This window comes from Erinaceus europaeus, chromosome 7, assembly GCF_950295315.1.
Source record: "Erinaceus europaeus chromosome 7, mEriEur2.1, whole genome shotgun sequence".
NCBI lineage: Eukaryota > Metazoa > Chordata > Mammalia > Eulipotyphla > Erinaceidae > Erinaceus > Erinaceus europaeus.
The window spans coordinates 70,764,194-70,836,055 of record NC_080168.1 but is presented as its reverse complement, the minus strand read 5'-3'; the positions used below and the strand labels follow the sequence as shown (position 1 = coordinate 70,836,055).

Below are 71,862 nucleotides of genomic sequence, written 5' to 3'. Positions count from 1 at the left end.
CCTATCTCCTCCCCCTTCCCTCTCAATTTCTCTGTCCTATAGAAATAAAATGGAAAAAAGTGGCCGCTAGGAGCAGTGGATTCAGAGTACTGGCACTTCTTCTTCTAGCGTTTGCCCTTCTTCCGTAGCCAGTCAACAGCGTCAGGTTGAGCCTGATGTAAAGTTTCGAGACCTCCTTTGAATCTGGAGAGGTGGCAGTCGTTGACTATGTGGGTCATAGTCTGTCTGTAGCCGCAGGGGCAGTTCGGGTCGTCTCTGGCTCCCCAGCGATGGAACATAGCGGCGCACCGGCCATGGCCTGTTCGATAGCGATTGAGGAGGACCCAATCATAACGTGCTGGCACTGAGCCCTAGACATAACCTTGGAGGAAATAAATAAATAAATAAACTAGGGGGTGCAGGTTTTTGTAGAGAATGGGCTGGGCTGGAAACTCAGGAGGTCATTTGGGTTTGGGGGGTGTCCTACACAATTCAGTGGAATTGTCAGGGAAGCTGTTGGATATAATTACATATCTTCTTAAATATTTTATTTATTTTGGGGCCAGGCGGTGGCACACCTGGTTTAGCACTCACATTATAATGTACAGTGTCCCATGTTCAAGACTCTGGTCCCCACCTGCAAGGGGAAAGCTTCACGAGTGGTGAAGTAGAGTTGCAGGTGTCCTTCTGTCTCTTTCCCTATCTTCCCCCTTCAATTTCTCTCTGTCGCTATTCAATAATAAATAAGAATATTTAAAAAATCATTTATTTCTTTTTAATGAGAAAGTTATAAAGAAAAAAAGAGGGAAAACAGACAGACTAGGGCAGTGTTCAGCTCTGGCTTATGTTAGTGCTGGAGATTGAACCTGGAACCTCAGGGCCTCAGGCACGAAAGACTTTTGCTTAACCATTATGTACTCTCTGTAGCCTCACACATTACTTTTAAAAAGGGAGACAGGACTAGTGAGAGAATATGGAAAATCCCAGGTAATAGGCAGTAGTGAAATCTCTGGGCATCTCCCAGGAATTGAGAGTGACTGGGAAAGAGGTTCAGTGATGCAGCCTGTAGGACACTGACAAGGAGAGTGTGCTATGGCACAGGGAACCTAGGAAACTGGGAACAAATGACCTGTGCAGTGGGAGAAAAGTCTAGAAAGCCTGTTGTCATGGAAGATGATTGGGAGTGACTAAACCTGTCAGATTCAGTAGAGAGGTCAGTAGGACAGATTGAGGCCTGGATTTAAATAGTAGGACAGTAACATCAGGAGATTATGAAAAACACCAAATGAGAATAAATTTGCTATTTGTTTTTAAAGATTCTTAGAGAAAACCAGGGACACTTCATCAACTCCAAAAGCTGTCATGTACACATGGTGTCAACTAAGCTGTAAGAAATGATGAAATCAGAGCTGGGAAGATAGCATAATGGTTATGTAAAAGACTTTCATGCCTCAGGTTCTGTAATCCAGGTTCAATCCCCAGAACCGCCATAAACCAGAGCTGAGCAGTAGTCTGGTCTCTTTCTCTCTCTCATGAAAAAAAAAAAAAAGATAATGAAATCTTTTGGTTTTCCATCACAACTTGGGTGTGACTTGAAGGAATCATGTTAAGTGAGATAAATAAGAGGAGGACAGATACTGGATGATCTCACTCATAAGTGGAACTTAAGAAACAAGGGAAAAAGAAGGAAACAGACAAAATTTGGACTGAGTGGGTATATTGTAGCAAAGTAAAAGACTTTGGACTAGGTAAAGATAGGGGGAGGGGTGGAGAGGGCATTAGGTACCCAGGACATATTGGTGATGGGATGATGATGGGAGTGGAGTGCAGACACCTATCATGGTGAGATAAGAAACTGTACTCATGTGTCAATAACTGTCCTGTAAACCATTATTTCCCCAATAAAAAACAAACAAACAAACAAACAAATAAATGGCTGTACAATACAACCAAGTGGGATTTATCCCAGGGAGGCAAGGCTGGTTCAATGTAGTAAATCAGTCAACACAATTCACAACATCAACAAAAGGAAAACCAAAGACCCCACCCACAATAATTTCAATAGATGCTGAGAAAGCTTTTAACAAGATCCAACACCCCTTCATGAGTCAGGGGATCTGACTGAATCATATTTTCAGAGACATGCCAGTTCACATACCAGAGGCCATGTGTGTGCTGGGGAGAGGTCTCTGATAGTGACTTTTTCATTTATTTTATATATACATATAATAATAATAATAATGATAATAATCAACGACTGCCACCTCTCCAGATTCAAAGGAGGTCTCGAAACTTTACATCAGGCTCAACCTGACGCTGTTGACTGGCTACGGAAGAAGGGCAAACGCTAGAAGAAGAAGAATTATTATTTACCAGAGCACTGCTCAGCTCTGTTTGATGGTGGTGCAGGGGATTGAACCTTGGGACCTTGGAGCCTCAGACATGAAAGTCTTTTTGCATAATCATTATGCTATCTATCCTCACCTGATTGTGATTTTTTTCTGCATTTGATTTCATCTATATAGGACACTGTGCTTACAATCCATTAAAAGACTATGTAATTATTTACAACAGAATCTGTCTTTATGTTTGTATAAGTGGAGATTACACCCTCATGGTTCAGAATGCTAAGAAAACATGAACATTCTCCCTCCTACTTCTGTTGCCCAGTTACACAATTTCTTTTCCTATTTTGTATTTTTTTGTGTGTGTCTATTTCCAAAGATTTTACTGCTCTGCATAAATAGAATGCTTCCCTTTTAGGACACAAATGATGAACACATCATATCTGCTGTTCTAGATTGTATATTTTCCCACTAATACCCATTTGCAGATCAGTTCATAGGAGTTTAGAAAAAGCTTCTCTGTTTCCTTTCCTGTAGCAAGCTGCTTAAGAGTCTGTCTCATAGATGTACTATGACCTATTTAACCATTCAGCCTTGATGGACACGTGGGACACCTCCAATTTCTGTTAATACAAAGAGCATTGCATTGGGAATCTTCTGCATACAGAATGTTGCATGCATGCACAGATATTTAAGACAAAGCCCCAGAAGAGAATGCTGAGTTGAAGGATTTGTGCATTTGTAATTTTATTTCTTAAAAAAATTAATTGCATTTATTCTACATGAGCTAGAGGGATTTACATGGGAGGGGGGAAGGGGAAATGAGAAAGAAAGAAGACAGAACACCACTTCAGTACATGTGGCACCAGAGATGGAACTGGGAGTCTCAGATATGCAATTCCTATGCTCTACCAGCTGAGATACTTCCCTAGTCTCTGTGATTTTTAGTAGTTATTACCCAAGTGCTCTTAATAAAGACTGTATGTGTCTTCTCCACAGCAGGATCTAAAGATGTCTGAATTCCCCAAAGCCTAATACACTTACATTGTCACACAAGTGAAAAATGGTCTATCAGCACTGCTGTATTTTGTACTTCTCTTGTTAAGAGAAGAAATCAACATGCTTACTAGTTTATATTGAAACACCATTTGTATTCCTCTTTCTGGAAACTACTTTGTTCTATTACTTGTGTTTGTCTTTCAACAAATTAAACATTTCATTCTGCTCTCTTGTTACAATGAGACTTCTGGAAAAAAATGCAATGTAATTCTAATCCTGTTCCTCTGCAGGCTAAGCTTCTTTTTCTTCTATTGGTTTTCCAAGATTTTTTTTTTTTATATGTTCTGTAGACATGGAATCAGATACCTTGAGTATGATATGCAGTGTAGATTTTTTTTTTTTGGGGGTAACATATGCTGTTTAATATTCTCTGTATTTCCTAGATTTGTATTTTAGAGGCTGCTACTCATTGGAAAAGTTCAGTCATTTATCACTTCAAATATTTTTTTCTCTCTTTCTCCCCTCTGCTCCCTCCCTCCCTACTTTCCCCTCTCCTCCCCTTCTCTATCCTTTTTTCCTTGTCAGATCTGATATGTGGTGGTGCTGGGGATTGAACCTGGGACCTATGGAACTTCAGTCATGCAAATCTGATGCACTATCTCCCTAGCCCCAAATATTCCTTTTGTGCTACTCCTTCTTCCCTTCCTCTGCTTTCCTGTGTACATTATACCTTTTATAAGTATTACAGGTTTGGATATTCTAGTTCCTCTTTTTCTTTTTCTTAAACTTTCCATTTCAGTTTGAGACGTTTCTGTTAACATATGTTCAAACTCCTAGATTCTTTGTTATTTAAAAAAATTTTAATTATCTTTATTTATTGGATAGACACAGCCAGAAATCAAGAGGGAAGGGGACGATAGAGAGGGAGAGAGAGAGACAGAAAGATACCTGCAGCCCTGCTTCACCACTCATGAAGCTTTCCCCCTGCAGGAGGGGACCAGGGGCTCGAACCCGGGTTCTTGAGTATTGTAACATGTGCGCTCAACCAAGTGCGTCACCACCCGGCCCCCGATTCTTTCTTTCTTTCTCTCTCTCTTTCTTTCTTTCTTTCTTTCTTTCTTTCTTTCCTTTCTTTCTTTCTTTCTTTCTTTTTTAAAAAAATTTATCTTTATTTTATTTATTGGCTAGAGACAGCCAGAAATCGAGAGGGAGGTGTGATGGAGAGTGAGAGACAGAGAGAGACCAGCAACACTGCCTCACCGCTGGCAAAGCATTTTGCAGGTGGGGACCAGGGGCTTGAAACTGGGTTCTTGTGCATTGTAACATGTGTGCTCAACCAGGTGCACCACCACCCAACCCCAGATTCTTTACTTACTGTGTTCAGTCTATGGAAATTTCTATTAGAGGTGTTCATTTTTTTTTTTAGAGGTGTTCATTTCTATTAGCTTTCAAAATATGTATTTACTCATTAATGATAGAAAGAGGAGACAGAACGTAACTGTAGCCTATGTGATGCCAGGGATGGAACTTCAAAGTCCAGCGCTTTATCCACTGTACTACCTCCCAGGCCACACTATGTATGGGCTTTTTGTTTTTTAGCTTTTTCTTTATATCCTTTCCTTAAGTTTATACCTCCCTGCTGATATTATGTATTTTTTTGCATATTCTGTCAGCTTTTATTGCATTAGAGTTCTTTGATTGTTTTTTAAAAAGATTTGTTTTAGTTGGTGGTGGGTGGGGAACTGAATGATCAGCTCTGGCCTATGGGGGCACTGGGGATTGAATGTGCGGTCTCTGGGATATGGAAGTCTGGTGTACCACTGCTGTACTACCTCTCCAGCCATCCCAGAGTCCTTAGCTTATCAGTTATGTTATGATCATTCCATTTTCTTTATCATGTCTGGGTCTGGTCCTGATGTTTACCCTTTCTCTTCCTCCTGTGCCTTTTATTTATTGATCTTCTTTCATGCAGTGCTTTTGTTTTCTTTCTTTTTATTTTATTTTATTTACTTATTGGATAGAGACAGAGAGACAAAGACAACTGCAGCACTGCTTTACTGCATGTGAAGCTTCCCATGGTTGGTAGGGGCTGGGGCTTTAACCCTTGTACATGGTAACTTGTGTTATCAACCTAGTGGACCACTGTCTAGCCCCGTTTGTTTGCTTCTTGGTCAGTACCTTTTAGTAAGACTTGCAAGTTTTTATTGAAAGGTGGACATGATGTATTGGGGCAAAGTGATGACTGAGGTTGGGTCAGGGAACTGACATGTGAGAGGCCCTGGGCTTGATCCCTAGTACCACATAAGAGCAACAAAGATAGAACAAATAGAATTCCAAGGGCTTTGAAGCTGTGTTTTGCTTTCTCTCATAAAAATGTGAAAAATTGGGCTAGAAAGGTAGATGTATTTCATATGTGAGATCCTGAGCTCCATCTCCTGCATGCCATTAAAAAATGAAAAATGACGGAGATAAGCCATTAGCATGAGGCTTTGTATTTATCTGGCAAGAAATCAGGCTGTGTTTACTGTTTATTGTAGCTGTGGTGTCAGGGGCTAAAATTGCCTCTGGTGTCCTTGTTTCTGCTTTTGCCTCCCCTGTTGTCTCTGGGTTTCCCTAGTGACTCCTGAAATAGGGTCTGAGTCTTGTAGTTCTTTAATCCCTGTCATTACCCAGGAGCTGGGTGGCTATGGTAGGAAAATCTGGGGGGGCAGGGAAGGTGAGTCAAGGGTTAGGCCCTATTCCTTTAGGCATCCTTTTGATATGTCCTTTCTCCAGAAGGAACGTTAGAGGCTCTTGAGTTAGGTATTTCCCTCCTCCCACTCCCTGTTGGTTAAATGCTGGACAGGAGAGAGTTCTAAGGAGGACAGAGAATTTTTGGTATATTGTAAACTAGTTACTTTTCCCGTCTCAATGAGCAGCATAGGATTCTGTCTATCACCTTTATATCTATATATCCAGTTTACCCACTCACACACCCATCCATCCACCCATTTCATTCAGCCATCTATCCATCCTTTCTGTATCATATCTATTCATCTAGCTTAATCCAGTTTATCTATCCATCCACCATCCATCTATCCACCTGTCTAATCTATCCATCCTCTAATCCATCCATCATCCTCAATCTATCTATCCATCCTCTCACCCATCCATCTGTCATCTAATCACCCAACTCATCTTTCCATCCTCCCACTCATCCATCATCCCTTACCTATGAATCATCAAGTTCTTCTCATTGAGAAGATGGTGGGTTTCCTGGAGGTAAATCTCAGGAAAGTGTAGGAGCCTGTAAGACTGGGTCACTTCTTCCATCCCCCCAGTATTCATTGGTTAGAGTTTATTGAGCCCCTATTGATATCATTTCCAACTGTAAGCTTCTTCTCTGGGGCTTCTGTCCTAGTAAGCTATTGACTCCAACACCTCTGTCTTCCTCCTTGCTAGGCCAGCAATTAGCCCTGTGGACTTAAGTCTTAGTTGGATCTAAGAAGAGCTGGTCATTACAATTGGTTCAGCATTTCTTTTTTCTTGGGATGAGATGATCTCCAAGCTCTTCACATGCCAGATTGGGAATGTGAGTGGTCTTTTTCTTACTGATTTCTAGTTCTTTCTATAAATATGAAATTAGTTCTTAGTCTTGGTATAATATTTGATTTTCTTCTATTTATATAATTTACCTTTTGTATTTGTTTTTCCCCCATGCTGCAAAAAATAATATTTTGTTTGTGGTTAGCTTGATCCACATTCACTTTTGAACATTTTTTTTGATTCTATGGGATGATTAATAAGGTATTTATTTATTTATTTATTTATTTTTGACCAGAGCACTGAACAGCTCTGGCTTATGGTGGTACAGGATCTGGGACTTCAGAGCCTCAAACATGGAAATCTTTTGCATAACCATTATGTTATTTCCCCAGTCCAATTTAGTAAGGTTTTTATAACTTAGATTATGAATGAGTTCATCCATGGTTTCCTCTAGTTGTCATAGTTTTGTTCTTTTTTTTTATAACTTTTAAAATTTCTTTATTGGGGGATTAATGGTTTATAGTCAACCATAAAATATAATAGTTTGTACATGCATAACATTTCCACATAACAATACAACCCCCACTAGGTCCTCCTCTGCCATCATGTTGCAGGACCTGAACTCTCCCACCCCCCACCCCAGAGTCTTTTACTTTGGTGCAATACACCAACTCTAGTCCAAGTTCATTCTTGTTTTTTCCACTTAGTCTCATGTAAAGTATTAAGAATAGATACTAACCACTCTTTTGCAATTGTAAAGTCAGTTGTTTCAAAACCACTTATTCAATATTCATTTCTTTCCTATTGATTGATATCAGGGATTAAATTTGAGTATGTGTGAGGGTTTTTTCTTTAATTTCTATCCTGTTATTGCTTTACCACTTTACTCACATTAATACTATCATTAATCTTTATTTATTTATTTACTTTATTAGAGTACTGCTCAGCTGGCTTATGGTGGTGCTGGGGACTGAACCTGGGAGCTCAGAGCTTCAGGCATGAAGGTCATTTACATAATAACCACTGTGTTATCTCTCCAGCCCTACTGTTATAACATTTGTAGTTTTAAAATATTAAAAGCTATTGTGACTGCTTATATTTTTTATAAAATTTAAATACTTTTTTTGGTGAATTTAATGCTTCTATATTAACTTCTGCATTAGTGTCTCTGCATAGTTTTGCTCATTTTATTAGTAGCTCTTATCCCCTCATATTGTAAGAGTCTTTATTCTTTCATTATGTCTTGTTGTCTCCATAGAGAGATAAACTAATCACTGCTATCTGCCCACTTTACAGAAACATGCTATTAAAATTGTGGCATATATGTTTATCAGCACAGAAGACAACATTGCCTAATGCAGACCTAAGATCTATGAACTTGACCCCACTATAGATTAGCACTGTGGCAACAGCACAGGTGCTAATCTCTACAGGCCAGTTAGCAGTGTACCTGCCTTATAGGGTAACTTTGAGGATTGATAAGTGAGAACACTTAGTCACTTGTGTGAAACACAGTAAGCAGTTACTAGATGTCAGCTCCAGGAGTTTTGTTTTCCATCCTGACATGAAGATCTTCTGACACTGGGGCCGGGCAGTAGCTCAACAGAGTGCAAACCTTACTGTCTGTGAGGGAGCACCATGGACAGCACCAAAGGGTGCTACATGGATGGATGGTGAAGTATTGTTGTCTCTCCTTCAAGGTGAAAATGAGTTCCAAATAAAAGCTATAAAAAAGTAAACAATGTCAAGGTGGTGGCTGGCTCTCCCAGTACAGCATGTGTGTTACCATGCACAAAGATTTGGGTTCCAGCCCCTGGTTCCCATCTATAGGTGGGAAGTTTCACAAGCAGTGAAGCAGTGTTGCAGGTATCTCTTATTTTTTCTCTCCTTTATCTTTCCATCCCTCTCAATTTCTCCCTCTCTCTCTTTCCAAAATAAATAAATAAACAAAACAAAATGGGAATCCTATCCTCTTACTATTCAGTAATCTCCCATCAGACCCAGCCTGTGGAGTCCCCTCCATCTCTTTCCCCTCATAGTTCCCAAACAAAAGCCCACAAATAGGCTGGAGACAGTGGGGGCAGGAGATGGAGAGAAAGCCACTTGCACCTGCACTATAGATCCTGGATGGGAAGGAGTCTGTGTTGATTTGCATTTAGGAAACAGACACATTAGGCCTATGAGCAAAGCCTGGGAGGTGAAAAGAGCACTATTTTCAAATTGTGTCTTCATTTTCCTGCCATTTCCAGGGCCTTCCCAGATTATCAAGCACGTTGTATCTGGGTATCATAAACACCTTTCCCCAGCAGTTCACTGGGAAGGCCCCACAATCATGGGGAGGGAGGTCAGAATGTGGGTCTGGTGGTGCCCCATCTTCTTCTTTCCTTCCTTCTTTCTTTCTCCCCAGTCTAGGCTGAAGTCCTGAATTCTCAGCCCAAAAGACAAGAGGACACACTGGAACAAGAAAAAAAAAAAAAAAGAACAGATATTCCAGCATCTCCAGAAGAGATGGTGGGAAAGAGATCTGGGATGGAAGTCTGTAACAGCACTTGAGGAAGCACCCCTTGGGCAGAAGATTCTCTGAGGTACAGTGTAAGAACAGCTCTGGTGTCTCATGTTAATTCTGTGGTGTCTGTGTCTTCTGCAGTCTTTAGTCTATTGTTACCAACAGTTTTCCAAAGGCAGGTGTTGCTATTATTATTTTAGAGAGGAGGGGGAAGAGACTACAGAATTGAAGCTTCCTTCAGTGCAGTAGAGGGCATACTGGAACTTGGGAGGCTGACAAGGCAAAGCCCAGTCCAAGTGAACTATTTTGCCTGTCAGCAAGGAAGGGTCTCTAGAAAGCCAGGCCTGGGTCCTTGATGGAAGAAGAGCAGACACAGAGTAGGAGTTCAAGGTCTGGGCTGGAAGGGAGTTTGAACCATTCAGCCGCAGCCAGTGGGGATGGGGGGGATGTGGTTTTTGCAGGGAAAGAAAGAAAGGACACTGCTTCTCTCGCTGGGGTAGGAAGCAGAACACCCAGAGAAACGCTGTGGGCTGCTTAAGCAGGGGCAAGGAGGCAGCAAAACCTACAGCAGCCAGACTTGGGGATGCAGCCCCTGGGAGGGGAGCCAAGCTGAGATGCTTGGGAGGGGAGGGAGGCCTTTCCCGGTGAAAGCGCTCCGTCAGCTCCCTTGCTGTCTTGTTCGCTCTACCGCAGCAGTTTTTTTTTTTTTTTTTTTTTAAGTGACAGCCCCTGAGGCTGCGGGATTCGGAAGCGGAAATGGCCTTTGCTCATTGGTTGAATGTGGAAATTGAGCCCCAAAGAATGTGGTTGGAGACAGCTGAGGGTGGGGGGTGTCCCAGCCTAGGCTTTGAGGGCGGGGGAGGTGCACGTGCTGCTTCTCTCCCGCCCTTGACCTGCCTGTCTCTTTCTGCCAGCTTTTTAAGAAAGCAAGCAGTAAATGACTACATAAAAGGATTGGTAAAAGCAGCCCTGCGCATTGCACCCCCACAGGTCCGGGGTCGCGCGCCCCCCTCCGCCCCCCAGTACTGCACTCTGGCCTGGTGAGCCATGCCCTGCGGCTACCCCCTCCCGTACTGTTGCCCCTGGACTGGGACTGGGGCGAGTTTGGGTTCGGTGGGGCCGGGCTCTGAGGCTGCAGCGGTGCAGGACTGCGGCACCGCACAGCAGCGGTGGTACAGAGTAGGGGCAGCCGGACTGCAGCACCCCCGCCCGCTGCACCCGGAAAACGTGCACATTCGCGACCCGGTGTCAACCCTAGCGCAGGGCAGCCCCCACCACCCTCCTCCGCGCCCAGCACCTTCGCCCCCCACCCCCCAAGCAGCCGGTGCTGGGTCACCGCTGCACAGCTCCGGGCTCAGAGCACCCCCTTCTCGCCGGGCGGCATGGCGGGACCCCCGGAGCCGACCAACTTCCCAGGCGCGGACCCGAGAGTCCGGTCCGGCCGAGGACAATGCGAACAAAGAGTCGGGGCCGGGGTCGTGGGCTCTGGAGGGGGCCGCCCCGCTCTCAAGCCGCCGTCTTCGGGCTGTCCCGTTCCGCCCCGCGGCTCCCTTTGTGCGGTGGGCCGCGGGTAGCCGGCAGGGGCGGCCGGGGACAGGGGCGCTGTACCCCGACTCCCACGCGCGGCCCAGCCTGGCTGCCCGCGGCACCTTCAATTGGCCCGGCGTCTCCGGGAGGAGACCCCGCGCCCACCACCCTAGCCCGCGGGCCAGCCAAGGTGCATGGAGCCCAGATCGCACAGGATAATGCTGCTGGGGCTGCGGGTGGTGGCAGAGACGAGGGCCCAGGGGCGCCCCGCGGAGCGCGCGCCCTCACCCCGACCTTCCTAACATGATCACAGGCTCTGGGCGAGTTGGAGATTGGGAGGCTCTCGGGCGCCCCCACCCCAGCCCGGCGGGCAGCTGCGAAGCCCGGGACCCGGGGCGGGGCAGAACCGAACTCGGGGCTCCCGCGCCGAGCTGCCCCTCAATGACCCCCTCGCCGAGCCGCAAGGGCGGCCCCACCTGCGCTGGCGTGTGCCAGAGACAGAGAGACAGAGACAGAGCGAGCGAGCGCGCACCCACCGGCTTACCTGCGGTGCAGTGCAGGCCCGGCGGAATAAAAGGAGGTGCCACGTCCGCTCCCGCTTGCTAGGCCACCCTCCCCTCCGAGGGGTCCCCTCCACCAAGTCTGAGGTCCCCCCGCGAGGCCACCACGCAGCTATCCCGTGGAAAGCGCTCTCTCGGCCGCATCAGCCATGGACTGCAGGGCCGCCCTTTTCCAGCATGCGGGAGATGCGCGCCCCGGGCACAGGCGGGCACGCGGCTCTCGGCCTGCCGCAGCGCGACGGGGGCGTTGGGCAGCGGGCGGGCGCTAGGACCGCGGGGAGCCGGGGCGCCCGGCGCGCCGCCTTAAACCCGGCCCAATGCCGCTGCTGCGCCACTCTGCGCGCCGGCGGGGCTGCGCAGCGAGGAGGAGCGCTCCCGGCCTCCGCTGCAGCCGCGCGGCGACACCTGTTCGCGGCAGCCCGGCCGCACGCGAGCTCCCTCGCTCCCTCCGGGCCGCGGCTGCGCTCGCCCCGCCAGCCTGCGGATCTCAGCCCAGGCTCCCGCGGACTCCGGACCTCAGCCTCCCTAGACGCCTAAAGTTTATTTCCTCCCGGGGCCTTGGGGTTTGATTTTCTTTTTCTTTCTTTCTTCTTCTTCTTCTTCTTTTTTTTTTTTTTTTTTTGGAGGGGTGGGGGACCAGGAGGAGCACTCGGCCGGCGCGAGAGGTTTTTTCCTCCCCTTGGAAGGATTCCTGCTGATGCCTGCAGTCGGCTCGAGTGGAGACGGCGCATGCCTCCGTGGACTCGGGATCCGTGCATTCTGACGTAGCCCGTGCATCCTACCAAAAAAAAAAAAAATCCCTATAATAACGCCTAGGCATTTAAGTTGCTATGGTCATTCCCGTCGCACGCCCGATGGGGAAAGTCCGGATTGCTCGCTTTCTCTCGGTGCCTAGGTCCTCCGCTCCCGCCGGCCGGATGGGATGAAGAGCTCGCCGCCTGCCGAGCGCCGGGACCTCGCATCTCCAGCGACGCCGAGACATGTTTATCAGGATGCCCGCGTGAGTAGAAAGTGCTGGCGGCTCCGACTCGCGGCGCTGTGACCTTGAACCTGTGCCAGCGAACCCGCAGACTACTTTTACCGTGATTCTTCATTCTGTGCGTTTCATGGATTGAAGAGCAGGACCCCCCCCACCCCACCCCCGCCCCCATCCCCGGGTTGCAGCCGCAGCGAGGGAGCGCCAGGACAGTGGGACCCACCCGGCCGGCCGCCTCCCGGGTCGGCGCCGTCAGCATTGTTCACCCCGGGCTTCCCGCAGCCGCGGCCCCCTATGGCTCCCCTCGGAGAAGTTGGGAACTATTTTGGCGTGCAGGACGCGGCGCCTTTTGGGAACGTGCCGGTGCTGCCGGTGGACAGCCCGGTCTTGCTGAGTGACCACCTGGGGCAGTCGGAAGCCGGGGGGCTGCCCAGGGGACCCGCGGTCACGGACCTGGACCATTTAAAGGGGATTCTCCGGCGGCGGCAGCTTTACTGCAGGACTGGATTCCACTTAGAAATCTTCCCCAACGGGACGATCCACGGGACCCGAAAAGACCACAGTAGATTCGGTGGGTATGCCTTTTTAACCCCTGAGCGCCCGGCCGCCCCGGGGAGCATGGTACTGGGCGCGGGTGTGGGGGTCGCTTCTTTCCTCAGTGCCTGTCTGAGAGAGAGAGGAGAGAGAGGAGGGAGAGAGAGAGAGAGAGAGAGAGCCTCCTCCGGAATTGCAGAATTGCGGTTGGCACAGATGCAAGACTACGTTAAAAGACTCCCCTTTTTCCCTTTTCCTTTTCTTTCTTCCTTTTTTTTTTTTTTTTTTTTTTTTGGTTTTTCTAAGTCATAGTTTATCAACACCACAGCAGAAGCCACCCCCAAGTTCTTCCGCATTAGCTCCATGGCTGCAGATGGGGTTCCCGAAGTTCTTCATTTGAAGGGATTCATTCCCATAGTTTAGAGCTTTGATAATTAACTCCCCAGAACTTAAAAATGCGTTTTCTCTCCCGAGGTGCCGGTGGTCTCCAGTTTTCCCGCAGGCTGTAGGGGCTCTCTACAACCGAAGGAAGTTCCCCCACCCCACCCCCACCCCTGGCTTTTATTCCTCGCAAAAGCGTACAGCTCGACTGGTAAAAGGAGCGTCTGGCTTATTCCCACCCCACAGGGTCAGAAAGCCCAGCCCGCAAGGGTCGCAGGTTGATGGCTCCTTTGGGAGCAGAGCTGAAGTCCTGTCTGTGATCTGCTCTGCGGTGGCAGAGCTGCAGGCATTGGGAGAAGATCGGGACTGGGCGGATGTCCGCTGGGGCGTTCGGGCGGTGATAGCCTTGGGCTCTGCGATTTCCGTGCGGCGGTCCTTCTCTGTGGTTGGGGTGACCGTGCGCTCTGGGACACGCGGCCGGTTCCGCTTAGAGGACATCCCGAGAGCTCATTCTCCCCAAGGAGGGCATTTGTGACTCAGCACCGAGTGCTGCAGACCAGGGGGCTGACTCAGTCCCTGCATGTACCCCCACCTCGAAGCCTGCCTGCACCCTTCTGATTGGAGGGGGGAGTTCTTTTATCCCAGGCGCCCCCCCCCCCCAAATAAAAGGCCGGTTTGGGCAAGCAGATTCTTAGAAGGAATTAACTTCGGAGCGGACCCACCTTAAACACTTAAACCAGGCGTGGGGCGCCCTGGCCGGTACAGAGAAATTTCTGGGGGGTGGTGACTCTCATACCAGATGTGGGGAGCGCACAGCAGGCTAACTACCGCGGCTGTGGGGGAACCGCGGTTGGAGACGGTGCCTCAGGGGTGGAGTGTCTAGGTAGGGGGTGGTCCCAGAGAGTGGGCGCCTCATACCCCCCCACACACTTTAGTTGCCGCTGAGCACAAGCCCAGACTAGTGCACAGTTCCCTGGCCGCCTCCCCAAGGTTTCTGACCTTTTGGAAGCCCCAGCGCTCAGCCTTGCTCTTTCCCAGCTGAACCCGCACCCCCTTTCCTGCTTCCCGAAACCGCAGTGGCAAGGGTGGCGGTAGAGCTAGGACTAAACTTTGCGTGAAGTGTGGCGGTGCTGGAGCAAGGCGGGCTCACCGGGGGCGCAGACGCGGGGCGGGGGTGCGCGGGTGCGGGGCCACGGCCTCCCGGGCCTCCTCGACTTCCCGCGTCTCCGCGGCAGGTGCCGGCTCGGTCCCCGGCCCCGGGCTCCGCGCGGTCCTAAGGGCGCCGGTTGCGGGCTCCTCCTGCGGGCTAGGTGCGCCTTGCGGGTGCCCGGCGCGCTGGCTCTGGGCAGACTGCGCGTGGGACGCCCTGGCCACTGCCCCTTCCTGTGCCCGAGTGTGCACTTACGGGGCTGACAGCCGCGGTAGGTGGCCAGGTGGCACCGCTTGCGGGAGTGCCCGGGAACAGGCTGGGGGGGGGGTGTCGGACTCCTGACATTCACCGCCCCGCGTGGAACTCTGCTCTTCTGTGGACACTCTCAGACGGGTGTGGGGTGCTAGGTTGTGGCTCCCCGAGCCGCAGGGAAAGGGTGGGGGCAAAGGGCCGCGGAGGCGCGGTGGGGGAGGCCTGCCATTGTTAGGCGCTGCCCCCAGCGGAGCTTGCTGCATTGGGCTCGCTGTCGGCCCCCGCCTGCCCATGGGGGGAGCCGGACGCTGCGGGGCGCTGCGGGGTGCGTGGCAGCGGGCCGGGCTGCCTGATTGCATGGCTGACCCGAACCCAATCTCCTGGAGGGCACCCCGAGTTCCGGGCACCGCACGGTCGGGCCCAGGCGGGGGTAATGGGGCGACCATGCGAGCTTCCCACCTGACACTCCCGCGCCTGCGACCCCGGGCCGGCCTCAGCTTTATTAATTCTCAGTGCCTTCACCTCCCCGGGGGGCTCTGCCACGCGCCGCGCGGGCCGCAGATACCCAGCAACTCCGCCGGGAGCGAGGACGATAGTGGGAGTAGGGGTGCGGGGCCCCGCGAGGGTGGTAGCACCCCGAGGGGCGCATTGTGAGGTCGCCGAGGAGGAAGGTGGAACGGAGACCCTAAAACCAAAACCCAGCCCGCGTCCACCGCCCCTCCCCCACCCTGGAGGTTGCGGAAAGGTGTAGCCAAGGAAGTGACATCTCTGCTTCGGGGGCTGGCGGGGCCTGCCGGGTGGGCAGGGGCGTGAGGGGCGGGGAGAGCAGCGAGTGGAGGCCCCGGGTGCGGAGTGGGCAAGGGGGAAGCTGGGCCGCTTGGGGGAGGGAGCCGGTGGGGTGGAGGGCACCCAAGTGCCACTCACTTATCCAGGCGGGATGGGAGGGGAGAAGGGGCGGCGAGAATTGGGATGGGGAGAGGGTGCATTGGCTCTGCGTCGCCCCCTTCGTGACAGTAGTGCCGCAGGGCGGGATCTGGGCTGCCCCGCCCGGTTTGGGTTGCGGGCGCTAGGACCCCGGGGCGCGGGGCCGGGCGGGGCTGCGGTAGCGTCAAACCTGGCGCCCCGGCTCGAAGCTCCCCCCACGGCTGCACCCCCAGCCCTGCGCCACCTCCCACTACCCGGGCTGCACCCACACTTCCTCTCCCGACCCTCCAGAAACCAGCGGTTCTGGGGAGGGGGCGGGGCGGCCTCCCACTTGGTGGCGACAGGAGGTGACTTTCCTGCCCATCCTGGAGCTGCAGAGCGACCGCTCCGCCCTCACCTCCGCAGGTGACTGCAGCTGCGGGGACACTGCAGCCGGCGCAGGGGGGCGGGGAGCCCACTATCGTCCTGGCCCCAGCTGTCCGGGGATAACTTCGTGGCATCTTGAGGAGCCCTTTGTGCTTCCCAGTGGAACCCGCGGTGCGGAGAACTTGGGGAGTTGTGTCTCTGGATAAAGGGCTGCGACAATGACACCCAGCCTTTCTTCTGTCTCTTTCCCCTCCCCTCCCTTTCCTCCTCTTTTCTCTTTCCCTTCTCCTTCCTCTTCCTAGCACCCCCCCCCCCCTTCCTCCAAGCACCTGCTCCATGGGGGAAAAGTGAGCAGAAAATCAGCCAAGGGCACGGTACTCTAGAACAAGAGAAAAACTGAGCTTTGGGCCTGAACTATGCAGGTGCTCCTGGGAGGTCTGATCAGGGAGCCTGCTCCTTAGGACCTCCCCCCCCCCACCAAGTGCACCCCAAGCGCACCCCAACTGGGCTGACCATACTGCCCAGTTGGAAGCCAGCAGTTGTTAGGTGGGAGTTGTATTGGAGGGGGGAGTAAGTGGGGGATGGGAGAAATAGCATAGACTGTGATGTTTTTAAAGATAGTTAAAAAAAACTTCTTTGCAGAGTTTGCACACACTCACACACACACACACACACTCACACTGCTGTATTGTGTACCTCTCTGTGGACTAGTTCACAAAGAGGCTGCTTGCAGGGTTCAGGATTACTCCAGCATCTTGAGAAAGGACTGGCCTTGTCACTTGGTCATTTCCTTGGTGACTTTCTAGAGGGACTTGGGTCCCTGCAGAAGAGGGACTGATTTTCAGTGGGCTCTCTGAAATGATTCCTGGTGTGACTTCTCTGGGCGACCAGGGAGGTTTTTTTTTTATGGGGGGGGTGGTCTATTTTGGAAAGCCTTTTGCCAGGCCCCTGTCTGCAGTGGGCACACACATTCTTGTCCTCTGAAGAATGCAGCTCTGTTAAGGGGCTTTGAAGCTACAGGGCACGGGAAGGGGCGGGAGTCTGCATGCCATTCCCCCTCACCCCTCACTCCCCTGAACACTGACCTTGCAATGGCCTTGGAGACAGGCCCTCTAAGAGGCCTCTCAGGAGCTGGGCCAACTTTGGGTTAGTGGTGCCTTTCTCTGACAGAGTGCTAGGGCTGACCACTACTTCTTCCTGAGTCTGGAGTCTCAGGAACTGACCAAGGAAGCTTTTCTAGTGGACCAGGAGAAGCTTTGACCTCTGAGGACATCTGATCCCAGGAGGCTGGCATAGAAACTGGAGGCAACTGGGCAAGGCTACTGCCTGATGGTGGCACCAGGATCTGACCTCATTGCTTCTCAGGCCCTTGTGGTCCTTTGGGTTTGAGGATAACCTGCCTCCAGCAGACAGTCCACTGTCATCCAACCCCCAAGGTCCCAGTTTGAGTGATGGGCACATCCTCTCCCTCCCTCTTCTTCCTTCTTGCCCTTATTCTTTCCTTTCCTCTCTGCTTGGTCTCCAGCACTGAATTTGACCCTCTTGGCTGCTCATTGATGGAAACAGGTAATATGGTGGGTGGGTGGGGTGTGCTGAGCAAATTCAGAGGAGCTGGAGCCCCTTGCCTGGCTCTGATTCAGGGTATCTGTCTGAGGTTAATAGGCTTCAGTTCCCAGGAGAAAATGGGACTGGGGATGGCAAGGATTTACAATCTTATTGGGAGGAGGTGGCATCTTGTGGGTATCTCTTGGTGGGCCATCAGGTCCTTCTGTCCTTATAGCAGTGGCCTCTCTGTATGTGTGGGGTCAGGGCTGTGATCCACACATTGGGGGGCGGGGTTCTCCTTGCCTTGGATTTCCTCAAGGTGACACTCTCAGCAGCTAGTGGTTCTTTTGAGCTCTTCATTTCCCAGGGAGCTGGCATAGATATGAGGAGTAGCTTCAGGTGATGAAATCTGCCCTGGCTGGGAACATTCTAGAGTGTGGACCACTTACTCCTTTCTCCCAGGAGGGTCCACTGGTTCTGGAACCCAAACCCATATGAATATCACTGGGCCATGCCCTGAATATGCCCCTCCTCACTCCTTTCACCGTGCTGATATAGTTTTTTTCTCCCTCTTTTTTGATTTATCCCTCCTCCCATCAGAGTGAGCCCTTGAAGGGGGTCTGAGGCCTAGGCTCTGGCTCAGTCATCCTTTATACACTCAGTACACAGCACAGAGACATGGCTTAGAATAGCCATTCAATAATAACCCACTGACTTCATAGGTCAAGGAATAGGAACCACAGCTATGTTGCTGATGCCAGGAGAAAGAAACTAGATGAAGACCTTGTCACTTACCCCCTTCCCAAATCTGTCATATGCCTGTCAGAACGCAAGTGCCTTAGTGGAAGAAGCTGTGTGCTTCTGACAGCAATTTGGGTCAGTGGTCCTGGTTGTGGGGAGGTATCCACCTTCCACATCTCTGCTCCCCTGGTTCTCATTGACTCTCCTGCTTTTCGTTATACTCATGGGGAGCTGTGGAATTTGATTTGGGGGCCATCTTCTAGTTATTATTGAGAGTAAAGTTCTATAAAAATGCACCAGAAATCCCAGCTGCCTTGAAGTCAAGAGGTTTGCACAGCTATTGATGGAAATAAGCCTTGGAGTCCACTTGTCTGTGGGCAAGTTGGGTAATGGTTGCTGATTGGAAGTGGAGATAGAATTGTTACAATGTCCAGGGTGCCCTGAGGAATGAATTCATGGACACAGACTGCTCTCATGTACAAGGAAATGGGCAGATGCTCTAGCAAGAGTGATTGGCATTGTGGCTTTTATTTGGGATGTTCTACAGACCTGTCAGATGGTTTGGTGAGATAACATTCCCTGTCTTCTCCTGGTGGGCACTGCTAGTTAATGTCCACATCAGCTCTTAGAGAATTGTCTGTTGTTTTGAGAAAATTGGAAAGGTGATCAGATGCCCTCCCCACCAACTGAGAGACCCAAGTGTCTTTTAGTTTTAGAAGTAAATCTTTGCTCCTTGACATGGAGCATGAAGATATTGATACCTCATAGGGAACACACTAGTTCCTCTTTGGTTTTCTCCTGGGATGTGGATGTGCATGAAGTCCTTACATTAATTTCATAGTAGCCATAACCTCCTCTGGGTGGCTCTGGGCAGCTTTGCACACACATGACTCCTAATAGTAATAAAAGGTTTTGACTTTGAATATCTTTCATCATAAGCCTTGGAACTCCTTCATTATGAAACAAAAACAAAACAAAACAGAACAAAAAACCTCCCCCCTACCCCTACCAAATGATCACACCAGTGAAGGCCTACATCTCTTGTGAAATGAACCTTCTGAATGCCTTGTTTCCCATTTGCTCTTCAAGGTGGGGGAGACCAGCTCACAGGCTGGCTGGTTTTAGAAGCATCTCCCATGGTGGAGTCAGAGATGATCAGACCCAGGGGGTGATTCCTAATCTCTCCTTCAATTTGTTTTCCACACACTTCCTTACTTTCAAAGAGAATGGATAGACTAGTGGGCCCAGGTAGATCTTCCTGTCAGCTGTTAGTGTGAAATATGCATTGCATTTTGCTGAAGCTTATGAAAGACCTAAGGCCCTCCTAACCCCCATAAGAAGTCTGTTTTTCCATGACCTTGGAGCCTTTTTCTTAGGAGTTTAGACAGTTCTTGTCTGCCTGTGGTTGCAGCAGGCTGTTTCCTGTGAGTTTCAGAATTGGTTAAAAAAAATCAATTCCCATGAAGATGGTGGAATCAGCATAATGGTAAGGCAAAAAGACTTTCATGCCCGAGGCTCAGAAGTCCCAGGTTCAATCCTTAGCACCACCATCAGCCAGAACTAAGCAGTGTTCTGGTAACAAACAAACTGTTCTTAGATTTGTATGAGTATGGTTTCCCCACCTGAAGGTAGTTTGGAAATACTATTTGACATACTGGAGCACAAAGTTCACACCCAGTGTGGAACTTTTATAACACAGTTGAGATATGAAATGACAATATAGTTAGAGAAAATGAAGTTGCAGCTCTGTGGCCATAAAAGTCTGGATTTATGCCCAGTTGAGGTATCACTATTCTTCATGAGGTTAGCAAAAGAAGAAAAAACAAAACAAAACAAAAGACCATTATGTTGATTTGCTATTGGGATGTAGGATTCCATACCTATTTTATTTTAAAATATTTTATTTATTTTAATGAGGAGAAACAGACAGAGGGAGAGGGAGCACCAGAGCACAGCTCAGCATTGACTTATGGTGGTGCTGGGGATTCAACCTGGGATCTTTTGCAGAACCATTATGGTGTTTTCCCAGCCTTTCCATGCCTATTAAAAAAAAAAAATCACGCCCAGCATCCTCCCTCCCCTGTGTGGTGTTAGCTTAATATTGTACTTTACTAATTCTCTGTGGCTTAGAAGAGTCCGGCAAAAATCCACACTATTTAAACCGAAATATTTGGGGTGTGATTAGACTGTTTTAGTTTTCCAGATGAGATCGAATTGTTGAACAAAAGCAAGCTAGATTATTTTCTTTAATGGAGACTGAGTAACTCCTCATAGTCTTTGAGGCTCTCCTCTAAGGACAGGAGTTTTTTAATTTTAGTTTTTTAAGTTGATTAATGAGAAAGACAGGGAGAGAACCAGAACATCAATTTGGCATATGTGATACTGTAGATTGCCACATCTTGGGCTTAGCAGTTTTTTTTTTTTTCCGATGTCTCTATGTGCAAGTGCTTAATTGCACATTTGTAAAGTAGAAGCAAGTTGCCTTCTCTCTCAGATTGTACTCATTCAGGTTAGTCAGAGCATGGACACTGATTTCTCTGTCATATCACTCCTTAACATATTTGTGTGAATCCTAACCTTTCATTTAATTAATTAATTTTACTTTTACTTTTTTATATTTATTTATTTCCTTTTGTTGCCCTGTTATTTTATTGTTGTAGTTATTATTGTTGTTGTTATTGATGTTGTTGTTGTTGGATAGGACAGAGAGAAATGGAGAGAGGAGGGGAAGACAGAGAGGGGGAGAGAAAGACAGACACCTGCAGACCTGACCTACTTCACTGCCTGTGAAGCAACTCCCCTGCAGGTGGGGAGCCGGGGGCTCAAACCGGGATCCTTAGGCTGGTCCTTGTGCTTTGTGCCATGTGCGCTTAACCCGCTGTGCTACCACCCGGCTCTCTTACTTTTACTTTTTTTTATTATTGCCACCAGGGTTATTGCTGGGGCGCAGTACGATCATTCTTGGTGACCATATTTTTCTTTCCCTTTCTGTTGTTGATAGAGACAGAGAGGAACTGAGAGGAAAGAGTGAGATACAGAGGGAGAAAGAGAGACACCTGCAGCACTGCTTCACTACTTGTGAAGCTTTCCCTCAGCAGGTGGGGACCTGGGGCTTGAACTTGGATCCTCTCATGTGGTAGTATGTGTTCTTTTTAAAAAATTTTTTATATTTATATATTTATTTTCCCTTTTGTTGCCCTTGTTGTTTTTCATTGTTGTTGTTATTGATGTCGTCATTGTTGGATAGGACAGAGAGAAATGGAGAGAGGAGGGGAAGACAGAGGGGGAGAGAAAGACAGACACCTGCAGACCTGCTTCACCACCCGTGACGTGACTCCCCTGCAGGTGAGGAGCCTGGGACTGGAACCGGGATCTTTATGCTGGTCCTTGTGCTTTGCGCCACCTGTGCTTAACCCACTGCGCTACCGCCCGACTCCTGGTAGTATGTGTTCTGTCGGGTGTACCACTCCTCAGTCCCTTCTCCTTTTCCTGTAAAAAATGCTGTGCCATGCTCAGAAGTCTTTTGGGCACCATCACAAGAGAGAGAGAACTAGGTGAAGTGAATAGTTGCTTCCTTTAGGCCATGACCATCCTAGGAAAGTTCTGAATGTGTTTGAACATCCCTTGCTGGGGACCAACCTGGAGCATCCTCTCCTGTACTCCTGGGGTTCCATACCTGTACTAAGAGGAGCTGCCTGCATTGTGACCTGTTTCACTCACCTTCTGCCCTTTGTCTCCCAGGGATTCTGGAATTTATCAGTATAGCAGTGGGCCTGGTCAGCATTCGAGGTGTGGACAGTGGACTCTACCTCGGGATGAATGAGAAGGGGGAGCTTTATGGATCAGTAAGTACCCCAAAACTATCATGCTTACCTATTGCGCCTTGCACCTGATAACCTCCCCCTCCCACTACCTTTTCTGTTGTAGGTTCACACATGCCTTCCCCTGGTACCTAGTCTTGTCCATATATCACTTAAAAAATTTTTTTTTTGCTAAGGGTTATTTATTTATTAGGACAGAGCAAAACTGAGGAGAGAGAGAGAGAGAGGGAGAGGAGGAAAGGAGAAGGAGAAAGACACCTGTGGCACTGCTTCACTGCTTGTGAAGTTTCCTCCCTGCAGGTGGGGAGTGGGGGCTTGAACACTGATCCTTGCACATGGTAACATGTTTGCTCTACATGGTGTACCACCAGCTGGTCCCCATCCATCACTTTTTGAGGATGACTAGTTCATTCTCATGAGTCAATTTTTTTTTTTTGGTCTCTTAGCCTCGATTCTCACAACGCCCCCTAAATGCCTAAGGAAATTGATTGCTTTGTCTGCAAAACACTTTCCATTATCACACAAATACAGTATCCATGTGTGTGGAGAATCTCATCTTGGGTTGAATGGGTGTTATTTTTTGCGATGAATTGAAATGATCTTCCCCAAGGCTTTGCCAAGCATTATAATTAAAACTAGAAATAGACCAAGGGAGCTAGGCTCAACCCTTTTTCTCCAGCTACATGAGATTTTCATTATGTGCAGAGAGAGAGAGAGAGAGAGTTGAGTGAGAGAGAAAGAGAGAGAGCAGGGAGATGGAAATTATTGTCAGATATTCTTATAGCTGAATTAGCTGAATACAAATATAAAAATAAAACTTAGCAATGATTTGCAAGTTTTATGAGTTTTTTTCCTCTCTGCTTTACTCTTCATCTCTACTGGTTTTTGCCAACTCATGGCGGGGGGTGGGGGTGGAGGTCAGGGTGTGGGGAGAAGTATCCATGGTCACACCCTCCAGCCACCAGTTTTTTTTATTAGTGATTTACAAAATTATAAAATAATAGGGGTACAGTTCCACACTGTCCCCACTTCCAGAGTCCTGTGTCCCCATTGCCTCCATTGGAAACTGCATTGATTCTTCCAAGGTCACAGGTATGGGTTGATTATTATTTCTATAACTATTTGCCTTCCTATCTGTTTTCTCTCTCTCTTCCTTCCTTTCTTTCTTTCTTTCTTTCTTTCTTTCTTTCTTTCTTTCTTTCTGTTTATCTATCTATCTACCTATCTATTTTTTCCATTTTATTCTATGGTCCTGCCTTTTCTTCCATTTTAAATTACAGCTACACCAGTTCTTCCAAATGTCCTTCCTTTTTTCCTCTTTCCCCTATGGGTCCTGATAGAATTGGGTTTCAGAGGCCTCTGGTAATCTTCATCTAACATTTCTTTCTTTTTAAAAAATATTTATTTGTAAAATGGAAACACTGACAAGATCATAGGATAAGAGGGGTACAATTCCCATCCCATCCCCTGATAGCTTTCCTATTCTTTAACCCCATGGGAGTATGGACCCAAAGTCACCATGGGGTGCAGAAGGTGGAAGGTCTGGCTTCTGTAATTGTTTCTCCACTGAACATGAACATTGACAGGTTGATCCATATTCCCAGCCTGTCTCTCTTTCCCTAGTGGGGTGGGGCTCTGATGAAGCGGGGTTCTAGGACACATTGGTGGGATCATCTGTCCAGGGAAGTCTAGTTGGCATCATGGTGGCATCTGGAACCTGGTGGCTTAAAAAGAGTTAACATATAAAGCCATACAAATTGTTGATTAATCATGAACCTAAAGGCTGGAATATTGTAGATGAAGATTAGAGGTCTCCATTTTGGAACTAGCTGTTAGGTCTATTTTAGGTGTATTCTAAAGGGCCCATGACTTTATTAGGTTTTGCCTGAGCCTGACATCTAATATGCAGGTGGACCCAGGTTATTGTCTGTTCCCCTAACATTTCTACCCCTCTGGGTGCATGGACCAAAATTCTTGGGGCATAGAAGGTAGGGGGTCTAGTTTCTGTAATTGTTTCTTTGCTGGACATGGGTATTGACAGGTTGATCCATATCCCCAGCCTGTTTCTATCTTTCCCTAGTAGAGTAGGACTCTGGGGAGTTGAGGTTCCATGGGACATTGGTGAGGTCGTCTGCCCATGGAAGTCAGGACAGCATCACAGTAGCATCTGTAACTTGGTGTCTGAATGGGAGTAAATTATGAGGCAGGACAAAATGTTTAATAAATAGGAACCAGAAAGTAGGAATAGAGCAGGTGAGACTAGGGATTTTAGGGTGATAAGAAGCTTAGTTATATTCCTTGGGGCCCATATTTTAGTGACTTGCCTGAGCTTGATAGTTAACATTAGAGGTGGGCTAAAAATATTTTCAGGAAAGATGTAGTCAGAGTTGAGATTAGGCCTAGAAAGCTTTATTGGGACAGAGAGTAGCCCCAATACTTGAAGAAAATATGTAAATATAGTTAGCTGTTTACCACATCAATCTGATCCAGGGCCCAAGCATATTCATATTTAGCACAGGAGCCTGTATAACCTCTGAGTCTGTCAGTCTGAGCTTGTAGTCCATGGCCACAACTGGGAACATTCTACACTGCACTCATTTCAGGAGCAGTCTTCTTTGAGTGGCAGAGTAGACTAACCTAGCCTCCCTTTGGCAACTGGGGCAGTCCCTACCATTACTGCTTCATAGTGAGGGAAAAGTCTTGGAGAGGCCCTTAAAAGGGCTTTTGATGTCATTCCTGATGGAAGTGACCAGTAATGGTGGAGAGAGGGGTCTGTTAGAGGTGTAGGGCCATTGTATCTACAAGGGGGAATCCTAGGATACCCTGACTTGGGTCCTAGCTGGTGGGGTGACCTGGTAGTGATCAAAGAGGTCACCATTAAGTGAGCCAGTCTCTTCAGCTGCCAGTTTTTAATTATTATTATTTAATACTCTATTTATTCATTTATTGGATAGAGAAACTGAGATGGATGGGGAGATAGAGAGGAGTGAGAAAGATACCTGCAGCACTGCTTTTCTGTTCGTAAAGCTTACTTCCACAGGTGGGGATTGGGGATTTGAACCTGAATCCTAGCACGTGGTAATGTGTGCATTCAACTGTGTGTACCACTGCTCATCCCTTTAGCTGTCAGTTTTAGGTCTTCAGGCCAGAAACATGTGAGATAGTGTTTCTGCTTCAAGAGGAGGGGGCTGGTTCTATCTTCATCACTTTTACTTAATTTTAACTTTATTTATTTAATTCAATAGGACAGAGAGAAATTGAGAGGGAGAGTGGATAGAGGAGGAGAGAGACACCTGCAGCACTGCTTCACCACTTGTGAATCTTTCCCCCTGCCAGTGGGGAATGCGGGGTTGAACCTGGTTATGTATATACTGTAGTTTGTGTGCTTAACCAGGTGCTCCACCACCTGGCCCCTATTTTGTTTTAATTAAGTTAATTTTTAAAAGATTTCTTGATGTATCTCATTTGAGAAGAAAGGGGGCCAGGTGGTGGCGCACCTGGTTGAGTGCACAAGCACCCAGATTCAAGTCCCTGGCCCCCACCTGCAGGGAGAAATCTTCACAAGTGGTGAAACAGTGCTGCAGGTGTCTCTCTGTTTCTCTCGCTCTCTATTTCCCCACCCCTTCTTGATTTCTCTCAGTCCCTACCCAAATAAATAAATAAATAAAACATTTAAGTAAAAAGAAAGAATTTCTTTTTTAAAATTTCTTTATTGGGGAATTAATGTTTTACATTCAACAGTAAATACAATAGTTTCTAGATGCATAACATTTGCCAGTTTTCCATATAACAATACAACCCCCACTAGGTCCTCTGTCATAGTTTTTGGACCTGTATTCTCCCCCCACACCCAGCCCAGAGTCTTTTCCTTTGGTGCAATATGCCAATTCCAGTTCAGGTTCTGCTTGTATTTTATCTTCTGATCTTGATTTTCAACTTCTGCCTGAGAGTGAGATCATCCCATGTTCATCCTTCTGTTTCTGACTTATTTCACTTAACATGAACTTTTCAAGCTCCATCCAAGATCTGCTGAAAACGGTGAAATCACCATTTTTTATAGCTGAGTAGTATTCTATTGTGTATGTATACCACAACTTGCTCAGCCACTCATCTGTTGTTGGACATCTGGGTTGATTCCAGGTTTTTTATATTACAAATTGTGCTGCTAAGAACATATGTGTACACAGATCTTTTTGGATGGGTGTGTTGGGTTCCTTAGGATATATCCCCAGGAGGGGAATTGCAGGGTCATAGGGCAGGTCCATTTCTAGCCTTCTGAGAGTTCTCCAGACTGTTCTCCACAGAGGTTGGACCAATTGACATTCCCACCAGCAGTGCAGGAGGGTTCCTTTGACCCTACAACCTCTCCAGCATTTTCTGCTGTTACCCGTAAAAAGAAAGAATTTCACATGAAATAAATTGTTAGAGAAAATCCAGAGCATTACTCTGGTACCTGCAGGGTTGGGTATTAAACTAGGAATCTTAGGCGTGTATGTCCAATTCTCTTTATCAGTTGAACCATATCTCCAGCTGCTAAATTAATTCTTTTCCCACTAGGGTTGTCGTTGCGGCTCTCTTCCTCTCTCTCTCTCTCTCTTTTTTTGGATAGAGGGTAAGAGACAGAGATAGAGGGAGAAGGAGAGAGACCTGCATCACTGCCCTACAGATTGTGAAGCACCCCTCCTGTAGATGGGGACTGAGGACTTGAACCCAGGCCTTTATGCATGGTAATGTGCATGTTCTATCTGGTGAACCACCACCTGCCACCTAAATTAAGTTTTTAATGAGAGAGTGAGCTAGAGACAGACCAGAGCACCTATGCATCATATGCTGTGCTATGGATTGAACCCAGGACCTCATACATGCAAGACCTGTGCTCTTCCGTTGAGTGCCTTCTCTAGCCTTGTTTGTATTTCTGCATGAGTCCCCCTGTTACAGTCCCTGAAACATAGTATGAATTGAGCTATATTTATTTATTTTACCACAGCACTACTAGCTCTGGTTGATGGTGGTGCTGGGAATTGAACCTGGATCCTCAGAGACTCAGGGAGAAAAATCTTTTGCAGAACCATTATGATATCTCTCCAGTGCCGCAGTGAGAACTACACATGGTTTTGCTCCCTGTCTGAGGCCAAATTCCTAGTCACTCTACACCAATGAGGTCTCATTAAAAAACTGAGGGTGAAAGGACGACAGAGGACCTAGTGGGGGCTGTATTGTTATGTGGAAAACTGAGAACTGTTATGCATGTACAAACTATTATATTTACTGTCAACTGTAAAACGTTAATCCCCCAATAAAGAAATAAAAAAAAAGAAAGAAAGAACCCGAGGGTGAAGATCACTCTCCATTTGGTGATAAGAAGATGGTTCATGTTATCAACAATGTGAGAATGTTGGTTTGAGTCTGGAAAAATCTGCAATGTAAAAGTCTTGAAATAGGGCAAGTTGTGAAAATTCATGTGTTTTTGTTTCCATAGATTAGTGGACATGCAGGCAAACGCTAGAAGAAGAAGTGGACATGCACACATGTACAGGGACTGGACAGAGGGTCACATTTTCTTTTCTTTCTTTTTTTTTTTTAAAGATTTTATTTATTTATTCATGAAGATAGAAGGAAAGAGAGAAAGAACCAGACATCACTCTGGTACATGTGCTGCCGGGGATTGAACTCTGGACCTCATGCTTGAGAATCCAATGCTTTATCCACTGTGCAACCTCTTGGACTACAGGTCACAATTTCATTCAAAACCTTCAGGTGACAAACTCTTGCCTATGTAATATGGCACCATATTTTAAAGTTCCTTTTAGTTTTTTTATTAGTGATTTAATAATGGTGTACAAGATTGTAAGATGACAGGGGTATAATTCTTTTTTTATGTTTTGCTTTTATTTTTATTTCTTTATCAGTGATTTGATAATGATTAATAAGATTGTGGGATAGGAGGGTTACAATTCCACACAATCCCACCACCAGACTTCAGTATCCCAAGCCCTCCATTGAAAGCTTTCCTATTCTTTATCACTCTGGGAGTATGAATTAAAATTATTTCTTTAAAATTTTTTTTATTTTACAAAATTACATATCAACAGGGATTTAAATTCATACCATTCCCACTACCAGAGTTCTGAATCTTTGGTCTCCCCATTGTAAACCACCACAGTTCCCCTAAGGTTGTAGACATGGGCTAACCATCATCTCTACAACTATCTGTCTACATTTATACATAATTGCCTCCTTTTTTCTCCTGATCCAATCCTCTCTCCCTGACAGGTGTATAATTATTTTTTTTTAATTTTTAAAAATTATCTTTATTTATTTATTGGGTAGAGATGGCCAGAAATCAAAAGAGAAGGGGGTGATAAAGATGGGAGATAGACAGAGAGACACCTGCAGCACTGTTTCATCACTCGCAAAGCTTTCCCCTTGCAGGTGGGGACTGGGCCCTCGAACCTGGGTCCTTGTGCATTGCGACATGTATGCTCAACCAGGTGCACCACCACCTGGACCCATTAGGTGTATAGTTCTTCTTTTTTTAAATGTTTTTTTTTAATTTTAAAAAAATCTTTGTTTATTGGATAGAGACAGCCAGAAATCAAGAGGGAAGGGGGTGATAGAGAGGGAGAGAGACAGAGAGACACCTGTAGCATTGCTTCACCACTAGCAAAGTTTTCCCCCTGCAGGTGGGGTCTGGGGGCTCGAACCCGAGTCCTTGCGCATTTAATAAGTGTGCTCAACCAGGTGTATAATACACCTAGCCCCAGCAGGTGTATAATTCTGTACCGCTGCCATCTTTCTCCTGCGGAAACTGCCATGGTTTCCCCAAGGTTATAGATATGGGTTGAAAAAATGTATATGTATGTATATATGTATATATGTGTATATGTATATATATATATACATACATACATTCACTTCAGTGGACCTGCTTTTACTTTCTTTCTAAGTCACACCTATATGTATTACAACTTTTGGGTGTCCTTTTTCCTTTTTCCTCTCAGCTAAGAGAAACAGCACCTGACTTCCTCAGGTATTCTCCAGATTCTCTTCCTTCTCAGTGATGATATAAAAACAAAAACAAAAGTTCCTGGTCACAGATGTTCTGGGTTCTGATGGAACTGGGGTTTCAACCCACTAGTCATCTTCCCCTAACATTTCCTCCCTTTTGGTATATGGACCAAAATTCATTTTGGGGTGCACAAGGTGGGAGTTCTAGCTTCTGTAATTGCTTCTCCACTGGACATGGACATTGGCTGGTTGATCCATGGCATCATTTTTAATGACACAAGGATGGCTTTTCAGCCTGGGTGAAATTGGCATCTTGGCTGGTCAGTTGAGTTAGATATTTAAGTTTTTTTTTCTTTTTCTTTTTCCCTTTTGTTGCCCTTTTTTTTTGTTACTGTTGTAGTTATTATTGTTGTTATTGATGTCATTGTTACATAGAACAGAGAGAAATAGAGAAAGGAGGGGAAGACAGAGAGGAGGAGAGAAAGATAGATACCTGCAGACCTGCTTCACCACCTATGAAGTGACTCCCCTGCAAGTGGGGAACCAGGGGCTCGACTGGGATCCTTACACTGGTCATTTCGCTTTGTGCCATGTGCACTTAACCAGCTGTGCTACCGCCCAACTCCCAAGTGTTTTTTTTTTTTTTAGAGGATTCATTGAGAGAGATTATTTTAAAAGGTGTTTTTAAGCATAGATGTGTGTGTGTGTGTGTGTGTGTATGCACACCCTAAGATTTTAATTACTTATCTATGTCAGAGAAACTGACTAGAGTACTTGGCTCAGCTTTGGTGTATGCTGTGCGGAGGATTGAACTTGGACCCCAGGTGTAGAAACCCTGTGCTCTACTGCTAAGCCACCCCGTAGACTGCTGAGTTGAGGATCTCTCTATCTCTCTCCTTTCCCTCTGGATTTCTCTCTGTTTCTATCAAATACATATATAACGTACCTAATACTATATTATATCTAATATATATTTAAGATATATATGATATCTTAACTAGCCCGGGGATTGGATTGTATAGAGTTATTTACTTCTTAAATTATCTTCATGAATATTTTTATCTTTTAGATATTTTTTTATTGCTGACTTAACCATGCTATCCCAAATGATAAAATTTCAGGAGGATTTTTACACCCATACCTGTTATGTAAGTCACCGTACCCCTCACCGAAGTTCTGTGCACCCCTGCCCCCACTTGCCCAACCACCTTAACTCAAACAAATCTAAGAGACAGTCTGGTTACCATTTGATTCCATTTTTGGTAGTTGTTATACTTTAGTCATCTGGATTCCACATAGGAGTGAAGCCATCCAGTACTTACTTCACTTAGCAGCAGCGTCACCTCCACTGCCATCCATTTTCTTCCAAATGATAGCATCTCATCCTTTCTGATTGCAGAGTAGTGTTCCATTGGATGGATTCCCCACATCGAAAGATACAAAGTGTAAATAAAACACATGTAAAGTACAGCTACCCGATGTCCTGCTGTCAGCCCTTTGGCTTGTTTTTCACACTGAGCTATGCAGTGCTGGTCCCTGTTGAATTGAATAAATATACACATCTTCTGTGGGTGGGTGACAGGGTTCATAGCTTGTCACCATGGTCTTCCAGCATTTTTTTTTTAAATAGAGGTGCCAAATTGACATATTTACATGTAATGGAAACATGGAAAAAAAGTTTTATTAAACAATTGTTCCAAGCTATGTAGACATTTTAATTCAGTGTTTTCAGTCCTCTTCCCTCCCAGTGTTGGATGTCAGGAGTGCTGATTTGATCCGGAGTTGGAACTTGTTCCGTGTGACTCAGTTGTCTCTGAATGCACTGGTCTGATTCCCCCCTCCCTGATTGCCCCCCCCCCCCCACCACAGGTGGCCAGGTTGGTGGTCAACACTGAATATTCCCTGTAACTGAATATCTGTGTCCGTGGTTGCAAATGAAGTGAGATCATTGAGCCTTGGTGCTCTGAGGCTGATTTTTTCCCCCAAACCAAAGCACTGCTCAGCTTTAGCTTATGAATTTATGGTGGTGTGGGGAATTGAACATGTGACCTCTGGTGTCTCAGGCATGAAAGTCTCTTTGTATAACTATTATAATCTGTCCCTTGCTTATATAATAGCATTTTTGGATCACATGCCAATTCTAAAAATGTGTTTTATTTATTATTTATTTATGTTTTCCCCAAGTGTGACCACAACAATAAAGTCTTAAATCAATCTATAACTCTGTCAAATACAGTTCTTAGGGGTCAGTTCACTTGACAAAACATATCACAAACTAAGATATTTCCTTACCTGTGTCCAATACTTCCCACTCAGTGGACTTCTTGTATCTTTTCTTGAGGGCTTGCTCCCCTCCCTCCCCCCTCCACCTGCCATCTTCCCCAAGAGAGGACCTGACTGTCAGAGGAGATCACTTGCCTGACAGCCACCTGTGGTCAGGGGCTGACAAGGACAGCAGGTGGGACTGTTTGTAGTCTGGGTTGAGCCTTTCCTCTGCCTCTGGGTCCTGGCTCTCCCCGCCTCTCTTGTCCCCTCCTGAGGTGTCCGCCATAGACCCCGTGCCTGGCAGTGACAGCAAGGCCTGAAATGCGAGCCAGGCGGCAGAAGGTCTCAGAAGCCCATCTGGGCATGCTTTCTGGGAAGCCCAGCTGTCTGGTGACATTTTCTGTGAACGTGACGACCTCACAGGCGGCCTGGGGTATGGGGGGGCACATGGAGTGTGTTTCTGTCTTCTTTGTGGGGTGGGGAGCTTGTCCCTCCTAGAGTGTGTCCACAGACTTGCAAATTGCTAGAGGAGATTGGGACAGGGAATGTGATGCCCTTGGTGGGAAAATACTCTGAATGTTCTAGGACCCCTGTGTCCCACTGGGTTTTTACCTCAGTGCCTTTGGCTCCACCATTCCCAGTGGGGTAATTTTTTTCTTTCCTCTAGATAGAGGCTGAGAGACAGTGAGAGATAGAGAGGGAGACAGAGAGACGCCTGCAGTGCTGCTTCAATGCTCATGAAGCTTCTCCCATGCAGGTGAGGATCAGGGGCTTGAACTTGGGTCTTTGCATATGATAGCATGTGTACTCTACTGGATATGTCACTGCCCAGCTCTCTCAGCACAGTTCTTCTAGCTCCTATCTGTCTTCCACACTGGTGGTGGTGGGGTAGAGAATGACTTTTCTAGACTCAAATGCGAACATCACTTCTTAGTCAGACCCCTCCCTCTCATGCCCGCTGGGGAAGGCTAGTGCTTGCACTCAGTACTCTCCCTCACTCCCCATGCCAATTGAGCCTGTCAATTCTCTAGGGTGCATGTGGTCTAGTATACCTGTCCCTTGTCCCTCAGGCCTTCCCCATGCCCCTGACTCAGTGCTGAGTTGCTCTGCTGAGCATGCCTGCATCCCTCTGGGCTGCGTTCTTGTCTTTGTTTCCACCTGGTGCAAAGCACAGGGCAATTTATAGTGGAGTGAATTGTACCTCGGTATTCCCCAGTGAGGCAGAGGCACGCAAGCTGCCTGTGTCCTTTTCCACACAGCAGCAGCCCTGGTAGAAAGTTGGTGCTCTGCAAATGTTGCCTGGCTTGAAGAGGCCATACCTTCATGAAACCCGAGTTTGTGGAGCTCCATGAGTCTCTGCCACATCATTCCATGTGTCTTTCTAGCTCTGCTGGGAGAAAGAATCCCCACCTTCCATTTCCATGTGTGTTTGGACTCTGGCCTGGCCTGTCACCAGTGGGGGTGTGGTGGTGAAAAGGTGGGGGTGGTGGTGAAAAGGTAGGGGGTGGGGCTTAGCTGTGGCTAGAAAGTAGCTGATGTGGTGGCAGGAGCCAGGGACAGGAACACACTGTCTGTCTACTGGCTAGGAGCCAAGTCTTTGCTTCCCTCTGAGATACAGAGCTGGATCTAGATGTCTAGAAGGTCTTTCCTACTCTGGGTCTCAAGAGTCAATGATTTGGGTGTTTTTTAGGCATTACTCTTTGATCTCTGGTCTCTCATCTGCTTTACCTAGAACACTTCCTGTGGACCCTCTCAGTGTTTATGCATTGAGGGTTTGTGTTGGGGGAGCTGGAGCCAGGCTCCATCGGGAGCCTGCCTTCTCTCTGGTCCGAATGTCATGCCTTAGCTGGGGGCATCTCTTATGCACCTCTCTTCCCTTTGGGTGATGATGACTATAGCTGGCAAAGGTGTGCACCAACAAGGGTCTACAAAGTCCCCATCTGAGCGAATGTGAAGAGACAAGGTTGCTGAGGGAATTGCTACATTGCTCTCACTTCCGGCTGAGCTACTAAAGAGTGAAGTGAGCCCCAGTGGGGAGCACAGGCTGCAGCAAGCTGACTGTGACAGAGCAGAGAGTGCTTTCAGTACCTGAGGCTCAGACAGGCCAGGCCTGACATTAGTGGGAATTAGTGTAAGACACATTGTGGTTTGAAGATACTACCCCCCACCCCCCATTGAAATGGAATCTGCTCTCTTGGTTTGTGTTTTCTCCCTTCCTCTAGGTAGTTCTGTTGTTTCCAAGTTTCTTTGGTGAGTGGATCTGAAAAGTTATGGGTGGACAGAGTGATAGAATGTCTGGGAAATATGTAGGATTCTGAGCATGTGGAAATAGGAAAAACTATTGGATGAGGATGACATGATTTGATTTTAAGTTTTAAAAACCTGAGGACCAGCAAAATACTGGACAGTTGAAAATGTCATAATGTATTTTTACATAGAAAATCAGAAAAATACATTATGACCCAGCCAATAGCTCACCTGGATAGCTCTTTGCTATGTGTGTGACCCAGGTTCAAGCCCAGACCCCACCACATTGAAAGAAGTTTCAGTGCTGTGATCTCTTCCTCTCTGTGTCTCTTTTTCTACCTGGAAAAACCTGTCTGGAGTGGTGAATTCCCACTGATGACATTAAAAACCATAATTAAAAGAAGAAAACACGAATATGAGGCAGCAGTCTGATGACTTGTGTGAGTGTCCACTCACCCAGGCCCTCTATCCATTGTGGTCACTGATGCCTATAGGGTGCCCAGCACTGTGCTAAGTGCCTGATAGTACACAGAGCCCTCAGAGTCTGCTGGGGGAAAAGCTCTCATCTGCTGAAATGTGGTGTGCCCATATTAGAAGGATTCAGAAATATCTGCTTTGGGACACTGGGTGGTGACAGTTAAAATGGATCTTAAGGGCTGAGTAGGTGTGTCAGGAAAGAAAGAGGAGACAGGTGAAGAAGTGTGACTCCTCAGATGTAAAGTGGAGAATGTTCTGTCAGTATGGATTGATGTGCCAACTCCCATGTCTAGTGGAGAAGCAATTACAGAAGCTAGAACTCCCATCTTCTGCACCCCAAAAATAATTTTGACATATATGGGGGAGAAGTGGTAGGGGGAAGATGACCAGAGAGCTCATGGGGGAGAAGTGGTAGGGGGAAGATGACCAGAGGGCTCTGAACTCCAACTTCATCAGGAACCAGAAAGAAAGGAAGAAAAAGGGAAGGACATTTGGATGTAATAGTAGGTGCAGGTGAAAGGAAGAGAAGATGGGACACTCCCCCCCCCCAAAAAAGGCCAAATCTATACAAATATAGACAGATAGCTGTAGAAATAGTACTTGACCTATATCTGAAACCTTGGGAGAACTGCTGTGGCTTACAATGGAGGAATTAGGGATCCAGAACTCTAGTGGTGGAAACAGTGCATAGTGTATCCCTGTTATCTTGTAATTGTATAATCAATATTAACTCACTAGTTAAAAAAAAGAGAGAGAATGTTCTACCAGAGAATTTAGAGAGTGTATTAGAGTCCCACCCCTACCTCCATGCTCAGACAGAATACTAGAGTGTCAATTCATAGCTATTATTTTTGTTTTAGTGGTAAAATAAAACTCAATTCCCTTTTGGGGCTTCATGTTGATTCTCTAAATGTCAGTTGGTGATGCACCTGGCTGAGCTCACATGTTATAATGCATAAGGACCCAGGTTCAAGTATGTGGCCCCTACCTGCAATGGGAAAGCTTTGCAAGTGGTGAAGAAGTGCTGCAGGTCTCTCTCTCTCTGCTTCCCTCTCAATTTCTGACTGGTATCCAATAAATAAATAAAGATGATAAAAATTAAAAATAATGTTATCAAGGGTTTTGGGGTATGAGTCAGTGGTAGAGCTCATGCCTTCCATGCATGAGACCCTGGGCTTGATCCCTGGCAGCCCCCCCCAACTCCCACAAACATCTATAGTAATTGATTATAATAAATATTTTAAAAGAGAATGCTGCAATTCCATTCCCATAGATTAGTAGATGCTCACTTATTCAGAGGAGGTGACCATTGGCAGAGTCTCATTCAAGTTTGATTCATTGCTTGCATGACTCCCCCTTTCCCAGCAGCCATTTTTCCCCTTGTCTTTCCTTTTTTTAAATTTTGTGTTTATTTTTGTCAAATCACGTCACAGCACAGGCTTGTGGTGCTGGGGATTGAACCTATGACTTCGGAGCCTCAATCATGAAAGTCTTTGCAGAACCACTGTGCTACCTCCGTACCCTCCTTGTCTTTCCTTCAGTGTCTTCAAGATGCTCAAATTTACTTTTGACTTTTCCGTTAGAAAAGTTCTCCCATCTAAACTAACATCTAAACTCAGGATGTTCTTGTGAGGCAGGGCTTGGGAGCTGCCAAACTGACCAAGAGTGCGGGCAGGTTTCAGGCTTTGGCCCTTTCTGTGTTCTGCCCAGGCCTTGAATCCCTGTGGGCCTCTCCCTGACTCTCTGCCTTTATCACTTGCTTGTCACACTGTTGTGTCTATTGAATGTGGCTCCTGTTTGTCCAGAGCTTTGGCCTGTCATGACTCACCTACTGGCCATGACCATTAGGCTCTTATATGCAATCTCCTCTGTGGTTGTCACCTTGTAGCAGTGTGTGATTGAGGGAGAGTGACTTAGCCCTGCCTGGGCCTTGTGGAACGCTTTATGAGGACCCCTCTGCTGCTTTTGTGGTTTCTGGACCAGTGCTTTGGAACCCAGCCTCCATCTTGGCAGAGATGTGTGTGGAGCGAGTGCTGGTAGGTGAGTAGGTGGACTTTGGTTGTGTTCCCAGAGATGTATTTTTCTTCTTGGCTTCTGTGGATCCCTGTCATCATAATCCAAGGGTTAATCCATGTCACTGGCTATCTTCACAGTGCACAGAAGCAGAAGGGTACTGATATCGGTTGGGCAGTTGTATCTTCTGTGCCAGAGGGATGCCTTGCTTGATGTTTATTAGTGGGAGGTAGGTGGGGATCACCCGTAGAAATGCCTGTTCCATGCTGGAGGGACACACCACCCTCTCCTCTATGTATCTGTGTATATATGTATGACCTCTCTACTAATCTATTCACCCATCATCCACCTATCTGTATCTATCCATCCATCAGCTACTACTGTCCACTGTTTGTGTATCTATTCTCTGACATCATAATGTCATCTTTTATTCATTACCCATCCATCTATTTATCTTCTATCTCTACCTCTATTTGTATGTATGTATTTATCTATCCATCTATAATTTACCTACTTATCCATCCATAGTTTGTCTGCTACCTATTATATCTGCTTACCTCCCTACCTACTCATCCATCCATTATCTATTTATCTATCATCACCTATCATCAATCTACCTCCTCCCTATCTAACTTCTGTCCATTATCTACCTATATATCTGTTTGTTATCATCATCTGTCATCTTCTATTTACTTACCTGTCTACCTATCTACCTATTATCCATATATCCACCATATCTATCTACCCATCTGTCACTTGTCCACATATCGATCCATACATTATCTATTTATTTATTATCTGTTTATATAATCCATACATTATCTGTTTATATAATCTATCCATATATTAAAATTTAGTTGTGTAGGTGCTTTATAATAGATTGCTTGAGACATTTTTGAAACAGCCCAAAACTGGTCAAAGTCATAGCATGTAGGTCTGGAAATTTCACAGGTTTTGGAAATGACTGAGGGGGCTGACCACTGATTTCTCAGCAGACACAGTTGCTGATGATATTTATCTCTGTGGATGACAGTGAGAGGAGAGTGGCCATAGGTTCTGGGGAACCAGCTCTAGAATGTTCTTTTTCTGGCTCAGGAATCTAGTGCAATCTTCCCTACAACAGACCAGGTTTCACATATGATTCATGCTCATGTTTCTTTCTTAATTTTGTTCCCTGCTCTTCACTGATAATTTTCTTTTTTTTTTTTTTTTTAAGATTTTATTTATTCCCTTTTGTTGCCCTTGTTGTTTTATTGTTGTCGTTGTTGGATAGGACAGAGAGAAATGGGGGGAGGAGGGGAAGACGGGGGGAGAGAAAGATAGACACCTGCAGACCTGCTTCACCGCCTGTGAAGAGACTCCCCTGCAGGTGGGGAGCTGGGGGCTCGAACTGGGATCTTTACGCCGGTCCTTGCGCTTTGCGCCACGTGCGCTTAACCCGCTGCACTACCGCCGACTCCCACTGATACATTTTCTGAAGTTCCCTTGCTTCAGTCCCTACAGGAGAAGGTGAAAAGCCTGGATTTGGGAACCTCTGAGTCAGCTTCTTATTCAGGTCACTGGTTGCTATAGAGCTCACGTACACCTAGTTCTTCATTGTCTGGAGTGAAATCCCACTTCTCAGGGATCAGCTTTATGAGGGCTGGGTCTCTCTTTGCTTCCCACGGTACTGCCAGTATTCATGACACTGCTCTGTGTGAATACTTCACTCTGTACATACTGTGTGTGTAATGTTTGGCCTGTGAGAAGGCCTTTGTCCCTGTGCACCTTTGAGAAGAGCACTTGTACTCACAATATGATGGCTGCTGTGCTGGCACTGTTCACAAACAATGCTGCTCCAGATATCCAGCTGGAGCCTGGCTGTGCACAGGAAACTTGGTGGCATGTAGCCTGTGGGGGCCGCCACAACCTCAGGGTCAGCAAAAACACCAATTTCCTCTTTCCTTCCTTCCTTCCTTCCTCCCTCCCACCCTTCCTTCCTTCCTTCTTTCTTTCCTTCCTTTCTTAATTTTTTAAATTCATTATGAATAGTTTGTTAACATATTTCTGGTCCTTAAGGGAATCATAGTGTCTTTTAAAAATTTCTATTTGTTATTAATAATTTGTTATAAGATTATAAGATTACAATGTGTAGTTGCACACCACACCCACCACTGAAGTTCTGTGTCCCCACCCTTCCACTTCCCAAAGATAACCACTGTAATTCTCACAAGTGTTATAAACAGTTTGCTTACTTCAAGTTTTTTTTTTTGCAAGCTCATGTAAATCAGATCTCTAGATTCCACATATGATTGAAACCATTTTTCATATTTTATCTCTTTACTTATTTTTATAAACATAATCACCTCCAATTCCATCTATTTTGCCCCAAAGGACACAATAACATCTTTTTTGTTTGCAGAGTAGTATTCCATGGACTGTATCTCCCATAACTTCTTTAGCCAGTCATGTGATGTTGGGCATTTAGGCTGCTTCCACACTGTCTATTGTGAACAATGCAGCTTTAAACATAGGGGTACATATGTCCCTTCTAATTAGTGAAAAGCATTTTTTTCTTTCTTCTTCAAAAAGCAGACTGTGTCAATGCTGGTGGAAGAGTACCTAGTTTATAAAGAGGGCTTTTAGGTAACAGGAGTTGCTGTGTAGACCACAGTGGCCCCTGTTTTTTTTTTTTTTTTTCCTCCAGAGTTATTGCTGGGGCTCGGTGCCAGCACTATGAATTTACTGCTCCTGGTGACCATTCCCCCCTCCATTTTACTGAATAACAGAAAGAAATTGAGAGAGGAGGGGGAGATAGGGAGAGAGAGCTTCATATTTTATCTCTTTACTTATTTTTATAAACATAATCACCTCCAATTCCATCTATTTTGTCCCAAAGGACACAATAATACCTTTTTTGATTGCACCAACCCAAGTCTCTTGTCACCATTATGTCTTTGGTGCCAGACACCCTTTCCCTCAACCCAGTCCAAGCTTCACCCTGTGTTTCCCTGTTCTTGCTTTACTTCTAAAATCCCACCTATGAGTGAGATCATCTTGTATCTGTCCTTCTTCTTCTGGCTTATCTCAACGTGATTCCATCAAGTTGTGAATAGGTTTCCTTTTTGATAGATAATAGTGTTATTTTCAAGTGTGTTTTGATTGAAACACTCCATTTGATTGAAACCAACTCCCCTGGGGTACTGGCCTTTCCAGGGTTCTTTGTCCTCATGTGCTTCTGAGAAAGAGCACTCCTTCACACAATGTGATGGCTGCTAGTTGGCACTGTTCACAGGCAGTGATTCTCCAGATATGCACAGGAAACATGGTAGCATGTAGCCTGTGGGGCAGCCACCACCTCAGGGCCAGCAAAATTACCAGCCTTCTGCTTCCCAGCTCTACTGGCTCCTACTCCTCTGCTTCCAAACTTCCAAAGGCTTGGGCCACTTGTCGTCACCATTGTCCCTTGCCTTGTCTTGCTAGGGTCACCACCCTTTTCAGAATCCTTAGTTGCACCAGCCCTGAGCTCCTCCAGCAGAGTCTGCCTGAGTACAGGAGCTTCTAGCTTCTGGATTGGGTTCCCTAGGTTTTTTGACTTCATGCCACAGGAGGCTCACAGGAGAGACATGCTCTCCTCTCTTCTCTGCCACCACCATCTGCCTACCCTGCTTTCATAACTGCTCACTCACACACTCTTCACACACCCACAGCTACTTACACTTAACATTCTTCTGTTCACTCACTCTTGACTCACAGTCTTCAGCTCACTATAAGTAATTCACTAAAAACAAACAAAAATAGTTTTGAAGAATGAATGTGTACTGTAACATTAACAGTTCTAGTGCACTTTGCCTTTCCTTTGTAATAAAGTACCTATAGCTCAGGGCAGTGCTCCTAGAACACCTCTGCCCAGGGAAAGCCCCAAACACCCCTCTCCCTCTGGCTCTCCTGTGATGCCTTGCCCTAAGGTGAAATGATTGTGTTGACTTTCAGCCCCTGGTGTCTGTCCTGTCTTTCTGGCTCATCTCTTCCTTTTTTCCCTCTCTGGCTTTCCTTTTCTCCTCTCCCCCTTCTCCCTCCCTCCCTTCCTTCCTCCCTTCCTTCCTTCCTTTCTTCCTTCCTTCTTTCTTTCCTCCATTCTCCATGTTCATTGCTATTCCAGAATTTTCTCTTGGTTACGTTAACTTGGCTTTTGTTCTGTGCCTTTATCTTTCATATCAGTTTTCAGTTTCCTGTATGTTAACAGAATATTCAAGCCTATTATTTATTATTATTATTATTATTGGTTAGAGAGAGCGAGTGGGAGGGAGAGAACTAGAGCATTACTCTGGTGGAGGCAATGCCAGAGATTGAACCTGAGACCTTATGCTTGAGAGTCTAATGCCTTATTTACTTTGCGACCTCCTAGGCTATGAAATAAATACATATTTATCTATTTATTTATTTTGTTTTCATCAGAGCACTGCTCAGCTCTGGCTTGCAGGGATGCTAGGGATTGAACCTGAGACTTCAGAGCCTCAGATATGAGTATCTTTTGGGTAACCACCATGCAACCTCTCCTGCCTTCATTTATTAGAGAATTAATTTGCTTTGTGATGATGATTGCTGAGGAGTCATATATTCCTTAACTCCTCAGGAAGGGAGGTGTCTGCTATAAGAATTGGGGTCCAGCATTAAGGCATCATTCTGGAAGAGTCCTGTCCCGTGTAGGAACTTGGTGTCTTGGAGGAGCAATGATGAGTGGGTGACTTTAGCTCTCTGAAGATCTTAGTGGCCACTTCTCTGTCACAAGGTGGGTAGGAACTAGGAGGAAGCACTTGGTTCTGGTGAAACTGGGCTGGCCTGAATACAGCTAGAACTAGGAGTTGGGGGTCCATTGGGCAGGGTGTCTGCCAGAGAGAAGAGATGTTTTATTTTCTTGTTATGCATTTTTTTTGGGGGGATTTCTCCATGAGTGTGGGTGAAGGTACAGAGGGACAGGAGTGCTGGCTTGGGGTGAGTAAGAAATTCTGAATTGTGGCATCATTTCTCTTGGCTGTTGTGTTGGGCTTATTTCAGACACAGGTTCGGCTGCCCCATAGGGGACTCTCTCTGATGCTGAGAAATTTCTTTTTGCTTACTAGATCTGATTTTTCTTTCTTTTTTAAAAATAAATATATATTTAATTTTTTAATATTTATTTATTCCCTTTTGTTGCCCTTGTTGTTTTATTGTTGTAGTTATTATTGTTGTTGTTATTGATATCATCATTGTTGGGTAAGACAGAAAGAAATGGAGAGAGAAGGGAAAGACAGAGGGGGAGAGAAAGATAGACACCTGCAGACCTGCTTCACTGCTTGTGAAGTGACTCCCCCGCAGGTGGGGAGCTGGGGGCTCCAAGCCAGTGCTCGAACCAGGATCCTTCTGCCGGTCTTTGCCCTTTGCACCACATGTGCTTAACCCACTGCACTACTGCCTGACTCCCTATTTTGTTATTTTTATAAGATTTATTTTCTTTCTTTTTGATAGAGACACAGGCATTGAGAGGGGAGGGAGAGATTGAGGGAGAAAGATACCTGCAGTACTGCTCCACTGCTTATGAAGCTCCTCCTTCAGGTGGGGACCGGGGGTTTGAACCTGGGTCCGTGTGCATGGTAACGTGCACTCTACTGGGTGAGCTATTTCATGGCCCCCTGTTTCCTCCTCCTATACATCAGGAAATTGAGAGAAACATTGACCTACTCCATCATCATCTTTCTGTTTGGCATCCTCTTTTTGTTTCTCGAATTTTATTTCTATAAATCAAGTTATGGATTTAACCTGACTTATCTGTCCTTCTCTATTCCATCCCCCCCCCCCCGAGTGCCCCTTCCCCACCCCACCTCTGCAGTTCTGCTGGTTATCAAGCAAAGTAGTTGGATTCAGTTGTCTTGCAGGGACTGCTTTGTGAGCTCCTTGTGCCCTTAATTCCACCTCTCTGTCTTAGTTCTCCACTTCCCAGTGCCAATATGCCAATATGATCTTTCAAGGACATTCTGCTCTCAGTTTTCAGACAGAGTGATAATTAGTTTGGAGTTTTCCCTTCATATCTTGCATGTGCATATTTAAGTGGTTGTTGAAGGACATACTGCTTTACTTGGCTAGTAGTTCATGGAGAGAACTTTTTTTTAATTTATAAAATGGAAGTATTGACAAGATCATATGATAATAGGGTTACAATTCCATATAATTCCCACTACCAGAACTCTGTATCCAATCCCCTCCCTTGAAAGCTTTCCTATTCTCTGTCCTTCTGGAAGTATGAACCCAGGATCATTATGGGGTGAAGAAGGTGGGAGGTCTGGCTTCTGTCATTTCTTTTCTGCTGAACATGGATGTTGACAGGTTGATCCATACTCCCAGCCTGTTTCTCTCTTTCCCTAGTGGGGTAGGCATCTGGGGAGGTGGGACTCCAGGACACATTGGTGGGGTTATTCCAGGGAAGTAAGGTTGGCATCATGGTAGTGTCTGGAACCTGATGGCTGAAAAAGAGTTAAGATATAAGGCAGAACAAATTGTTGACTAATCATGACCTAAAGACAAGAATATTGCAGATGAAGATTTGGGGTCTCTTGGAAAAAGCTAGTAGGTCTATTTTAGGAATATTCCAAGGGGCCCATGAGCTTACTATTTTTGTCTGAGCTTGACATCAAATATGCAGGTGGACCCAGATTATTGTCTGGGGAGATGGAGTCATAGTGGGAAAGAAGGACTAGAAAGCTAGATCAGGGAAGAGAGTAGCTCCAAAATATGGGAAAAGTATATAAATATTGTTAACCCTAAACCCCATTGATTTGATCTGAGGCCTATAGTCAGCACAGGAACCTATGTAACCTCTGCATCCCTGTAGGTCTGATCTGGTGTTCTGTGTTCATGTTTAGGTATATTCCAGGCTGCACTAATTTCAGGAATCATCATCCTCAGGTGATAGATAGAATATGTTATCCAACCTCCCTTTGGAGAATGGAACATTCCCTACCCTTGTTTATCCACATTGAAGGAAAGGTCCTATAGGGGCCCCCAAAGGGGTCCATTATGTTGTTCCTGATGGAGATGACCAGTGACAGTGGTGAGAGGGATCTGTTAGAGGACTAGGCCCACCATGTCTGTGTGGGAATCCCAGGACTTCCTCACCAGGGCCCCAGGTAATGGGGTGGTCTGGTAGTGACTAAAGAGTCATAATTAAAGTATGCCAGTCTCTTGCCCTTATTTAGCTTTTGTGGTCCTTACTTTGTCTGACAAGGTTAGCTTTGGAGTGACTGAGGGACGTGCAATAGGAGATAGATGAGGAGGGTATCTAGGTCTAAGTAGAAACTATTTCAATAGGTACTTTATGGTATCTTTTTAGGTCTTTCTACTTGCTTGCTACATTATTGACTCAATGCAAACTATTGTGCACTTTTGCTTTAAGGTATACATTTCCCCCTACTTTATGGATACATGTACATATGCCCTATCTCATGGACCCTAGTCTATATCTAGGTTTTGAGATTTGTTAAGAATTATACTACCTGAACTGGAATTAAGGAGTCCTGCGAGCTAGTAAAGGTCTCACCAGAGTAATGAAGCTGAAGAGTTGACATTCCATGCCTGGCATCTCTGGATGCAATCCGAAGTGAAACACGCTGAAGTGGTACTGGTTGCATTGATTGGGTTGGGATCAGCAGATGCAGTATCAGTTGGTATGTATTGGGAGAAGCATGCAGGAAAGTGAACCCCACCCTAGACGTTTCAGGACTGGGAGAAATATGGGCTTTATAGAGAAAGGGGATGGGGTTAAACAGGCAATGGTTAGTTATAGCTATACCCAAATTATTTGGCAATTGGGTTCATTTTGCAAATCCCATTGTTATGATTTTCTGTATCATACAAGACCTCACCATAATTTTATGCTAGTTACATATATTTGTATCTTATAAAGGAACCACCACCAGTTGTCTTTTAAGCTGGGTATTCTAAGACCCTGAAAAGAGTGTCATGAAGTTTTTCTCACAGGGTGTTCTTTGTGGAGGAACTCAATGTGCATTGTTCATGCCTGGACACAAGTGGCACTATTTCTTCAAGTGGAAACTGAACTTCTCGACTTGGGGTTTCATTATTCCTTGAGGAAGATTCTTACTTTTTGATAGGAGTCCATTTCTGAGAAATGTACTAGAAGGCTGTGAGCTGATGTACTTGCTAAACATGTGTGTGTGTGTGTGTGTCCCTGTGTATGTCTGTATTGTTTGTGCCTGTCTGGGTGTTTCCCCATGTGTATGCCCGTGTGTGTCTCTGTATTTCCCTGTGTATATGTGTGTTTCTATGTATGTTTGTGTACCTGTGTGTGTCTTTGTGTGTGTGTGTAGGCCTCTGAATCTAGATCTAGTCTGGTCTATGACATAGTTGGCTGGTCCTGTTCTTGGTGGGTGCCATGTGGCGAGTGTGTCAACAATATAAAATATCCTCCATGTGCCCCTATGTTCAGACTCAGACCCTGAACTTTTCATTCCCAGATGCACCTGTTGGTCATTTTTAGAGAGAAGGTGTTTTTTCCTTTTGTTTCTGTCTGGAGGGTAGGAGCAGAGAAAATGCAAGCCTTCTTTTTTTTTTTTTTTCTTCCTTTTAAATTATTTTTATTTATTTATTGGATAGAGACAGCCAGAAATCAAGAGGAGAGAGGGTGATAGGAAGAGAGACAGAGAGACACCTATAACACTGCTTCACCACTTGCAAAGCTTTCCCCCTGCAGGTGGGGAGTGGGGGCTTGAACCTGGGTCCTTGCTCATTGTAACCTGTGAGCTCAACTAAGTGCACCACCACCCGGCCAAGCCTTCTTCATTTTCTGTATATTTTGAAGAGATCAAGACAAAACACTGTGCACTCACTGGCCATGATTGCTCACATGGGTCTACTAGTTGATCTGATTATGCCCACAGTTATGGAGGCACCTTTGATGGTCCAAGCATGAGGATAGAAGCAGGTCCTGCCTACGTATGGATATTTTTAAGAGGTCTTGAAAAAATTAGGCTTAAGGTGAGAGTAGAGGGGGCTGGATATGAACTGGTAGATCTAATAAAATTAGAAGTGGGATCCCTTTGCTTCATGGATCTGTGTTTGTTGCTTGCTATTTGGGGACCTCTCCCAAGAGAGGAGTTAAAAGACCTGGCTTCTTGTTAATGGTCCTTTAGTCATTATAGTTAATCACTCTGAGCTCTCTGCAACAACTCCCATTAAGGCATTGCTGGATTATTAGTGAGGAAGAGCACATCTCTGTATGGAATTGTGCTAAGGGAGGCCTATGTACTATGTCTAGAATAAGTGGTGGACGTGAGCAAGGGTGAGCATTTACCTTGACTCCTGAGCTTATACAGTGCTCTAGAACTCTGTGATCAAGTCAATTCTTGTTCCTAACCTTGGATCCACATTTTATGGCAGTTTCTGTGAACAGCTAGGACAACCTGTTGGATTATCCTCATTTGGGTGGCATGGTTGAGTTACGCCATATACATTTGTACATACACAGATGTGGACACCATGCTTTCAGATGGTAGTGTGATGTATGACCATCCATTTCTCAGTGAGAATGATGGAGTCTGGAATTTTGAGAAGTGCTGTCCTGGTTATGAAGTGGGTATAGAGATGGGGGAGCACAGACTCATGTCAACCACATGTTTCCCTATTGTCTATTATTCCAGATGACTGTCTCCCTGGATGTGACATTCCTAAACATTCTCAGGGTGTCACACAATTTTCACATTAGTGTCTTGTGCTTTGGTTTTCCTGGGATCATTGAGTGTTTTGAAGTTTCTCCTACTTTTTCAGAGTTGGATGCTCTGAAATGAGGAGAGGTTGCCACAGCTGCTAACGCTCTCTAGATTTTGTTCCCGAGTGTGGGGTTGGGGACACTGTTGAATCAAACTCTCATTCTCTGCTTGAGCCTAGTGATAGAATCCAATAGTTCAAAAATAGGTATGTCATAAACAGCTGAAGTTAAATCAGTGAGAGCAAAAATTAGAACATGGAAATACAATAAAACAATACTTGATCACTTTATAGCGGAGCACTCTATAAACTGTTGGCATTGGAAACGTGCTGAGCTTTAAAACATCTGAGTTCTATAATTCTAAATTGCATTGTTTATTTGAAGAGAGACTTTTTCTCTCTTCAGCATATGTATAAGAGTACAGGTTAGGGAGTCGGGTGGTAGTGCAGCGGGTTAAGCACTTGTGGTGCAAAGTGCAAGGACCAGCATAAGGATTCCAGTTTGAGCCCCAGGGTCCCCATCTGCAGGGGAGTCACTTCACAAGCAGTGGAGCAGGTCTGCAGGTGTCTTTCTCTCCCCCTCACTGTCTTCCCCTTCTCTCTCCATTTCTCTCTGTCCTAACAAACAATGATGACATCAATAGCAACAACAATAATAGCTACAACAACAATGAAAAGACAACAAGGGCAAAAAAAAGGGGAAAAGAGTACAGATTAAACAAAAGAATAAGTGAATACTAAAAAATTAAAAAAAACCCAGAATATAGGTTAGTGTTTTTTCTATGCATATTTTATATTTATTTAGTTTTTATTAGAGAAAAAATTAAAAAGATTTATTTATTTATGAGAGGGAAAGGAAGGAAGAGAGAGTGAGAGTAAGAGTAGGGGTTAGGGGAGGAAGAAAGAGAGAGGAGACACACCAGGATGTCACTCTGGCACATGTGATGCTGGGACTCAAACATGAAACTTCATGCTTGAGAGTCTTTAGCCACTAACCACTGTGCTACCTCCCTGGGCCAATATTTAGTGACTTTAATTTTTTAAAGCCTTTATTTGTTATTGGATGGAGACAGAGAGAAATTAAGAGGGTAAGTGGAGATAGAGAAAGAGACAGAGAGATAGCTACAGTCTTGGTTCACCATTTGTGAAGCTTCCATCTGCAGGTGGGAATCAGGGCTTGATCCCAGGTCCTTGTGTACTGTAATGTGTATGCTTTACTAGGTGCACTACTGCCTGGCTCCCTATTTAGTTACTTGGGAAAATCCAGCTATAGAATATCAATCTATTCACCTCAACTAAATACTTAGTTTGATCTCCAAGTAGAGAGAAAGCAATAAACACAAATCAAAAGGTAGGAAGATCCTACTTTTTAAATAGATTTATTTATTACTAGGGCAGTACTCATCTCTGGCTTATGGTCTTGCTGGGGATTGAACTTGAGACTTTTTGGTGCCTCAGGCATGAAAGTCTTTTTGCATCACCATTATGCTATCTCTTTGGCCTCCTGCTTCTTACTTTATTAGGAACTCCAATTCACATTCAACCCCCTTTAACCTCACCTTAGGCCCCTCCTTTTTTTTTTTTTTTTTAAACTGTTTGAAATCTTCACAGGTCTGTGACCCTGGCTGTACCAAGTACCTATATTAAGTACCATGCTAAATCCTAAGCTGTGATCATCAAGTCATTCTGTAAATCTCTTTACTTTAGCTTTGTATAAGTAGAATCACACCTGACTGTGATCCCTGGAAAAGGACTCAGTCATTTAGAAGGAGCTGCATATTACACACTAGTAACAGTGTCTTGAATTTTTAATGATGATTTTCATTTCAAGTCATGTAGCTTATCTGAGTGTCATTATACCAATTGCATAATGATTGCAGGCACTGAAATGGCTTTGTGGTTTTGCACTGGAATATTATCTACATAATATCGTTTAACTTGTTAACTGGAGCTCTACAGCCCTCCCCTGTGTGGGAGTACTGAACTTTTAACACATCACAAAAAACACTGACTCTGGAGCCTACTGTCCTCTTATTTTCTTCTCTCTCTCTCTCTTTCCTTTCTTTCCTTCTTTCTTTCTAGAGAAAGAGAAGGCAGAGAGACAGAGAGTGAAAGACACCACAGCACTGAAGTTTCCTCCAATGAAGTAGGGACCAGATTTGAATCTGGGTCACACACATAGCAAAGCAGTGCACTATTCAAGTGAGCTGCTTCACCAGCCTGAGGCAGCTGTTTCCAATGGGATTATTTACTGTATTTTCAGAATTTCCTAGAAAGGTATACTATGTGTGTTTAAACAGCGCTTTCCTACTCTGACTGCAGAAATAGAATGTTTACTGAGCGAGATTCAGTTTACTGAGGTCAATTCAATTTCTTAGCCAACACTTTTTTTTTTTTAAGATTTAATTAGTTAATGAGAGAGAGAGGGAGAGGTAGGGTGTGAGAGAAAGAGAGAGAGAGAGAGAGAGAGAGAGAGAGAGAGAGAGAGAACCAGAACATCACTTTGCACATGGGACCTCATGCCTGAGAATCCAATAACCTATCCACTATACCACCTCCTGTGCTTTTAGCTATGTTTTTTTTTTTTGCTCCCAGGGTTATCACTAGGGTTCAGTGCTGGCACTACAAATCCACTGCTCCTGGCAGCCATTCCCCCCCCCCCATTTTAGTGGATAGGATAGAGAGAAATTGAGAGAAGAGGAGGAGATAGAGAAGGAGAAAGACAGACATCTGCAGACCTGCTTCACCACTCGTGAAGTGACCTCCCTGCAGGTGGGTAGCTGGAGGCTTGAACCCAGATCCTTTCATGGGTCCTTGAGCTTTGCATTATGTGCACTTAACCAGGTGTGCCACTGCTCGGCTCTGCTAGCTTTTTTTAAAAAAGGGTTTTCTTCAATGAGGAAATAAGACCCCTAAATAAGAGATAGATGAGTTGGGGAAAACAAAAACAGGTTTTTTTTTTTTTTCATATACTGAAGAACCATCCCCCCCGCCAAAAAAAAAAAGAGCCATGTAAAATGAAACTTCAGTATTTCAGTCTTGAATATTAATGGTAAATTAGTGATCCTTCCTTAGACTGTAATCTGCCTACCACTGTAGAATCTTGTTTATGCTGTTTTCTTTTTATCTCCATTTATTAAGAATATTTTGTATATTTTTATTTATTAACATTCATTAATTTTGCCATCAAGGTTATTACTGGGTCTGGTTGCCTGTACAACTTGAATGCTCCTGGAAGCCTTCACCCCACCCTTTTCACACTCTCAGCGCTGCTTCACCACTCATGAAGCTTCCTTGATGCAGGTGGGGGCTGGGGGCTTGAACCTGGATCCTTGAGCAATGTAACATGTGCTCAACCTGGTGTGCAACTGCCCAGCTGCTGGACATGATTTCTCAAAAAGAGTTGTTAATTTTGTGTGTGAGAGGAAACAGAGCACTGCTCTGCTCTGGCCTATGGCAAGCCAAAGATTGGACCCGGCTCTTCTTCATACATGGCAGCCTTAGGTTGTTGTCGGACCAGTCTCCTGCTGCACAGGAAAGTTACTTAACCACAGCACTCCCAAAGCAGATATTCTAAATCAGGAACAAAATTGCAAACTTGGATAATGTTCTGCTTCTTCATGTGTGAGACCCAGGTTTGAACCCCATCCCCACTGCAAGGGGGAAGCTCTGGTGTTCTGATCTCTTTCACATGCTTTCTACCTCTCTGTCTCTGTCTAAAGGTTAATGAATAAAAACACATATATGCTATATATAAACTTACATACATACACACATATACACTATTCTAGGAACTGGCTTATTGGGAAGGGAATATTTATGAGGCAGAGAGAAGTGAAGACTCAAGTATCTGTTAATGACTTCAGCACTAGTGAGATTTTTATTTCCCTAGTTTTTTTTATTTTTATTTTTCCTCCTCCAGGGTTATTTCTGGGCTCGGTGCCTGCACCATGAATCCACCGCTCCTGGAGGCCATTTTTTCCCCCTCTTTTGTTGCCCTTGTTGTAGCTTCATTGTGGTTATTATTATTGCCCTTGTTGACGCAATTCGTTGTTGGATAGGATAGAGAGAAATGGAGAGAGGAGGGGAAGACAGAGAAGGGGAGAGAAAGATAGACACCTGCAGACCTGCTTCACTGCCTGTGAAGCGACTCCCCTGCAGGTGGGGAGCCGGGGGCTCGAACCGGGATCCTTATGCCGGTTCCTGCGCTTTGCTTCTTAACCCACTGCAACACCGCCCGGCCCCCTTTCCCTAGTTTTAACAGAGAAAGAAATCATGCCTAATCTCATGCCCCAGCCCTGGGATGTGTCAGGGTTGTAGCTCTTCAGAAGACTCCTGGGTTAGCTTGTAATGGGAAATCTAGCATGATGCCCTGCGTTCCCAGTAGGAGATAGGTTGAGGGACATTGACTCCATTGTTCCTGCATTGCTGGCCCTTGTAGTTATGCTGTCTCTGTAAGCTAGCCCCAGAATCCCCTTCCCACCCCTGCTTGTCCTTGGCAGTTTTGTTGCTGCTTTCTTTTTGCTGTTTTATTGAAACTAACTTAGCAGAAAACAGCCCAATGGGGCTTTTCTTTTTAGATAGTGACAGAGAGACAGAGCTGCGTGCGCACGCGTGCGTGCACACACACACACACACACACACACACACACACACACACACACACACACACACACAGAGATAGAGATAGATAGATAGAGAGAGAGAAATACACCATATACCCCAAGTTTTCTCTAGTGATGTGGGGTCCAGGATTGAACTTGGGGCCACACAGCTAGGAAAATAGCATACTATCCAAGTGAGCTGTTTTGCCAGCCTGAAATAATATTTCTTAAAAAAAATTTTTTTAATTAATGAGAGAGGGGAGAGAGAGAACCAGAGTATCACTCATGTGATGCTTCACATACAGTGCCAGAGATTGAACTCAGGATCTCATGCTTGACAGTGCAATGCTTTATCCATGGTGTTACCTCCAAGGGCATGAGATAATACTTCTTCCAGATCCACTTGGCCCTCTTTAATCACCCATAAGATTAACCTTTTTTTTTTTTTTCTTTTCAGGAATTTTAAACTTTATTCAGGGAAATTGAGGATATTTACATGTTAGAGAGAGAGAGAGAGAGAGAGAGAGAGAGAAGCCCCCTTATATCTGTTCACCTAGAAGAGAGAGAAGCCACACCCACAGGTCTGGTTTGATAACACCCAAGCCCCACCTTCACCTTTCCAAGCCACACCTGTCGCCACTACCATTTCCTGGGCAGCAGTGTTTGCAGTCTCCTTCAGGTACACCCCCCCTCAACATTTCCCCCTCTAATTATTTTTGAGGTGCTAAAGGATGGAGTTTTGTGTTTCTGTAATTGCTTCCTGCTGAGACATGGGCTGTAGTCTGGTTGATCCATACTCCTAGACAGACCTGTTCTGCCCCTAATTTTTTCCTAGTAGGGTAGGGCACCAGGGAGATGATGTTTCTGGATACTTAATCATACACAAGGATCTGGTTAAAAGCCCCTACTCCATGAGAAGCTACATGAGCAGTAAAGCAGATTTGCAGGCATCTATTTCCTTTCTCCCTCTCTAAGTCCCCTCCCCTCTCAATTTCTCTCTGACCTGTCTAATAATAATAATTTCAAAAAAGGAAAAAAAAAGGAAAAAAGGGGGAAAAATGGCTACTGGGGAGTGGTGGACTTGTAATGCTGGCACCAAGCCTCAGTGATATTCCAGGTGTCAAAAATAAATATATACTAATAATGATAAATAATAATAATATCGTTTTAGAATTCTGGCCCCTGTGTACTTTTGGATGAAGCTAAGCCTTTGGCTAAGTAATGAGAGAGGCAGAGGCTCTGGTTCTGGAAACGTCTCTTTCTTTGGTTGATAGACTAACTCTACGATGATTATGAGGCTGGATTCTACCCATCCCGAACACCCAGACTCACTGTCTTTGCTGTATCTCAAGTGCCTGCATGGAAATATGTACCCCGGTGTGTCCCCTGGCCCTGAATTACAGAAATGGCTCTTGTTTCTTTGATTGTTTTAACTGTGTGGACAAATTTTATATTTTTATTCATGAAGTTGCCAGGTGGGTAAGACCCTACTTTAAAAAATTAGGTATACATTGATTTTTTTTTTTTTATCACCAAGGCTGGGGCTCAGTGTCTGCACAGCCACACAATTCTGATGGCTTTTTAAAAAATATTTATTTCCTTTTGTTGCAGTTATTATTGTGATTGTTGTTGGACAGGACAGAGAAAAATGGAGAGAGGAGGGGAGGCAGAGAGGAGGAGAGAAAGAGAGACACCTGCAGACCTGCTTCACCGCTTGCGAGCAACTCCCCTACAGGTGGGGAGCCAGGGGCTCGAACCGGGATCCTTACACCGGTCCTTGTGCTTTGTGTTACATGTACTTAATCTGCAGTGCTAGGGCCCGATTCCTGGCTTTTTTTTTTTTTTTTTTTTTTAATAAAGGGAGAGAGAGAGAGAGAGACAGGGGGAAGGAGAGATGCCTGCAGCACTGTCCACTGCCTGTGAAGATTACCCCTTGTAGTTGAGGATCAGAAGCTTGTCCTCTAAATGGTAATGTGTATACTCTACTGAGCCACCACTCTAGTGTTTATTTTTATGGAAGTGTCACCTAACTTGAGTCTTTCAGGTTCTTTGGCTAATGCATCTACTTCAGCTATTTTGGCATCTTTTTTTTTTTTTTTTTCTACTTCTTGGTTTTGGCTCTTATTCTTTTTTTTTCATTTTTTATTGGTGATTTAATATTGATTTACAAAATTGTAAGATAATGGGTATAAATACATACCTTTCCCACCACCAGAGTTCTTTTTTTTTTTGACTGTCAGAAAAGTTATGGCATACTATATATACATATTTAATTTTTATTTATAAAAAGGAAACACTGACAAAGCCAAAGGATAAGAGGTATACAACTCCACACAATTCCCACCACCAAAACTCTGTATCCCATCCCCTCCCCTGATAGCTTTCCTATTCTTTTTTTTTTTTTTTTTTCCTCCTCCAGGGTTATTGCTGGGCTCAGTGCCTGCACCATGAATCCACCGCTCCTGGAGGCCATTTTTCCCCCCCTTTTGTTGCCCTTGTTGTAGCTTCGTTGTGGTTATTATTATTGCCCTTGTTGATGCAATTCGTTGTTGGATAGGATAGAGAGAAATGGAGAGAGGAGGGGAAGACAGAGAAGGGGAGAGATAGACACCTGCAGACCTGCTTTACCGCCTGTGAAGCGACTTCCCTGCAGGTGGAGAGCCGGGGGCTTGAACCGGGATCCTTACGCCGGTCCCTGTGCTTTGCGCCACATGCGCTTAACCCACTGTGCCACCGCCCGACCCCCTAGCTTTCCTATTCTTTATCCCTCTGGGAGTATGGACCCAGGGTCATTATGGGGTACAGAAGAGACTAATAACTAAAATATACAAAGAGCTCAGCAAACTTATCAACAAAAAAAATCAAATGACCCCATCCAAAAATGGACAGAAGATACAAACAGAATATTCACTACAGAAGAGATCCAAAAGGCTAAAAAACACATGAAAAATTTCTCTAGGTCATTGACTGTCAGAGAAATACAAATAAAGACAACACTGATACCAACCACCTCATCCCTGTGAGAATGGCATACATCAAAAATGACAGCAGCAACAAGTGCTAGAGAGGTTTTGGGGACAAAGGAAGCCTGCTTCACTGCTGGTGGGAATGTCAATTGTTCCAACCTCTGTGGAGAGCAATCTGGAGAACTCTCTCAACGCTAGTCATGGACCTTCCATATGACCCAGTAATTCCTTTCCTAGGGATATGCCCCAAGGACTCCATAACGCCCAACCCAAAAGATATGTGTACACCTATGTACATAGCAGCACAATTTGTAATAACTAAAACCTGGAAGCAACACAGGTGCCCAACAACAGATGAGTGGCTGAGAAAGCTGTGGTATATTTACACAATGGAATACTATGCAGCTATTAAGAACAATGAACCCACCTTCTCTGACCCATCTTGGATGGAGCTAGAAGGAATTGTGTTAAGTGAGCTAAGTCAGAAAGACAAAGATGAGTATGGGATGATCCCACTCATAAACAGAAGTTGAGAAAGAAAAACAGAAAGGTAAACTCAAAGCAGGATTTGACTGAGTTTGGCGTAGGGCACCGAAGTAAAAATCTCTGGGTTAAGGGTGAAAGTGGATGTTTGGCTTCACTGGGGTAAGGGGTGGGGGGTGGGGGGTGGAGGTGGGGGGTATGGGATGGGACACAGTCTTTTGGTGGTGGGAATGGTGTTTATGTACACTCCTATTAACTTGTAGTCATATAAATCAACATTTGATTAATATGAGAGGGGAAAATTGGCTCTTGTTCTTTCAGACTCTCCTGTTTGCCTGTTTTGGTTATGATTTTCTTCCATGACTTTTAGTAGTAAACTTATGGACTCATGTTTCAAGGTCTCCCTCAGAAATCTTGATTGTTTCTGGCTTATTTGTGTGTGTGTGTTTCCTGGACTTTTGCTCTGATTTGTCGGTGGGATGGATTTCCTTCTCTCTATTCTGCTTGGTGTAGGATCTTACTTGCATTAGCCTTGATAGATGCCCTCTTTTGTGTGTTTATCTCTGAGGGATGTGTGGAGTCAAAATGTTAAGTGAGATAAGATAGAAGGAGAACAAATACCAGATGACTTCACTCATAGGGGGAACTTCAGAAACAAGGACAGCAAGACAAAACACAAGGTGAAACCTGGATTGGATATTGTGTCTTTCACCAAAGCAAAGGACTCTGGGGAGGGGAGGGGGGATGGAGAGAGTGTTGGATTCTGGTGCATGATGGGGGAAAAGAACCTAAAATTGGGGGGTGTTTTATAGACACAGGGAGATTAGAGATTGTACCCAGGTATCAACAACTGTATTCTAAACCCTAATTAAATAATAATAGTGATGGTGATGATAATAACAATGTGTTATGTAAGACAGACATGATTTTGGAAGGGTTTGCTGAGCAGTGAGCAGAGTGAAGGACCTGCTCAGTCCTAGGGCCTTGTCTTTCCATGTTTTGATGCAGGAATGTGTTAACGGTTTCAGGGTGAGAAGTGACCCTGATTTTGTTTACTCTTGCCATTGGGCCATGGAGCAGCAGTGGCCCTAAGTTAAGGGAATAAGGGGGTACCTAGGCATTTTTGCAGCCTCAGGTGGAGGGGGAAGTGGGCTACATTTATGAAAACATGGAACCTCCCTGCTTTGGAAATGGAGGGCTAAATCCAATCCAGCACCCATCCATGGGAGCTGTATATCTTAGAATGACTTTTTTGTTTGTTTGTTTTAATTGGGGGAATTGATGGTTTATAGCAAATACATTTGTTGGTACATGTATAAAATTTCTTAGTTCTTTGCAAAACACTCTCACCCCCAACTCTGCTATCATGACCTAAGAGCCCTCTGACCTCACCCTGAGCCCCGCCCCCCATGACTTTTTAAGTTGGGTTGGAGGGATATTCTAGTGAATCTCAAATTAATTATTTATTTTTTAAAGTTTTTTTATATTTATTTATTCCCTTTTGTTGTCCTTGTTTTTTTTATTTGTTGTAGTTATTATTGTTCTTGTTATTGATGTTGTCATTGTTGGGTAGGACAGAGAGAAAAGGAGAGAGGAGGGGAAGACAGAGGGGGGAGAGAAAGATAGACACCTGCAGACCTGCTTCACTGCTTGTGAAGTGACTGCAGGTGGGGAGCTGGGGGCTTGAACCAGGATCCTTAAGCTAGTCTTAGCACTTTGCACCACGTGTGTTTAACCTGCTGTGCTACCGCCCGACTCCCTCAAATTAATTATTTCTTTGTGTCAAGGAAGACTCCTTCATTTTTTTTGATAGATTGATCCCCTCACATACATAAATGCTATTTTAAAATTAATTTAGAGAGGGAAGAAGAAAAAGAGAGAAACAGTACCTTAGTAATGCTCCACCATCCATGGCAGTCCTTCCTTCAGACCGTCTTAAATGCACTCAAACTTCTGTGTCTTTTGCTTTATTTTGTTTTGCTTTTCAATCTTAAAAATTCTAACTAGCAGGGAGTCAGGTGGTAGCACAGCGGGTTAAGCGCAGGTGGCGCAAAGCTCAAGGACTGGCGTAAAGGACTGGCGTAAAGATCCCGGTTAGAGCCCCTGGCTCCCCACCTGCAGGGGAGTTGCTTTACAAGTGGTAAAGCAGGTCTGTAGGTGTCTGTCTTTCTCTCCCACTCTCTGTCTTCATCTCCTCTCTCTGTTTCTCTCTGTCCTATACAACAACAACAATAATAATAACTGCAACAATAAAAACAAATTCTAAACAAAGCCCTACTCATCTGTGCCTTATAATAATGCTGGGGATTGAACCTGGGACCTTATCGGAGGCTCAGGCTTGAGAATCTATATTGCATAAGCATTATGTTTTTTACCCAAACTCCAGAAAGCATCCCATTTTAAACTGTGGAGCAAGAATTATCTGCATCAGAATTCCTTCTCCCCAAGAATCAGTAAAAAAAAATGCATACTTCTAGACCTTCTAGATCAGAGTTTTCAAGGACTGGGGGTTAAATATCAACCTTTAGAAAAACATCCTGGGTGGCCATTCTGTAGCCCCAAATCTGGAAACCAACCTTACAGAAAGACTCTGCTTCAAAGGGCAGACAGAATTGAGCTCCCTGCATGGTTGGTCTATAGATTATATCACAAGGGTCTGAGATTAAGGTGTGAACTGTGCCTTTGATTCACATATACAAATGACTGTTTCAGCACTGCCACCATCCTAACTGCTGGGGTAACAGTGAGAACAGCTCACCACCTTCCTTGTCCTTTGCCTGTTTGACCTTGTCAGATTGTTGGCATGTAGAAAAGACCCAGGAATAAGTGCTTTGACAGTTTTGTATTCCATTCAAGAACTAGTGGGGAGAGGTGGGTGCAGGAGAGGTGGTGACACAGTGGATAAGTGCTGGACTTTCTAGTGTGAGATCCTGAGTTTACTCCCCAGCATCACATGTGCCAGAGTGATACTCTGATTCATATGTTCTTTCTCTATCAAAAACAAATAAATGAGTAAATACATAATTAAATAATAAAAAAATCTAAAAAATCTTAGGGTATAGTCAGATTTATAGTCACTTTTTTTTAGTCTTTTTTTTTTTAATTGATTTAATGATGATTGACAAGACTGTAGGACAGGATGGGTACAATTCCACACAATTCCCACGATGAGAACTCCCTATCCCATCCACCCTCTTGAAAGCTTTTCTATTCTTTATCCCTCTGGGAGTATGGACCCAGGATCATCATGAGGTGCAGAAAGTGGGAGGTCTGGTTTCTGTATTTGCTTCTCCATTGGAAGGTTGATCCATACTCCCAGACTGTTTCTGTCTTTCCCCAGAGGGGCAGGGCTCTGGAGAAGTGGAGTTCCAGGACACATTGGTGAGGTCATTTGTCCAGGGAAGTCAGGTTGGTGTCATCTGCAACTTGGTGGCTAAAAAAGCATTAAGATATAAAGCAGAACAAAATTTTTAATAGTCAGGAACCTAAAGGCAAGAAAATAGCAAATGAAACTTGGGGTTCCCAGTTTGGAAAAAGCTAGTAGGTCTATTTTAGGTATATTCCAAGGGGCCCATGACTTTACTAATTTTTGTCTGAGCCTGACAGCTAACATGCAGATGGGCTAAAGGTATTGTCTGAGGAGATGGTGTCAGGGTTGCAAATAGGACTGGAAAGCTGGATCTGGGCAGAGAGTAGCTCTCAAATGTGGGAAAAGTATCTAAACGTTGTTAACTGTAAACCCCGTCGATGTGATCTGGGGCCCATATTCAGTTCGGGAGCTTGTGTAACCTCTACATCCCTGTAGGTCTGAGCTCTCATTCTGTGGTCATAGCTAGGAACATTCCAGGTTGAATTCATTGCAGGACTGATCTTCCTCAAGTGTCAGAGTAATGTTGACCCAACCTCCCTTTGGAGAATGGAGCATTCCCTATACCATTGTTGACCCACATTGAGGGTAAGGTCCTGTAGACGCCCAGAGGAGGGTCCACTATGTTGTTCCTGATGGAGATGACCAGTGACAGTGGAGAGGGATTTGTTAGAGGTCTAGGCCCATCTTATCCATGTGGGAATACCAGGATTCACTGACTAGGTCCCTGGATGAAGGGGTGGCCTGGTAAAGTCATTTTTTTTAATTCATGAAAATAGTTTAAATCAGATCAGATCTACTCCTCTCCACCCAACCCCTCTCTCTCTCTCTCTCTCTCTCTCTCTCTCTCACACACACACACACACACACACACACACCAAAGTTCCATGGTGTAGAGATGAAATATAGCTAGGGGCTGGGTAGTGCACTTGGTAGTGTGTCCACACAACCATATATTAAAGTCAGATTCAAGCCCCCAGCTCCCACCTGTGGGGAAACTTAGCAAGTGGTGGAGCAGTGTTGAAGGTGTCACTCTTCTTTTTCTCCCTTCTAGCTCTCTCTGTCTCACCCTCTATCCAAAGTTAGTAATTACTTAATAAAAAAAGAAATGGAATATTGCTTTAAATAAATAAAGAGGCCATTTATGCCAACAATGTACTCACTTCTTCTTTTTTCCTTTGACCAGGAGAAACTAACTCAAGAGTGTGTTTTCAGAGAACAGTTCGAAGAAAACTGGTATAACACATACTCCTCAAACCTCTACAAACACGCGGACACTGGAAGGAGGTACTATGTGGCGTTAAACAAAGACGGGAGCCCGAGAGAAGGCACGAGGACTAAACGCCACCAGAAATTCACACATTTTTTACCTAGACCTGTGGACCCAGACAAAGTTCCTGAACTCTATAAGGATATTCTAAGCCAAAGTTGACAAAGACAATTTCTTCACTTGAGCCCTTAAAACAAACAAACAAACAAATGTATGTAACCACTATCAAGGTTTCCTGTGGTGGGTTCTAATTGATTAGCTGGGTCACACCATCAACTCCACTGTTGCCAAACTTTGTCGCATGCATAATTGTCCAATGGAGGCTTGAAGGGAGACACTCAGACTTTGCTCTGCACTTGCAGAATGGTCCTCTCTGGGGAGCACTGTCCACTGGCTGGGGTGCTGGTGAGGCATGAGAGGGAGGCTGAGAGAGTGGTAGCAGGTGCAAGTAGTGGTGGGGAGGTGGGGTGGGGGTGGCAGGCTGAGCGAAGAGCCATAGAAGCAGAGAGGACCACAGCCTGATGCATGCTGGGGACTAGACACGCTTTGACATTTCTGATCAGCCTTCTTCATCCTTGCCAGCCCCCTCTGCCCTCCCACCCCGTCCCCCGCCGCTGCCATACTTCGACTCATCAGGATTTAGGCTGGTGGCTAGTGCCAGCACCTGCTGCATTTTTCAAAGGCATGGAGGGGGCACAGTCTTACTGAAAACAAAACAAAACAAAAATGGAAAGAGACGTTTTCAGTTTCTTCTCACTGGTGACGCCCCAGTGGATGGCAAGCAAAGACCTCTTAGTAAAAAAAGAAGAAAAGAAAAAAAAAAGAAAAAGAAAAGAAAAAAAAGTTAAATTTATTTATAGAAATTCCAAAGGCAACATTTTATTTATTTTATATATTTATTTATTATATAGAGTTTATTTTTAATGAAATCTGTACAGGCCAGATAGGCGTTCTGGAAGCTTCAGCTCTGTAAGCATTAAATGGCAAAAGTCTGCTACAAAACCTGTGGTCAATTCAGGCAAGTAAAAATAGAAACGGTGCATGGATCTGGGGAATTCTCATGACCCTAAATGTACTTAAAGGCGACAATCTCTTTTGTGCCCGTATTATTGTAAACTTCTGCACACCATTCATGACACTGAGTATTCACTCTCCAGACTGCTTGTTTCATAGCTTATTCCCAGAGGATTAAAGATAAACTGGGTCTCAAACTTTCATTTCTGTGTCTGTACTATGTCCTCTTCTCCTCAGCGACTTCCTCTAGCACTGTACCATTCACCATTGCTTTTCTTTCAGCTCATCCAGAACAGTGGATCAGTAGCAGACCACATGGTCCTGAAGTATCATTCTCAAAGAAGAGAACAGAAGCCATCATAAGCCAAGATTGATTTCTTTTTTTCAAAAATTATTTTTATTTATTTATTGGATAGAGACAGTCAGAAATTGAGAGGGAAGGGGGTGATAGAGAGGGAGAGAGACGCCTGCAGCACTGTTTTACCACTTGCAAAGCTTCCCCTCTGCAGGTGGGGACTGGGGGCTCGAACCTGGGTCTTTGTGCACTGTAACGTGCACTCAACCAGGTGCACCACCACCCGGATCCCCTAAGATTAATTTCTTATTTTTGTAAGGGACAGGATCAGATTAGCAGGATCATTCTGTAGACTTTTTGTTTGTGTGCTTGCCTAGTACATATGGAGCTATACACATGCCATGGGGGATTGGGGGGGTTGTCAACAGTCACATCTTTTATAGGATGCTGCTTTTGGTGGGAGTTGCCATGAAATGGAGTGGTTGTACCTGTCCAGCAAAACTTGAAGAATGCAATGAATAAATCCTCAACCATGACAATGAGGAATGAAGCATTATATATGTCTATTGTAAAACTGTCTTTACAAGTTCTTAATTTTTTTTTAGAAGGAAGGGTATGGTATGCATAGAAGGGTATGTATGTATCTGTCTGTATATCTAATCAATCAATCAATCAATCAATCATCTTAATTGCTACCAGGGTTATTGCTGGGGCTGGGGTGTCTGCATGATGTATCCACTGATGCCAGTGGCTTTTTTTTTTTTTTTTTTTTACTTTTTCCTTCTTTTTAGATCAGAGATAAGAGTTAAGAGGGTAGGGAGGAGAGAGCGAGGAAGCTACCTGCAGCATTGCTTCGTCTCTTGTGAAGCTTCCCCCCTGCAGGTGGGGACCTGGGCCCTTGAACACAGTAATATGTGTACTCTACTGGGTGTGCCACCACCTGGCCCTAAGATACTTTATTATTTTAATTTTATTTCTTAAGATTTTTAAAACTGTATATTCCTGACACCAAGATGCTTTATTCTATTTTTAAAGTTTTTTTTTAAACTTTATTTTTATGAGAGAGAGAGAGGTTGAGAGGGAAGGGTATAGAGAAGGAAAGAGAGACAGGGAGACATCTGCAGCACTGCTTCACATCTTAAAAAGCTTTACCCCCCTACAGGTGGGGACTGGGGGCTTAAACCCAGGTCCTTGTGCATGGTAAAATGTGCACTTAAACAAGTGTGCTACTGACCGGCCCCATCCCAAGATATCTTACAAGGGATTTCTAACATGATGCTGAAAAGCATGTGGATATCTATCTATTCCTCTAGTGGCAATGACTGTGGAGCACACCCTTGGGTGTGTGGGGATTTATTACTATAGGTTTAAGGAGAAAGAAAGAATGGAAGGGAGGAAAGAAGGAAAAAGCTAATTCTACAGCAATCTTGCAGAGAAAAGGCCCAACCTCAGCAAATTTTTATATCACACAGAACACTTTCTAGCTGGTTCTGTTGGGAAGTTAGGAGTGGTAGTGAATAAAAGTGGGATGGCAGTTTATGCGACTCATTTAAAACATTTAATAATCTCAAATTTGTTCCTGCTCAGATGTACTTTTTCCATGAAAAACAAAAGTATGGCAAGGGGCCAGGTGGTATAGTACCTGGTGGAGCACACATGTTACTATGTGCATGAACTTAGGTTCAAGCCCCTGGTCCCCAGCTGCTTAAGCAGTGCTATAGGTGTCTCCCCCACTCTCTTTTCCCTCCCTCTCAATTTTTCTGTCTCAGGGAAGATAGCTCAGGATTTGGGGGCTGACCCTTGTCATATGGGTCAGCAGAGAAAACTCCTCACAGCTTGGGGCTTTGCATCTGGCTCTTATATTTGATGGCTCTGAGCTCTGTGAACTTGGGGGTATAGGGTCCCCATTTCCACAAGTAGGGACTCAGCTAGCCAGATCAGATTACTTGCACTTTGGGTAAAGGCTTACTAGGTGTGGGCCCCAACACCACCCCTGCCATGAATGTCTCCAGTCAGTGCTGAAGGACAAGCCAGGCCCTGTGTTGGGGAACCCAATCTTGAGGAGTCCCATTTCATGGGGAATTTTTCGAGTGTCTTCAGTTGGTGATGGTTTTGTTTTGCTCTATTTCATCTCATTTGCATGTTGGCATTGTACTGTCAACTATGGGACCTGTGAATGTATGTAAAAACATACAGGATTGAGAAATGCATGTGAATATGTCATTACAGACTATATATATGTTTATATATATATATATATATATATATATATATATATATATATATATTCTGTGTATAGAAATTTGGGGCTGGGTGGTAGAACATCCAGTAGAGCACATTTTTTTATTTTAATTTTAAAAATCTATTTATTGGGGAATTAATGCTTTACATTCAACAGTAAATACAATAGTTTGTACATGAATAACATTTCCCAGTTTTCCATATAACAATACAACCCCCACTAGGTCCTCTGTCATCCTTTTTGGATCTGTATCCTCCCCACCACCCACCCCAGAGTCTTTTACTTTGGTGCAGTATGTCAATTCCAGTTCAGGTTCTAATTTTATTTTCTTTTCTGATCTTGTTTTTCAATTTCTGCCTGAGAGTGAGATCATCCCATATTCATCTTTCTGTTTCTGACTTATTTCACTTAACATGAATTTTTCAAGGTCCCTCCAAGATTGGCTGAAAATGGTGAAGTCACCATTTTTAATAGCTGAGGAGTCTTCTATTGTGTATATATACCACAATTTGAGTAGAGCACATTTTCACAGTATCTTCTCTCTTTTTTTCTCCATATTATATATATATATATATATATATATATATAATTTGGTTCTCATTTTGGAACTGCCTCAGATGATGTGCCTACAAGGATTGAAGGAATTTTAAACAAACAAGCTTACCTTGCCCTTACAGCTGTTGCATGTATATTTTTGGGGGAGGTGCTAGGAGGTGGGACATACAGTCCAGATGTCTCTCCTTTTCTCTGAGCTTTAGCTGGAGAAGTGAGCAGTCTTCTGGGATACATATTTATGAACTTGCAGAGAGCGATAATGTGGCTGGATGAATGGACAAAGCATGCTGCTGGAGGTCAGCTCCTGTGTGCTGCATTATTTGACCTTGAATTGTGCCCATTTTGAGACCCACTGCTTGTGACCACTTGCACACACACACAAAAAAAAACAACAACAAACAAACATTCAGGTGGTGGAGGTGGAGTCTCTGCAGGTGGATTTAAAAGAGATTTGCCACCTGCCCTTCCAAGTCCCTGTGGTTCTGGGTATTCCACTTGATGTTTAGTACCCAGTGCCATGTCCACTGACATCTCACAACTTAAAGTATATATTGGATTGGTGCAAGTGCAATGGGAAGGGATCAGTTGAGCCTGCCTCCTTCCTTCAGTCCCCAAATCCCAGGACTCAGGTTTGTAGAATGGACACTGGTGATAATAGGTTTGGTTGCCAAAGTGAACCAGGTTCAGAGTGTGATTTCTCCTTCTTGCTTATAGTGTGCCTTAATAGCTTCTCTCACTGGAGTGATTTATTTTAACTTAAATTTAATATTTTTTAATTGCCACCAGGGTTATTGCTAGGGCTCAGTGCCTGCACAATGAATCTACTACTCCCAGTGACCATTTTTATGGATAGAGACAGAAGTTGAGAGAAAGGAAGGAAGGCAGAGAGAGTCAGAGAGAGAAAAAAGGAGATATACCTGCAGCACTTCACCACCACTGATGAAGTTTCCCCCTGCAAGTAGGAACTGGAGGATTAAACCCAAGTCCTTATGAATGGTAATGTGTTCTGCTCTACTGGGTGTGCCACGTCCTGGTCCCCTGACTTGAGTGATTTTTTAAAGAAGATATATTGGAGCTGGGTGGTGATTCACCCAGTAGAGCACATGTGTTACCACATGCAATGACCTGGATTCAAGTCCCTGGTTCCTACCTGCAGAGAAGCTTCACAAGTGACACCTGCTTTAGTGTTGCAGGTGTCATTCTCCTGTTTTTCTCCTTCCTTCCACATTTCTTTCTTTCTCTATTAAATAATTTCTTTTTAGAAAAAGAGTTATTTTTGTTTACACAACCAGAGCATGACTCACTATGGTGGCATTGGATCAAATCTGGGGCCTCAGGCATGCAAGTCTTATGTCTTCTCCTCCACTTCACTTTTTCTTGAGGGAGAGAAAAAGAATGACCAGAGTATCACCAATTTATGTGGTTCTGGGTTTTGGGAACCAGAATCTCATACATTCAGGGTCTATATATTACTGATGAATAATCTTCTAGGCTTCATATGCTGGGGAATAAGCCCAGAGCTTCACATGTGCATGATACTGTTGAGTAGTCTTCCAAGTTCACCTTTTTAATTCTATATGGGGAGAGATACCACAGCACAGTTCCTTCCTGTTTATGGTGCTGTCCATTGTACTTAGGGAGAGACACCATAGAGTGGCTCCACTGTCAGAGAGTGCGCTTGGTACTGTCCATGGTGCTGAGAGAGGAGAGACACCACAGCACTACCCCACCATCCAGGGAGCTCCCTTGGTACTGTCCATGGTGCTGAGACACATTGCTGAACCATTCTACTATCCATGGATGTCCCTTGCTGCTGCCCACAGTTCAGAGGAGATTCACCAGCTTGTTCCTGTCTAACACCCTATGGGACCAGGATGTCCACACTACCAACACTACGAGGTGCTGAGGATAGTGTTGAAGTCCCCAAGCACTTCACCTACCTTCAACTGGGTGTTAATTTCTTTTGATATGGGTGAACTCAGGTGCAGCTTTGTGAACATTTTGTTGTTTTTTAAAACTATATATATGTGATAACACAAATATTTATCCTTAAAAATATTTGTTTTGGACAGTGACAGAATTTGAGAGAGGTGGGGGAAATACAAAGGGAGAGAGAGGCAAGTGCAGCACTGCTTCATTGCTCATGTGCTTCCTCTCTGCAGGAGGTCACCAGGAACATGCACATGAACCTGGGTCCTTGCACACGGTAACATGTGCCTTCTACTAGATGTGCCACTGCCTAGCTCTCATTCATTCATTCATTTATTCATTCATTTTTTTCTTTTGCCTTCAGGGTTATCGCTGGGGCTCTTAGCCTGCACTGCTCCTAGAGGCCATTTTTCCCAGTTTTGTTGCCCTTGTTGTTGTTGTTATTGCTATTGTTGTTGGATAGGACAGAGAGAAATTGAGAAAGGAGGGAAAGACAGAGAGGGGGAGAGAAAGATAGACACCTGCAGACCTGCTTCACTGCTTGTGAATCAACTAACCTACAGGTGGGGAGCTGGGGGCTCAAACCGGAATCCTTACACCAGTCCTTGCACTTTGCACCATGTGTGCTTAACCCGCTGCGCTACTGCCTGGGTCCCATTCATTCACTCTTAACTGGAACACTGCTCAGCTTTTGCTTATGGTTATGCTGAGGATTGGACCTGGGACCTGAGACATGAGGCAGAAAAGTCTTTTGCATAACCATTATGCTGTCTTCCTGGACCCCAGTTTTTTCTTTTTTCTTTTTTTAAAATAATAGATGAGTTCCTTCTTGGAGGTAAATGAGTTCCCTTTGAAGTGAACAGTGTGGAGGCTGCTCTAATACCCCCTTCTTCAGAAAATCGAAGGTAAACTGTGACAAAATTCCAAGAGTTTGTCAACCACAGATCTGTGATGTCTTTTCAAGGCACTGAGCAAAGTATACAGCTAAAAAGAGCCAGGAAAACTTTTTAAAATCCCTCACCTCCCATAGCACCCACTTCCTTGAAATAAATTTAAGTGGGCATGTGAGCATAACCTTAATGCCAGAAAGACAGAATTGTACATCTTGGCTAGAGGAGTAATAGTATTCTTTGATCTCAACCAGAATTACAAAGGAATTAATGATTTATATACACAATGAAATACTATAGCTGTAAGAAATGACATCTCCTTCTTTATCTGAGATGGAACTTGAAGGAATCATGTTAAGTGAGATTAGCCAGTAGGAGCAGAACAAATACTGGGTGATCACATAGAAAAGTGATACTGACAAAGCAAGGCAAGAACAGGGAAGCACAGGGTGAAGCTTGGACTGGGTGGGAGGTATTGCAGCAAAACAATTAGTAGACGAATTAGTAGATGCAGCAACAAGGTTGAGTATCCAGGGCACAGTGGTGAAGAGGGTCTTGGACTGGGGGTGGGAATGGTCTGCAGACACCTATCATGAGGAGAGAAGAAACAGTACTCATGTGTTAAGAACTGTCCTGCAAATCATTATCCCTCCAATAAAATGATAAAAAGAAAAAGAATTTCCCCAGAGGCTTTTCTGGTTTCACATCTGGCTTAATGAAGTGAGGGCTAATGGAATGAGAATAACACTCAGAACAAGACATAATGGCAGGAAAAGAAACTGCCCTCTGGGAGCTCCTCTGTGCCAGCCCACTATTCACAAATGGACAAGACAAGGGCAGAGTGTGCCTGTGACCCTGTGCAAGGCAACTGGGTTTTATTCTTCTCAAGCCCAAGCTTTCACTGGGTCCTGGTGGTGAAATTCTCCTTTCTGATCACACACAGACAATTAAGTGGAAGGGTTGTGTTGTATTAACAACAGTTCCTAGTTAGGTTTGAATTATAATCTGGTCTTGTGTAGCCTCTTGATGCGTGACTGGGACCCCATTTTGAGTTCCATGTAAGGCTAAATGTGTTCTTAAGTGGATAAGTATGTTGAAATGGCAAAACCATGTCTCCTAGGAGTTGTTCTGAGTTCTAGCTAACTGGTTGCTATAAATGCTTGGGTCATAACTTCCAAATAGCAAACACTATATAGGTTGTACTATATAGGTTATTATACTCTACTAACTTGGGAAAATTCAAAATAAAATAGAAATACTGCACCAGGCAGTGGCGCACCTGGCTAAGCACACATGTCACAGTGTGCGAGGACCCAGGTTCAAGCCCCTGGTCCCCACCTGAAGGGGTAAAGCTTCACTAGTGGTGAAGTAGGGCTGTAGGTGTCTCTCTGTCTCTCTCTCTATCTCCCTCTTCCGTCTCAGTTTCTTTGTATCCAATAACTAAATATATGAAAAATAGAAATATTACACATTATTTTTGCCTAGAAAAATAAAAGCTTTTTTTCCCCCAACCATGGGCCATATTTTATGCCTTTTAGTTTTAAGTTTATTTTTTTATTATTGTTAAGTATTGCAGAGTTGGGGATTCATATGTTTATGACTTTGTCACTGCTAAGCCAAAGTTTTCATTCAGATAAAGAGATGGAGAGAAAGAAAAAGATTGGGGGAAAGGTTGGGGAGAGAGGGGGAGAGACAGCACTGGAACTTCTTCTGGTACCCTGGCTCCTATGTCGTGCTTGGGATTGAACCTGGGTTGTAAGCATGGCAAGACATACACCCTACCTGTTGGTCTACCTCTCCAGTTTTTGACACTCTTTAAAAAACTTAAGAATTATGGTCTGGGGCTGGGTAGTGGTGCACCTGGTTGAGTGCACATGTTATAATGCACAAGGGCCCAGGTTCGAGCCCCCAGTCCCCACTTGCAGGGGGAAAGCTTCACAAGTGGTGAAGCAGTGCTGCAGGTGTCTCTCTGTCTCTCGCTCTCTCCCTTCCCTCTCAATTTCTGACTATATCCAATAAATAAATAAAGATAATAATAATAATAATAATAATAATAATAATAATAATAATAAAGAATTATGGTCCAGAGGTGGTGCAATGGATAAGGCATTGGATTCTCAAGCATGAGATCCTAAGTTCAATCCCTGGCAGCACATGTACCAGAGTGATGTCTGGTTCTTCTCTCTCTCCTATCATTTTTCATGAATAAACAAATAAGACAGACAGTGCACTATTGCAACAAAAGTAAGGTACTCTAGAGGAGGGAGGCTTGGAAGGGCATTGACTACCCAATGTACAGGGTGAGGGTGAGGTAGTGGGGGTTGAGGGATAGGGGGTGGGGGAGGGTGGAGGGAGATCTCAGTTGGTGGTGAGAATGGTATGCAGACACCTACTATGGGGAGATAATAAATCCTACCCATGTGATAACTGTCCTGTAAATCACTGTTTTCTTAGTAAGATCATTTGAACAAATATTAGTTAATTTAATTTCACTCCTAAATAAACTCATGATTGTTTTCAAGATGTCTATAACACTTCATGAATGGTTTAGACCTGACCAATATTCAGGTGAAAAGAACTTTATTTTCTAATTTTAATTAAAAAATTCCCCAAACATCTGTTTTGTCTCAATTATCTTAAATTTTTTTTATTGGTTGGATTGATGGCTTTACAGTAAACAGTAAATACAGTACATATTTAATTTTTTTAGTTTTCTGCAAAACACTCTCACCCCCAGCCTCTGTTCTCCCCTACCATCGTGCACTAGGACCTATAAGCCTCCACCCCCAAGTTCTTTACTTTGCTGCAATATACTAAACCTAGTGCAAGTTTTGCTTTGTTATTCCCTGCTCTCTTATTTCTCAACCTCTGTCCATGAGTGAGATCATCCTATATTCATCCTTCTCTTTCTAGCTTATCTCACTTAACATGATTCCTTCAAGCTCCACCCAAGATGAGGTGAAGAAGGTGAATTCATTTTTAAATATTTATTTATTTATTCCCTTTTGTTGCCCTTGTTTTATTGTTGTAGTTATTATTGTTGTCATCATTGTTGGGTAGGACAGAGAGAATTGGAGGAGGGGAAGACAGAGAGGGGGAGAGAAAGATAGACACTTGTAGACCTGCTTCACCACTTGTGAAGTGACTCCCCTGCAGGTGGGGAGCTGAGGGCTCGAACCAGGATCCTTATGCTGGTCCTTGTGCTTTGCACCACGTGTGCCCACTGCGCTACCACCTGACTCCCTAGAATTCATTGTTTTTAATAGCTAAGTAGTAGTATTCCATTGTGTTTATATACCACAGCTTGCTCAGCCACTCATTTCTTGTTGGACCCCTGGGTTGCTTCCAGGTTTTGGCTATTATAAATTATGCTGCTATGAACATAGGTATACACAGATCTTTTTGGATGGGTGTGTTTGGGATCCTTAGGATATATCCCCAGGAGGGGAATTGCAGGGTTATAAAGAAGGCCCATTTCTCTTCCTCCCTTTCTTTTCTTTTCTTTCTTTCTTTCTTTCTTTCTTTCTTTTTTTCTTTCTTTCTTTCTTTCTTTCTTTCTTTCTTTCTTTCTTTCTTCTTTCTTTCTTTCTTTCTTTCTCTCTTTCCTTCCTTCTTTCTTTTTTTTCAAGCTTTTATCTTTCTCTTTTCTTTTTTTAATTTCTTTATCGGGGAATTAATGTTTTATATACAACAGTAAATAAAATAGTTTGTACATGCATAACATTCCCCAGTTTCCCATATAACAGTACAACCCCCACTAGGTCCTCTGTCATCCTTCTTGGACCTGTATTCTCCCCACCCATCCACCCTCACCCCAGAGTCTTTTACTTTGGTGTGATATGCCATCTTTCTTTTCTTTTCTTTTCTTTTCTTTTCTTTTCTTTTCTTTTCTTTTCTTTTCTTTTCTTTTCTCTTCTCTTCTCTTCTCTTCTCTTCTTTTCTTTCTCTCTTTTGATGATGTTATGAGATTTTTAATCCATAATCTTTTTTCAAATTAAAAAAAAAATTTACTTATAAAATGAAAATATTGACAAAACCATAAGATAAGAGGGGTACAATTCCACACAATCCTCATGCCCAGAACTCCATATTCAATCCCCTCCCTTGGTAGCTTTCCTATTCTTTATCCCTGTGGGATCAGGGACCCAGGATCATTATGGGGTGCAGAAGGTGGGAGGTCTGGCTTCTGTAATTGCTTCCCTGCTGAACATGGGCATTGACAGGTTGATTTATACTCCCAGCCTGTCTTTCTTTTTCCCTAGTGGGGTAGGGATCTGGGGAGGTGGGGCTCCAGGACACTTGGTGGGGTTGTCTGCCCAGCGAAGTCAGGTTGAATGATAGTTTTCCATCCTTTCACTTTAAGTCTGTGTTTGTCTTGTCGCGTTAGGTGAGTTTCCTGTAGACAACATATTGTTGGGTTGTGTTTTCTGATCCATCTTCCTACTCTGTGTCTTTTAATAGGTGAATTCAGGCCATTGACATTTACTGATATCAAAGATTGAAGATATTTTAACGCCATTCTTGTAGAGTTTTAGAGTGTTTTGATATATGTTCTATTTGTGGTGGTCTGGTTGTTTATAGGAAACCTTTCAGAACTTCTTTTTCAAGGCAGGCTTGGTGATGGTTGCTTCCTTCAACTGTTGCTTGTCTGAGAAGGTTTTGATGCTTCCATCTAGTCTGAATGTCAATCTAGCAGGATATAGTATTCTTGGCTGAAAGCCTTTCTCATTGAGCACTCGATAGATATCTTGCCATTCTCTTCTGGCCTGTAGTGTTTGTATGGAGAAGTCTGCTGCTAATCTTATGGGTTTTCCTTTGTAGGTGACTCTTTGTTTTTCTCTTGCAGCCTTGAGGATCCTTTCTTTATCCTTATTCCTTTCCAATCTAAGTATGACATGTCTTGGTGTCTTTAGGTCTGTGTTAATTCTGTTTGGGACCCTCTGGGCTTCTTGAATCTTTATGTCTTTGGTGTTGTCTAGACTAGAGAAATTTTCAGCTATTATGGCCTGGAGAACGCTTTCTTCCTCCCCTTCTCTTTCTTCCTCTGGTAAGCCAATAATGCGTATATTGTTTCTTTTGAAGTCATCCCATAGGACTCTGTTGTTGTTTTCAGCATCTCTTAATCTCTTTTTGAGATCTCTTACTTCTTTTTTAGTTGTCTCTAATTCATCCTCAATCTTGCTAATTCTGTCTTCAGCCTCATTGATTCTATTCTCTCTGCCCTCTACTGCTTTCTGGAGTTCATCTATTTTGTTGCCCTGCTCTGATACTGTTTTAGCTTGTTCAGCTAGTTGCCTTCTTAGCTCAGCAATTTCAGCTTTCAGCTCTCTAATAATCATGAGATTATTAGAATTTTCTTCCATATTCTCATTTGTTGTTCCTGCAGTTCTGATTACAATTTTTTCAAATTCTTTACTCACTCCTGTTATTATTTCCTTAGCTAATGTTTGGATGTTGAACTCGTTGTTTTGTGCTTCGCCCTCTGGAGGACTTTTAGCTGGACTCTTGTCCTGGTTCGAGTCTCCATTATTTTTTCTTGTTGTTTTAACCATTTTATATAAGTTAACAGTTTTTTCAATCCCTGAGTTGGAGTTCAGTGGTGTAAAAGCCTTTTTTTTTTTTTTTCCCCTGTAGGCTATGGTAGCCTGAGGGCTTTTAAACTATCAATAGGTTTCTTGGCTTAATCAATGACTCCTGACCAAGAGATAAAGCAGGGTGTGGCAGAGATAATCCAGTGGTTATGCAAAGAGACTTTCACAGCCCTTCAGCTATGCCACCGAGGTATAGGTCTTCTCCTGAGTTTCCCGCTTAGATCTCTGTGCCCTGGTGTCCCTCCCTGTTGCTGCTCCAGATTCTGAGGGTAGTAGCAATGGAGACTCAGAGTTGTATTTGGTGAGTCTCTGGGGAGTCCTTTCCTCCCTTCAGCTGTCCCCTTGTTGGTGGAGCAGACTGGAGGTGGTGTCTCCACTGACAAACTGTCGAACTGTTAGCAGTCACTTAATCTCTCCTTAGGCCCCTCTCTCCTCTGTCACCAGCCACGCGTGTTTGTACTCACGGGTGATTTACTGGGTTTCTGTGGTCATTCTAGTCCTGTCTTGTTTCGGTCCGGGTGGTCTCCTTTGGTATTCCTAGTTGATCCAGTAGAGGAGAGGAGAGGAGAGAAAGCGATCTGCTGCTCGTAGCTCCGCCTCCGGAAGTCGAATCCGCGAAGTCAGGTTGAAGAAGACCCATTTTTGTCCTTCTGAGAGTTCTCCAGGCTGTTCTCCAAAGGGGTTGGACCAGCAGTACAAGAGGGTTCCTTTGCCCCCACAATCTCTAACATTTGTTGTTGCTACCTTTTCTGATGTGTGACATTCTCACAGGAGTGG

The 71,862-nt window shown here is 44.7% G+C and overlaps 1 protein-coding gene across 1 annotated transcript; it reads left to right on the top strand.

The window, feature by feature from the left end:
* The first annotated feature begins 11,805 nt into the window (after window positions 1-11,805).
* Window positions 11,806-59,786, top strand: FGF9 (fibroblast growth factor 9). Its single transcript, XM_007529477.3, has 3 exons — window positions 11,806-12,988; window positions 22,052-22,155; window positions 58,486-59,786. Exons 1-3 carry the CDS (start codon window positions 12,712-12,714, stop codon window positions 58,729-58,731), a joined length of 627 nt encoding a protein of 208 aa, XP_007529539.1. The 5' UTR covers window positions 11,806-12,711; the 3' UTR covers window positions 58,732-59,786.
* Window positions 59,787-71,862: the final 12,076 nt, after the last annotated feature.

What these genes read in the sequence shown, in the direction of transcription:
- FGF9 (XM_007529477.3), top strand. Translation starts at nt 12,712, where the DNA reads ATGGCTCCCCTCGGAGAAGTTGGGAACTATTTTGGCGTGCAGGACGCG. An exon ending in AAAAGACCACAGTAGATTCG is followed by an intron (nt 12,989 to 22,051) that starts GTGGGTATGCCT and finishes TTTGTCTCCCAG; the next exon opens with GGATTCTGGAATTTATCAGT. An exon ending in AGGGGGAGCTTTATGGATCA is followed by an intron (nt 22,156 to 58,485) that starts GTAAGTACCCCA and finishes TCCTTTGACCAG; the next exon opens with GAGAAACTAACTCAAGAGTG.